The sequence below is a fragment of the Gastrolobium bilobum genome, unplaced genomic scaffold, assembly GCF_033153095.1.
Source record: "Gastrolobium bilobum isolate Gb01-03AN ecotype WA unplaced genomic scaffold, APGP_CSIRO_Gbil_v1 utg1425, whole genome shotgun sequence".
Classification (NCBI taxonomy): Eukaryota; Viridiplantae; Streptophyta; class Magnoliopsida; order Fabales; family Fabaceae; genus Gastrolobium; species Gastrolobium bilobum.
The window spans coordinates 316,209-388,137 of record NW_026898713.1 but is presented as its reverse complement, the minus strand read 5'-3'; the positions used below and the strand labels follow the sequence as shown (position 1 = coordinate 388,137).

Sequence of the window (71,929 nt, the reverse complement as noted above, 5' to 3'; positions counted from 1 at the left end):
ATTAGTTGCAAAGCAATGAACCGATTGGAATATTTCCAAAAAAAAACTAGCATTAGTTCTCTGGTGAATTCATTATCTCTCTGACATATTCGAATCAACATGACAAATTTTTGTTAGTGAAGACAGAGGGTGATATATATAATCACTGGTATTTGAATCTCAGTACGAAATCAAAGTTATGAAATTAATTATACAACAGCACAGTAATAAACAAGAACAAACTCACAGTATGTACGAATGAGATGTCAATATGCAAAGAAGAATGAAGAATCCGAGCCCAACAGTGTTGTCTCGTTAAGATAATTTGTTCCCTCGCTATGGATGCAAAATGTTGATGAACAATTGCCTCATAGGATAGAACGCATTTGCTTTTGAAGAATGATGGCAACAATCAGTCAACAGCCCGAACAAACACAACTGTATGCCTAAGGAGTCACATCGTGAATGGTATAGATGCATGCATGCACAGACGAGGCAAAAATCCCGCAGAGTAACGATGCAAAAATTGGATAATTTTCTGAAAAGGTCAGTGTCTATATATAGACATTGACGAAACACGATGAACCGCCGCCGGCAGACCGCCGTGACTGACGGCTGCAAACTGGTAGACCGATTTGGTTCAATATTAACTGAACGCATCGATTCGGTTTAAAATAAAACCGAAAGGAAATAACCTGTTCTAGCGAGAAGCAACATTTCAGTTTGAATTTGGAGGGAAGCAAAGATTGGACAAAAAATAATAAAAATTTAATAAAAAATTATTTTATTTCTCTCACACAGACGCGACCGAGCCGAGCCGAGCCGAGCCGACCAGCCGGCCGGAATGCGGCGGAGAGCACGCACGTGTGTGGTGGACCAATGCCCACCTAACTTCTCTCTCCTCTACAAAATGTGTAGAGCCCCAAGGGGCAATCTAAGAGTGTAAGGTGAGAGCTTATATACCTTTCCACCTCTTACTATTTGTCCAATGTGGGGCTTCTTAGTTTATAACTCACACACCCTTTCATCTTCCCTTTTTCTTTCCTTCCTCAACCTACTTCTTATTCATAACCCATAGGATTTAGATACAAATTCCAACAATCCCTCACATGGATAAGAAGTCAATTTGTCTTGACTAAATGCGTAAGAATATGAATGCAAAGTGTGATTTCCTCAACTACAAACAATTGCATCGAGATAGGTATGGGTCACCTTTGAACCTTCTCTAGTGAAACCTATCGAATATACTCAGTCAATCAATGGTCAGGGCAACTTGAACCGTCGACTTTTAGTGTATATCTAGACAATAGAAGTCACCCAATTGCTTCTCTAGCATTGTTGGTCCTCATTGTTATGCCCATTTTGGCCTTGGACACCTGCCTAGTTCTATGAGTGTTTTAGAGAATCGGTCTTTATAAATTTTTATAGAAGCGGCCCTTACTTCACACTCACATAGGTGATTCCTTGTGATGTAACACAATATACATCATCTGACACATCAGATTAAGAAACCATTAAAAGCATAATTGTTTACCTTAATATATACACTGTTTTGTCATAGGAATGAGTATGAGTTTAGAAACCCCACAGTGTTAACAGTCGATCATCACTTAGTTGTCTTTTTGAACTTGGTTCATGGGACCTCTACTCATCAAGGTAGAGTTACCGCAATGATCAACAATTGATAGGCCTTAAACCTATTCCTTTCGAAAAATTCTCTACCAACTCTCTAGGAATCCCTTTGGTCAACGGATCCGCTATGTTCTCTTTAGACTTCCCATAATCAATTGTAATGATTCCACTCGAGAGTAGTTGTCTCACGGTATCATGTCTACGAAGTATATGTCTAGACTTACCATTATATATGACGTTCTTGGCCCTTCCAATAGCAGCTTGGCTATCACAATGTATGCATACAGCTGGTACCGACTTTGGCCAATTAGAAACATCCTCAATAAAATTACGAAGTCATTCGGCTTCCTCACCGGCTTTATCTAAAGCAATAAATTCTGCTTCCATCGTTGACCTTGCAATGCAAGTCTGCTGAAACGATTTTCAAGACACAACACCCCCACCAAGGGTGAACACAAATCCACTTGTGTATTTAGTGTCAATAGAGCTGGTGATCCAGTTTGCATCACAATACCCTTATATTACTGTAGGGTACTTCTCGTCATGCAAAGCAAAGTTTTGAGTGTGTTCCAAGTATCCCAAAACTCTTACCATAGCTTTCCCATGAAACTTGTTTGGATTACTAGTAAAGCGACTTAACAGACTCACTGCATAGGCAATATCAAGTCTAGTGTTTATAACGTACATAAGACTGTCTAGCACTTGAGCATATTCTTTTTGTGCTTCAGCTTTACCAGTGTTCTTCGTTATTTTAAGATTAGAATCTACGGGGTTCTTCACATGAGCTATATTCAAATTCTTGAATTTCTCAATAATTTTAGCAATATAATGAGCCTACGACAAAGCCAACCCACTAGACGTTCTATGGATTTTAATACCCAAGATAACATCTGTTGTCCCCAAATCTTTCATGTCAAATTTACTTTTAAGTAATTGCTTAGTAGCTTTAATCATTTGATTATTGCTACCCATTATCAAAATGTCGTCCACATAAAGACAAACTATGGTAAATCCTTTCTTAGTATTCTGACTATAGACACACTTGTCACATTTATTTATCCGAAAATATTTGATAACATAACTTTATCAAATTTCGCATGCCATTGTTTTGGAGCTTGTTTTAACCCGTAAATGGATTTTTTAAAGCGACAAACTTTCCGTTCTTGTCCTAGGATAGTGAAAAACCTCCAGGTTGTTCTAAATAGAACTCTTCTTCTAAGTCGCCATTGAATAAGGCAGTCTTAACATCCATTTGATGTATTTCTAACCCATTCAATGTTGTTATCGCGATCAACATCCTAATGGACGTAATCCTTGTAACAGGTGAATAAGTATCAAAATAGTCAAGACCTTCACGTTTCCTGTAGCCTTTAACCACAAGCCTAGCTTTATATTTATCAATAGAGCCATCTTCCTTTTGAAGACCCACTTGCTTCCTAAAGGCTTATTGCCAGGAGGAAGGTTTACCAATTTCCAAGTGTGGTTTGACAAGATAGACCTAATTTTGCTATTGATAGCCTTTTCCCAGAATGGTGCTTCCAGGGACGTTACAACTGTTTTATACGTTCGAGACTCATTTTCTAACAGATGCGTCAGAAAATCAGGTCCAAAGAATGTTATGGTTCTTTGCCTCTTACTACGTCTAGGTTTATCCTCTACAAGATCAACACTAGTCGTAGCCTCCTGTGGTCTCACAATGTTATTATCATTATTACCACTTGATTCATAAACCTTGTTCTACGGAAATACGTCTTCAAAGAACGTAACTTCCCTTGACTCAATAACCATATTAACATGTATATTTGAGACATCATATTTATAAACCAGAAATCGATAGGCACTACTATATAGTGCATAACCAATGAATACACAATCCATAATTTTAGGTCCGATTTTCAACCTTTTAGGTTTAGGAACCGCGACCTTAGCCAAGCACCCCCACACTCTCAAGTATTTCAAGGTTGGTTTCTTTCCTTTCTATACTTCGTATGGTATGCTCTTTGTCTTCTTGTGGGCACTCTATTAATAATGTAGTTAGCCGTTAAAATGGCTTCTCCCCACAAGTTCTGTGGTAAACCAGACGTGATTAACATAGCGTTATCATTTCTTTCAAAGTCCGATTTTTCCTCTATACAATCCCATTTGATTGCGGTGAATATGAAGCAGTTGTCTAGTGTATAATATCAGACTCTATACAGAATTTCTCGAAGGGGCCATCATATTCTCCTCTACGATCGCTCTTTACTATTTTAATTTTATTGTTAAGTTGATTTCCAACTTCACTTTTATATTGTTTAAAAGCTACAATAGCCTCATATTTACTATTAAGTAAATAAACATAACAGTATCTACTATAATCATCAATAAAAGTAATAAAATATTTCTTATTACCCTTAGATGGTACAAATTTTATATCACATATGTCAGTATGTATTAAGTCTAACAACTCGGTTGATCTTTCAATAGAAGAAAAAAAAATTTGATTCAACACACACTTGACATTTATTATTTATACATTCAAATTTAGGTAATAAATCTAAATAAATTAAACCTTTAATTGACTTAAAATTAATGTATCTTAATCTATTATGCCATAAATTAGAAGACTCAAGCAAATAAATAGAAGTAACATTATTATTAATATTATTGTCATTGATTACAGTCATCACATTCAATTTGAAAAGGCCCTCACAAAGGTAACCTTTTCCTACATACATGTCATTATTAGAAAGTACAAACTTATCAGAAACAAATACAAGTTTAAAACCATTCTTGCTCAACAGAGATCCAGACACTAAGTTCTTGTGAATATCAGTCACATGGAGCACATCATTGAGTTTTACTATATTGCCAGAAGTCATCTTCAAAGCCACCTTCCCAACACCTTCAACCTTTAAAGTAGATGAATTACCAATATAGAGTTTCTCATCATTTTTGCAGGAGTGTAAGAGAAGAACATCCACTTGTTTGAACAAACATGTCTGGTGGCACCAGTGTCCATCCACCATTCTTTAATGTCTCCCACAAGGTTACACTCCACCACCACTGCTGCCAAATTCAAATTTTCAACTTTATTAGCAATATCAACCATGTTGGCTTGAGTTGTCTTTTTTTTTTTGAATTTTTGTGGTTTCTTTTGATCTTTTTTACAGTCCCTTGCACGGTGGTCAGGATTACCGCAATTGTAACAATTGCCCTTGAACTTTTTGCCCTTGCCTTTTCCTTGTTTAGCAGTTCCCTCTTCTGATTGTTTCCACTTCTTTGAGCTTGATCCCTCTTCAACAACATTGGCCTTAGAGACCATAGGATTATTGCCAAATTTCTTTTCAGAAATCTTATTATCTTCCTTTATTCTCAATCTTACTATCAAATCTTTAAGTGACAATTCTTTGTGCTTATGATTAAGATAATTCTTGAAATCTTTCCAAGATGGCGGTAATGTTTCTATAAAAGCAGAAACTTGGAAAGACTCACTAAGGGTCATCCCTTCGGTATGAACTTGATGCACAATCACTTGAAGTTCTTCAACTTGACTCACCACAGATTTAGAGTCTTGCATTTTGAAGTCCAAAAGCCTGATAACTATAAATTTCTCTAAGACAGCATACTCAGTTTTGTACTTCTTGTTTAGACTATCCCTTAATTCTTTACTTGTCTTGAAGGCACTATACACATTATACAGTGTGTTGTCTAGACCATTGAGAATATAATTTCGGCAGAGGAAGTCAGAATGCTTTCAAGCATCAACCGCAGCAGCCTTCTCCTTATCAAGTTGTTCTCCTTCTTCCAACTTAGGAGCATCTTCTTTGAGAAAATGTGCTAGACTTAGGGTTGTCAAATAAAACAGCATCTTCTGTTGCCAACGCTTGAAATCATTCCCATTAATTTTTTCGGGTTTCTCAGCATGCATTGGAATAGAACCACTAGGATTCACCAAGTTGGTACTTGCACTTGCTATTTCTGTTACACAAACAGAAAGTCTGATCAATCACAGGGATCAAACTTTTATTGCACAAAAATAGTATATAAAAAGATAAATAAAATATACTGAACACAGATTCAAAACACCAAATTGTCTTAAGATTGTTAGTGAAGACAAATGGTGATATATATAATCACTGAGATTTGAATCCGCGTATGAAACCAGAGTATTGAAATTAATTCTATAATCACATCACAATTATAAACAAGAACAAGCTCACAATATGTACGGATGAGATGTCAATATGCAGAGAAGGATGAAGAATCTGAGCCCAACAATGTTCTCTCCTTAACACAATTTGTTCCCTCACTATGGATGTCGAAGGTTGATGAACAATTTCCTCCCAGGATAGAACGAATTTGTGTCTAAAGAATGTTGGCCACAATCAGTCAACAGCCCGAACGAACACAACTGGATGCCTTAGGAATCACACCGTGAATGGTATGGATACATGTATGCACGAACGAGGCAAAAATCTAGTAGAGTAACAATGCAAAAAATTGGATAATTTTTTGAACTGGTATAACCGGTGACTGGTTAGGTTCAATATTAATTGAACGCACCGGTTCAGTTTGAAATAAAATCGAAAGAAAAGGATCGATTCGGGCAGGAAGCAACGTTTCAGTTTGAGTTTGGAGGGAAGCAACGATTGGACAAAAAATAATAAAGTAATTTAATAAAAAAATTATTTTATTTCTCTCTCTCACACACACGCGCGATCGGACAGAACCGACGGTGGTAGTGGCGCACATGTGGTGGACCAATGTCCGCCTAACCCCTCTCTCCTCCAAAAAATATTTAGTGTCCCAAAGGCAATCTAAGAGTGTAAGGTGGAAGCTTGTATACCTTTTCACCTCTTACTAGTTGTTCAATGTGAAACTTCTTAGTTTATAACCCCCACACACCCTTTCATCTTCCCTCTTTCTTTCTTTTCTTAACCCACTTCTTATCCATAACCCCTAGGATTTAGAAACAGATTCCAACAATTTTATTTATGTCCCAACCCCAGAAGCATAGAATTTTCCTTGCTGATTGATGTACTTTAAAGAAATGCAACTTTTTAAATCGGTACCCACAAATCTACATAGAAAATTAAAAAGCATAATTAAAAAAATAAATAAATTGAAACGGGAATATATATATATATATGAGTTATTAACTTGGGCGTGGATGATTATCCGAGTAGGATTCCCACCATTTAGTTGCGGAAGGAACTCAAATGATTTTCATTTGGTTGCAAATCCAACAAAAAGGGCAATGAGAAGTGTAAACAATTCTTCCCTCCACCAAAGAAAACTTGGGCATAGAAAAATACATAATATAATTCAGCAATCCAGAATTGACTAATGATTTATCTACTAATAAGTTCGAGTGGTTCTTGTTTGATTCACTTATTTTAATTTGACGAAAAAGTCTAGTTAACAAACCCAGCGCGTCGAATGACAATCCCCCGTTTCTTTCATTGAACATATTTCTTTAAGAGTAAACATCCCTTTTAGTCCCTGGCAATATCTACGAAGTCCTTTTCAGTCCCTGGTAATAAAAAAGGACCAAATTGGTCCCTGAAAGTACAAGAAAAGGGCCACTCTATATATTTGGGAGTTGACATAAGGACTAACATGACTCTTTTTTTGTAATTTCAGGGACCAATTTGGTCTTTTTTTATTGTCAGGGACTAAAAAAGACTTCGTAGATATTGACAGGGACTACAAATGGTGTTTACTCTTTCTAATGAAAACCAAGTGTAATGCTTTCCCCCAACAAAGGATAAAGAAAGTAAAGGCTAATTGCAATTGTTTGCCAACATAATGTCACACATTTTATCTGAGATGAGATGGGTGTACGCCTTATCACTTGTTCCTAATTGATTAACCTAGTCAAAAAATTCGGCAGGTTGTTGCATACGACGGAGACAAAAAGGATAATACCAAATTGGAGTCTGTGACAGATTAAAACGTTTCCAAATTTGGTGAATCCAATTTGGTCACGGGGTTTCATAGGTTTCGAGTTCTTATTGGCCTTGGAGATTGTTTTTTCCAATAGGACTCTGTATGACCGCAGATCATACTTTTCTTTTCAAAGAATGGCTGTGAGTGAATGGCACATGCTTGTTCCTAACACTCCTCTCGAGCAAAGCAATATTGGTGTCAGTGAAGTGCGCATTTACCATTTGTCCTCTCTCTAAACTCTGCTGAACATCTATTATTGCACGGATGAATTCACCAAAACCATCCAAACTTGAGATTTTAATTAATCCAGCTTACAAAAATAACTGACTATCTTAGAAACTTGTATGAGGATATTAACGAAGGGGTTTTGGAAGTGTTGGGCGAGCAGGGGAGCTCGTAGCAGGGAGAGACTTAGACACCAAACTCAAATCCATTCTTAGATATACAGGTTCTTCCACTTGTATCGTGCTCACTCAGTCTATTATTAACCAAAGTAAGACCTGACTCACTCACATTTGGATTCCTCAATAGGAATATATATGGATATACGTGAAAAAGTTTCCCTCACGAGTTTGCATTTATCATTTAACATGACACAATAAAATTTCTTACACACACAACATTTTGTGGGGCCCACACTTTTTGAAACAAAAAAAAAAACTACGACACACAAAACGAATCTCTATAACATTACACAATCACTTTCCTATAACATAACTCTTATAAAACCCATATTGGCATTGTTGTCCTGACCATATGGGTCTACAAGTGATCTAACAAACAAAACAAATTGACCTTTTAAAATTACTAATAATTTAGTATAAATTCACATAATAATTTAAGGAGAAGGATCTGTTTATAAAAAAAATTTGAATTTTTTTACAAATTATACTATGTTCTCCCAGAAGAAAATAATGTTGTTTGTAAACAAAAAAATTTATAAATATAACCTGTCCCATAATTTAAAATACTCCACTATAGTAATAATTAATGACAAGCAGCAAAGCAGTAGAGTATGTAAGAATATGGGGACAGCAAGGTTGGCCTACGTACGATAAGAATGGGGGTGAGTGACTTCTTTTCTGCTTAGTCTAAATCTGATTGATAAAAAATAATGAATGTTTCCTAGACATGCATCAAGTTTGTCCAGTAAAGGAAGGATGCTGAGGGTACATACAAGGGTAATTGGTCACCAGACTAATTATGTAAGCTTAAATGCAGACCATGTTACATTACATGTGAGTGTAAATTTATTTTATATCTTACATATTATAATATATGGTATCACATGTTGTACACATGCATTGCCAAATGGCACTACTTTGTGTGTATGTAAGTAAGACTTGGATGACTTATATTCCTTGTTTTTACAGAATTACAGTAAACAGTGCCAGAGAGATAGATTATAGGAGTTGGTGGGGTGGACACGATTAGTTGGATGCCAAAACGAAGAGAATAATATAAGGTACTAGATTACAAGTCAACCCTGATGAAGATACCCATGGATTAGCTAGGAATTATGGGAAAGGGTCCATCACATACAGTGAGTTCCAAATTCTATGTTAAGAATTAAAAAGAATCTACATCTACTAGATTTATGACAAAGTTGAAGATTACCCAATACTTGGTCAACTTCCTCTGCCTTACACAAGTTACATCTCCAGCTACTAGCCAAGTCGCCAATGCCTCTAACGAAGGACATAGGAAAATTTTATGTGTTCAGCGACATTTGAAAATTCTAGGATATCCTTAACCGGTTGGTTGTGTGAATGTGTCATTAGTCATTTTCTCTCCAATGTTATTTAACATAATGTTGAAAAAATCAACGGTGATGATTTTATTACTAATGTCGTGAGGAGAACCAATTTTATGAAAAGAGAAGTAAAACACAATGATCTTAACATAGTGTTGGGTATGACTCATACTTCGCATGCTGATGAGGGCACTAATTAGTAGAAAGACAACTGGGGTTCCGCTTCCAGATGAGTGGACGGGGGTCCGGGGGGTAGCGCCCCCAGGCCCGTAGAGGCTAGGTACTATTGTGGGCTTCTGTTTTACTGTAATTTTCTTAGCAGGACGTAGCCTTAATTGGGTGAACCAGATAAATCGCTGTGTCTATTCTCTCTCTTCTTTTCTGTTTTCGATTTGTGTGTTGTCGATTTCCAACATACAGGACCACGGATTGTCTTTAGTTTCTTTTTCTTTTTCTTTTTCTTTTTTTCATTGGTGGTAGAAGGGACCATGATAAAATAGAAAATACAAACAACATTGTATCAAGTCTCTCTACATACAAGTTGGGTGAGTCAACGTCATCTTTGGTGATGTGGTGAGGATATGTGCAAGCGTATGCCTGTGCTGCAGTTATATATATAGTATAGGTGCACGCATACACCATCAACCGTTCATCCACTTTGTCAAGGCGTGGGACACATAGGTTGATTCAGTGTGTGAGAGCTAGAAAAAAAAAAAAAACACATGGAGAGAGAAACAACTGAGATGAAGCAATCCAAGTTCAAGAGGATTTGTGTGTTCTGTGGCAGTAGCCCAGGGAACAAAACTAGTTATAAGGACGCTGCTATTGAGCTTGGAAGGGAATTGGTAATGCCCCTCTCACCCTCTCTCTTATTTGCTCTGCTTCTCTTTGGAGGAATTCTATTATAAAAGCTTCTACTTCTCTTAAATACTCTCTTCTAATGTCATCCAACCTTTCTTCCTACAAATTATATTTTCTCTTAAATTTTTACACTGCTAGTACAACTTGGGTCTTCTTCTTGGTGTTCCTTGATACATGATGTCTCGTCATTTCTTTCATCTACATTTCAGTTACATAATAAAGGAAAGTGAGAAAGAAATGTCATTTGTGACACCATCTAAACTACAAACTTTTTTAAGTTTTCATTTCAGTTTCTCTGCTTTTTAATGAATATTTCATTGTTTTGTACTTTTGTCTATACTAGCATACATCTTTCTTGGTCTTAATTCTCTATTTTGGGTGCTATTGTTTGGTATCTCAAAAGGTGTCAAGAAATATTGATCTAGTTTATGGAGGAGGCAGCATTGGTTTGATGGGCTTGATTTCTCATGCTGTTTACGATGGCGGTCGCCATGTAATTGGGTGAGCATCTTCTATTCTTCATCATGATTTCTGTTAATGATGTATTTTGTTCAAAACTCAATTAATTTTTGTTTTGCTTTTTGTGTGCAGAGTTATTCCCAAGACACTTATGCCAAGAGAGGTAATGTTAAGGTGTTTTGGAAGCATTTCACCAATCATCATTGCTAATAAAAAAAGAAAAAGAAAATGACCAAACAGCTATGCAAGTGGACACGGAGAACGAGAGACAAGAGAGAATTATCTTATATCTTTCCCCTCTCTACCACAATATGCTCTTCTTCCACCCTTATTCAAATTCTTTGTAGCCTATTTCAAGTGATTTTCCACCATACTTTTATTATCCGAATATCTGAGTTCCACACTTGTCTTTTGTGGTGTTTTTTGTATGCGGTTCTAAGTGGGATTTGTGGTTGCTTCTTACACATTGTATTTGAGTTCACATTTGCGTCTCTCTATAAAATTATCCACCATTTATACACCTGGCAATCTAGGGTCTTTCCTTCTGAACCATTTTGTCCTTCTCTCCCAAGTTCCGTATAACCTCTTTAAGATTCTTATAGCATTCCTTGTTTTATTTCCCCATTTTCTTTTTTTGAAGATATTTTAATTGATTCATTGTTTCGCAATTAATTCGATTCGGGGCGGGTTCAGGATTAAAGCTTTAAACCTCTCCCGAAAATGATACTGAAGAAATTCAAACACATACTTTCATTCTCACCTGCTTAGTTCCCATACGCCAACTGAGCTGAGCCAGTGTTCCCCCATTTTCTTATCATTGAGGAAGTAAACTTTCTTACAATGTTTATTTCTTCTCCCGAGGATAAAAAAAAAAGCCTAGTTATATGATTTCCAATTGAGCCCACTTCTGCAGAACTGCAACACTCATCATTACACTTAACCTCTCACCTTCTTTATACTCCATTCATTCTTGCAAGACTCTTCTCTCACACACGCGCAAAAGCTGTTTCTATTTTACTATATGTTTATGTGATAATTTGGATTGATTTGGGTTACTTGCGTTTTGTAGCTTACTGGAGAAACAGTGGGAGAAGTTAAGACAGTGGCAGACATGCATCAAAGGAAAGCCGAGATGGCTAGACATTCCGATGCCTTTATTGCTTTACCTGGTTGGTACAATAAAACCTTGTTATCCCAATATTTCTTGTTACAGACATTTATAAATATTACATCACATGATTCAATATTGTTATTATTATGCTCTATTTAACTCACATGAATTTGACTTAGAAAAAAGCTACCTGATTTAAATTATGATTTCATTTATTATTAATGGATTTATTATTTTTCTAGGAGATAAATTTATCTCTTATATACTCATAAAAATATTTTTTTTCTCTTCTTCTCACATAAATTTTATACACTTTATATATATATATAAAATAAATTTATTTCCTATAATGTAAAAAAATTAAATTCATTATTTATATGTATATATATATTATTAAAAATGTTTAAGTGGGAAAAATTATAGTCCAATTGAACATTTTCAAGTTATGATCTTCTTGAGTTTTCTTGCTTGACACTGTTACACGTCACAAATTTTGCACGTGTGAGGTGTCTATTGCTATGTGCTCTGTAGTGTTTTCTATCCTTGACTTTTTGTAGACCACACCCGCACTTCACTTTAGTGATTTTAGTGATGGATTCCCTTTTTTTTCTAAAAAGGAAATGAAAAATAAAACTTCTTCCACGGGTGGAATTTAGACATGTCAGGGACAAACACCGTACATTGTCCAAAGAGATTTTTGAACTTACGTGATGCACTACTTCATTGTGCGTTACGTGACAAAAATTCTAAGATGAGATAAGGTTTAACAATATCAAATCAATTGTCCACTCACCCTAACTTATAGTGCACCGTGTGTAACAACAATTTCCCACGTGTTTTATATAAAGTTATTTCAGGTTTTTTCATACAATTTAATATAAGTTGCTTTTACACTTACCCATATTATAAGGTTTAAATTAAAGCTTAAAACTAACATTAGATTCATTAAAATTTTAATTTGACTCACCCGAGGTTAGATTGTATGATTCATATTTTTTTCACAACACCTAATGTTTGAAATTTTTCTTTTCTAAGGAAAGCCGTTTTGGTCCTTTTGAAAGCATTTTTACAATTATAAATAGTTATAGGACCAAAAATTACTTGAGGAGCTATGGGACACTTGAAAGCCTTATACAATCATTTTTGTAAGCCCGTAATTGTGATATATAATTATGGGTTTATCATTTATCATTTGACATGACTATAAAAAATTTCCTACACACACAAATTTTGTGGGGCTTGCAGCAAAAAAAATAAAAAAAAACTTCGACACGCAAAATGAATCTCTATAACATAACACAATTACTTTTCTTACAACATAATTCTTATAAAACTCTATAATTATATATCCTTTATGCGCATGAAGGTGGCTATGGGACACTTGAGGAGCTCCTTGAGGTGATAACTTGGGCTCAACTTGGCATCCATGATAAACCGGTAAAGTCCCTCCTCATGCTTCAAAGATTTTTTGTTCCTTCTCGAAAAAGCTGAACTTCCATTGTATCTTAGAAATATAATAATGAAAATTGCTGTATCTTGTTACCATATTTTTTATGTGACAAAAAATGTATTAAATCAAAGTTTTGGTTTTGTAAGGTGGGATTGCTCAATGTTGATGGATACTACAATACCTTTTTGTCTTTCATTGACAAAGCTGTGGAGGAAGGCTTCATAAGCCCCACAGCTCGCCATATAATTGTGTCTGCCCCAACACCAAAAGAGCTTGTCAAAAATATGGAGGTAATTGCCATAATGCCATCCCTTATTTTGTTCTTGTTTGCCATAGCAGTTGAGCTATATTTCCTTCAGATTTCTTTAACTATTGCAACTTATGAGATTTGGTTTAACCCGTACAGGAATATTTCCCACAACACGAAAGAGTTGCCTCTAAACTAAGCTGGGAAAATGAGCAGCTATAGATTAGTCCTCAAATTGTGAAATCTGAAGGTGTTTAGATGATTATGATGATGATGATGATGATGATGGAAGTTTGGTGTAGAAGACAGTTGTTAGTCAGAATGTCAGATAGTTAGAGAGACTATTATCGTAGATGACCACAATTTCCTGGGGCCGGGTTTCTTTGTGCTCTTAATTTCCTTGTCCTTGTAAACTATAGATTTGACTGCAATAGCTATGAAGGTTAACTGCTCTGTTCAATGTGAATTCTGGTTTTTGTTTTTTGTTTTTTGGTTTTTTAAAGACTCAATCTGTTGATAAAAAAAACTGAGAAATTGAAAAGAGTTTAGAGTTGTATAGGTTGAGGATTGTAAGATTTATGCTTTCTCTTTCTGTATTTTTTACCCTCCCTGTTGTCTCATGGCTAGGCTATTGTTGGATTAAAGCTCAAAAAAACTGTAAGAAATTTCAAGAAGAGATGATATGAAATTAGAACACCAAAGAGTTTAGGCTTACTTATTGACGACACATTCTTGATATCTCAGTTGTAGTGTTTGCTCTATATTCCTGCAAAGGTTAAAGGGCCAGGATCTTTCTCTATAATTCACATCACTCCATGTTCACAACTTTCAAAGGGGCAAGTTGTGAAGTGACGGTTTTTCAACACACTGTGAATGCAGAGGGGACCTAGCCAAACTTATTAACCCTAGTCTCCTTCCCATCATGGGACTATGAGTTAGGCCTATACTGTTACCCACACTAATCAGTTTACAGATATCCAAACCCAAACCAAATGGTCACTTAATTAAATGGGCTTTATACTGCACCCTATATAGATAATGTCTTAACCCGTTTTTATTAAAATAAGAAAAACTACAATTGATTGAAGCCCACAATGATTATAAAATTTTTAACGTTCTCCAACTTGGACAAAATCAATTGTAAAATTTTAATTAAAATAAAAAATAAAAGAAAAATAAGTTATTTGAAAGCGACTCTCCCGCTTAGTACTAATTTTTATAATGTGGCCACATTTTTTGAGAAAACACATGATCCAAGGTGCAATATCTGAATATGACTCCATCTAACTAAAATCAAATAACATTGAATCAAGCGGTGATTATACTCTTACCGATATAAGACCTTCCATGGTCACAAATGTTACTTGACTCCGTCAACTAGTCATTAGTGTGGAGTATAACAAGAAAATAATACGATAATGTGATCCAACAACAGCCAAACTGTTATTTTCTCTGTCAATCCTCAAATTTCTCTCAAATGCCTTAAAGCCAGAGAAATTTCATGGTTTATCAAAAAAACTATCATATAATCAAATATGGTGTCGACTACAGGCCTTGTAGTCCTAACAATGTAACACCCCGTTCTATAACCGGTTTGTTAACATTGCTTCATGATATTAAGCGCAGTTACAATCACATCGGTTCAATAATTAAAAACCCGGGTAAATTTTCATTTTCTTTTTTAAAACGTACTTGTTTTTCCTCATTAACACTGCCGAGTTTAAAATAACCAATTGTGTGACCATAACCGTATTACCTTGCGGAATAATCAGAACTAGACTTAACATCATATTATTATTTACTCGAGTTCAATACTAAACTCTCTTCGCTTTTTATTAAATTGTAAAACTTGTACTTCCTTATAGTTCTCATCTCACACTATACGTATCCATTCTTTGTTTACTTAAGAAATTCCTATACTGACTTTATGGTCTCAATCTTCCCAAAATATTATAGGATTCTTCATTAGCTACGCGTGGGTTCAAACCGCGCTCAAATCGGAGTACCGTAGCTCAAGTTATGCATTTTCTAAGAAAAGGGTGCAGAAATTTGCAGGACTCCCATGCTCATAGCGTGGGATCCCACGCTCGTAGCGTGAAATTGTCCCAGGAGGCAGAAAGTTGGCGCCCCAAGCGCCACAGTGGCGCCCTCAGCGCCAATGCTACTGCCTAGTTTTGGCAGTTGGCGCCTCTGGCGCCACACAACAGGGCTGGATGACCAAAATAGGTATTTTGACCTACCTAAGGTGTTTCATCCATAACTTTAGTTATACTTATCCAAATTACACAATCTTGGTCTCTATGGAAAGCTAAGAAGATTGTCTACAACTTCTATAAAGACACAAGGGTCCAAATCTATCATATGGAATACGAAAAATGGACAACAAGATAGGATGTCTTTATTTCTACATGGATTTTCAAACCCATGGTCCTCTTTCACCTAATTGGCATCATATAGTCCTTCCGATACATGAATTCTAATCTTTCAAAGTACACATACATTAAGAGGAGCAAGCATATCATTTCATCATACATATATCTCCATTAATTACAACACTACATCAGGTCTTAATTACAATTCTCATATATATGCCAAAGGACTTAGCTACAAAAGGAACATGATCAAAGTTATAAGTCATTTACAACAAGGCATTCATCACTACAACGATCATGCACTAAGACCCTCAAAATACATAATGTGACATCAAAATATACATATAGCAAATATAAATGGCATGCAACTCAAAATATCCAGCTATCCGGTACAGTCTACTCATGCTTCTTGCCTCGATCAACCGCACCTCTATCAGCACCTGAAATGATGCCCCACAACACGGGGTGAGATATACGAATATATCACAGTAAACCAGAGGTCCTTGGAGATCACTCCACCCTAAGGTTCACTTTCGATGTACACATAATCATAACTGTTCAACACATTCTCATCCTTAACCATTATATGGACTTCCAAGAGAGATTTCAAAGGGCTGTTTCTCTTAGACTCTTACCACATGGAGATCCACCTAGGGCTGTTTCCAAGGGAAGTCCTTTCCTCAATCTAGGAACCTCCAAGAGAGATCCACATAGGGCTGTTTCTCTTAGGCTCTAACCACATAGAGATCCCCATTGGGCTGTTTCCAAGGGAAGTTCCTACCAATCATCCTCATCATAATACTATCACTCATAACCTCAATCACAACCCTCAACCATTACCTCATTCATTGTTTCTACTTCTATAACCATTCCTCAATTACTCTTAAACAATCAAACATCAACCAATAATCATTAATCAATCATAACATGTATCAATGCATGAATCAATGCATGAGCATACAATTACTATCATAATTACATATCACATCTCATAAACCATTTCTTCTCAACGGAGTATGGTGGAACACTCAATGGGATCAACCCCAAGGTCCAAAGGTTTACCTTGCTCTTGAGCTTTCCTCAATTGCACACAACCACTAGGGTTGGTCACTCCACTTGGTTCTCTTGCCTCAATCATATTAATACAAGGAACACAATCAATTCTATAATCAAACAATATCTTAACATTCAAGAGCATCCTTAATCTCAAGCATAATTTACTCAAATGTCAAACCATACTCAAATGACAATCTAAACTCATTTCTACCATTTATTTATCATCACTAACAACATTTACAAAGGCACCAAGCCTCCATCAAACTCAAACTCATAAAACCCCAAAAAACACTATTCATCATCTTCAACCTCTAGAAAACTCCATGAACACAAGGTTGGAGAAGTGGAAACTTACCACAATAGGTCACATAACCAAGCAATAGAGGCCTCCTAAGCTCCCATGGGTGGAGGTGCCACAAAACTCCTCAAAACACCAAAGGACCGAAATCTTTGGAGGGAGAAATCACTCTCCACAAAGCTTCTCACTCAAAACTAAGCTAGGATTTGGGATGAGGGAATGATTGCCTACGTTTTTGGCTTTGGAATGGATGAATTTGGTTGAGATATGATGGAGCTAGGGTTTGGACCACCCTCCCTCTTCTCCTTCTCTTCTTCTCCTCCTCTTCTTTCTTTCTTTCTTTCTTGTGGCTCGACGGGTTGGGGAAGACGGGTTGGGGAAGGGATTTGAGTTCTTCTTTTTTGTTGCTTGGTCACTTAACATATGTTAAGTGGCTTTAAGCGGGTATTGGTTCGTCTATCTATTCAACTCCATTAATTACCAAACTTTACCCAAATGTCTGGAATATTTTTCTAGGAATATTTCCACTTTCATTTTTATATTTTGGGTACTTTTGCCTACACCCATTTATACCCCTTAATTTTAACTGAGTACACTTTTTACCTCAAAAGTGACCCCATATCACTTAATTAGGCCCTATACTTAATTTTACTCATTAATACATGTTTAATTACTTAATTGAAAGTAATTAATTAAATTATTTAAGTTAGGGGTGTTATAAACAACACCATTAAGTCTCAAACTCCCATATAGTGTCAACCACAGACATGATAGTTCCAACGACACTGAGTTCTAAAATCATGCCTCAAATTTCAATATAGTGTCAACCACAGGCATGGTGGTCCCAACGACACTGAGTTCTAAAATATTTCTCAATTGATAAACATAAATACATGTACTCAATATATACAATAATAAAACTCAAAGCATTATCAATTGCTCCAAAATAATTTATCTTTTCCAAACATCAATTATATCCAAAATAAATGGTTCAACACTGTAAGATAATAAATAATTCATACTCCCACTAATCAACTAATTCAAGGGAACTCACTATACCCATCTTCTTCACATGCATTTTAAATATCATGGGCCTAAGTCTTTCGATTAAAGGGTCATGTACTTAGTAATTAAGTCATCCACAAAACATATAATTAAATAAAACTCATAGCCAGTGACTTGAGAGTTTAACATTATTTTTCCATCACCAAAATTAAAATTAAAATTCAAGGTGATCCAAACAAGATAAAAATCAAAAAACTTTATAAGAGGCCTTATAGATAGTTTATTTCAAAACAAACTCGTATCCTGATATAAAAAACTAAGCACATATCTTCCATTGACTCCATAATAACTTCAATATCACCCAAAATCAATTATATCTCTTCCGCTAAAGAAAATATCAAGTATACTCTCCACATTAACTATAAGCTAACTTTAACGTAATACCTATTAAGATCAAAATTCATAATAAAAAATCTAGATCTCATATTTATTTATTATAATTTAATACAATCAACAATTTTATCATGACATTATTATCATTTATATCATAAGAATATTTATTACAAAAATGCAATTATGTTAATTATGAGCAATGAAATAATTTTAACGAAATAATTAGCATATTATAAAATTTCATTTGGGCAGAGTAAGTACATAATTATTTAACATTATTTTAAATTTTAACTCAATGCAAATTTCAAAATTGATGCATACAATAACTTCCTTTGAGCAGATAATTGCAAACAATAGTTTTTATCAACAAAGAACCCTGACGATTCACAAATAACATTATGAATAATCATACCTAAATAATATGAAAAACCTTATAGCATATGTTTTCCAAATTCATATTGCATTTACTAAACTGCAATTTGTGTCACAAATTTTAATCTCCAATATCAACAATTATATATCTTAGTTCACTAATTAAACTTAATTGACAAAGCACATAAAATCTAAGCTAAAATTTGGAGAGTAAATACTAACATTATAATCATCATATCTATAATAATTTTCATTAATTAAAATTTTAAAAAAAGGATCATAAATAATTTTCACAGAATTAAACATGAATAAGAGCTCACAAAATTAAATATGAATGAGAGCAAATAATTTCAAATAAATATTTATGCATATAAAGAATTAAAATAAATATTTCAAAATATTAATTTCAAATTGAATCAAACGCGTTTTCAGATCTTTTTAAAGGAACTAACATAGAAATTCATTATTAAGGCAAAACAGGTATGCATCAGAATAAACTAAAGGACAATATACACATTCAATTTAATCAAGATATTATAATGAGGCAAACATAATAGTACATTCCCATTTGGGCAGAATGCACTAACCAAGGTTAAACCAAGGACAGAACCTCAGATGAGTTAATCAATGAGCACAACATTGGATTTGAAAATCTATTCCCTTTGGGTAGATAGATTCCTAGACCAATGAGCCTCCAATAATTTCATCTACAACCTCAAGAAGAAGTTGCTCATGATGAGTTAATCATTGAGCAAAACAGGTTGTCATAACAAGGCCAACAAAATAGTACATTTTTCTTTGGGCAGAATGCACAAACCAAGGTCAAAACATCATATGAGTTAATCAATGAGCACAACATCGGGTTCGAAAATCCATCCCCTTTGGACAGATAGATCCCTAGACCAATGAGCCTCCAATAACTTCATCTACAACCTCAAAGAAAAGTTGATCAGTGAGCATACACTAGCTTCAGAGATTTGTCCCCTTTGGGCAAACAAATCACCTAGACCAATGCACCTTCATTAACTTCATCCCAAATAAGTTCACAGTTATAGCATACAATTACCCTCTTTGGGCAGGTAATTGCATGAAATAACTAAAATTATTTCTCAAATTTTGCAAAGAAATTTTCACAAACCAATTTAAGCAATCCCACTTTGGTGGTAATTACCTATAGTAATTCATGAAAATTCTTACACAGAGATATGTTTAAATATAATAACATTCTCTTTTCCAAAACCATGATCAAATCCACAAGGTGCAACATATTTACTGATAATGAATTCAAAATAATAGCATTCCCAAACAAATTTTGCATTTAAACAATTCAAGCGAAAGCATGCACCGCAATAAACAAAATATTAAAGCAAGCATTAGAAGCTCAGAGCAATCAACACTATTATCAAAATTGCATCCAAGTCACATCATTACTTGATGCTAAATATAACAAAATTTATCATCATAATTTTCTTCAAGATATATTTAGAGAAAATAATAAAATATAGCACCGCACATGTAATATTTGATGAAGATTAGGTTGATATTGCGCTCACAAGTGCCCTACACATTATAGCCCACGGATGAGCTACACTCAAGGGATCCAAATGGGTCTTTTTCCTAACCAGCAAATCAACCATAGAAATTGCATCCACAAATAACGCCTAACTCTAAATGAAGTAGTATTTATCGAAGGTATCATGGATTCATGCATTTAACGAAGGTATCATGGATTCATGTCGGATGTTATATAACCCACATGACTACCAAAGAACTTTTACTTAAACTATCCATTCCAAATAGTTTAAAATAAGACCCAAATACACCAATAATAGTGTATTTACTTTTGTCCAAATATTTGCACTGACCATACTCATAAACATAAAAATATAAGCTTTCAATCAAATCCAACAAGCGTCTTTTAAATCCAACATAAAAATTGCAATCTATTATGAATTTCAATTTCAGTACAAAAGAAGTTTCTTCAAAATTAATCATGTCAAAAATATTGGATAATATTTGTTTTATGTGTGTTGGCTATTTCTACAAACATAAAATAAAATATCATGATGGGCTTCCATACTTTAGCGAAAATCGAGAGCATTCAATATACTGTTTATTTAACCAGGAAATCAAACAACCAAATTGCAGTATTCCATAACATGTTCCAAACCTTATATATGTTTAACCTTGAAATTTATAAGAACAAGATTAAAGGCCAATCAACAAATTGCAACAATTACATTATAGGTGTTATAACTATAGTCGCTGGGTTTTCAAGGTAGAGTTTAAGCATCTATGCAAGATTTTGTCCTTTTATTTATGATTGGATTCATTCTCAACTCACCCATCTTCAATAGGGTTTTGATTTTATTTCTTTATTAAAGAATCGCATATTAAAAAGGGGGGAACACCCAAAAGATTATAATCATGTATAAAGTAAATAATTGGATTCTAAATCATATAATCGTGGCTCTGATACCAAATGTAATAAATTTCAAGATGAGATTATATGAAATTAGAACACCAAAGGGTTTAGGCTTACTTGTTGACGACACAATTCTTGATATCTCAGTTGTAGTTCTTGCTCCGATATCCCTGCAAAGGTTAAAGGACCATGATCTTTCTCTATAATTCACATCACTCTATGTTCACAACTTTCAATGGGGCAAGTTGTGGAGTGACGATTTTTCAACACACTGTAAATGCAGAGGGGACCTAGCCAAATTTATTAACTCTAGTCTCATTCTCATCATGAGCTTATGGGTTAGGCTTATACTATTACGCACAGTCTCACACTAATCAGTTTACAGATATCCAAACACAAAACAAATGATTACTTAATTAAACTAGCTTTATATTGCACTCCATATGGATTATGTCTTAATCCGTTTTTTATTAAAACAAGAAAAATTACAATTGATTGAAACCCACAATAATTATAAAATTTCTAACAAAAACTACTTAGGTCTATGCACTATTTGCAAGAGCTCGAGTTAGTATCTTGTATACTCAAACAAAAAGATCATATTAAAATCCACACTCTACAAAATTTTAAGACAAAGCCATGACCAGCTCTAGTAGCGAAGCCGAAGCCGAACATGGATAAAACTATAAAAGGTTATAGTTTTGAAAACTTCATTGCTAAAGAATTTTCTAAAAATTGGGTGAGGTCGGTGGTGCTTTAAATAAAGGGTGCATATTTTCTTATGTTGTAGGATAGTAGGAGAGAAAAAAAGTAGAGATAAGTTAAATGTGGGTCCCACGTTTTAAATTAAAAAAGAAAAGAAAAATTAATTGGCACGGAAAACGAATTTGTGTAGGAAAAAGTTCTTATCTCATGTAGAAGGAGATAATGATTTCCCTTAAATAAATATAAGTTCTATATTTTGTTCACAATGTAGCAAGAAAGTTGATGACATGTTGAGCATTGTCACTTTGTTGATATGATCTGTGGTTTATCATACTCAAAACTAGACTATTAGTTAAGTATCGAGAATCATAATTTCACAAATCAATACCAAGTTGCATATATATATATATATATATATATACACACACGAGGTTTATACTTCTTATGCAACATAAGAAGAGTCTTCTTATGCTACACTCACATCGTTTTGTGTGTTAATATTTTTAATTTTTTAATTTACTTTTTCTCAATGGGGCCCACCTGAGTATGTGTGTGTTGCAAAAATTCTCATCTTATGTTACATAAGAAGTATAAACCCCTATATATATATATATATATATATATATATATATATATATATATATATAAAAGGTTACTTTGGTATTACATTAATGGTTATGTAGGTAACTAACCTATCATTGATCAGGCGGAAGTAGCGAATTCATCCATCATCTTCGCATTCGTGACCCGCAGAATGTGAATATTAGGCTGAGAAACAAAATGACGAAATGAACTTTTGTACTTGTTGGGTTTATAGAAAATAGCATGGACACTGGTTTAATTTGCAAATTCATCACCTCACGTGCCAACGCAATCCACGGCTTTAGAAAGGTCAATGTTACTTTCACAACTTCCACCGGTGACAAAGTTTAGCGTGTTTGTCCAAGGAAACTAATTGATTAATACCAAAGGGCTAATAAGTAATACCTCCGGTTAACCATGAAAACATCGTGCAAACAACACTTATTTTCCAAATAATTATGAACAAGTTATCATTGCAAGAAGAAAAGGGAAAAAAACGTGGCAAAAAAAATTTAAATATATTATTTAAATAAGAAATTACGAAAACATAATATTTTGAAACCAATTTACAAATATACAGCAGTCGTGTCCTAGGTAGGCGTGATTGGTCACGCCTTACAAAGTCACAATTTGGGCTAAGTCGCGTCTCACGCGTGACTTTGTTCCATTCACGTGGTGATATGTGGCACAAAAGTTAATAGTTTAATCGTAAAATTTTAGAATGTCATAACTTTTGACTCAGATGTCCGAATCAAGTATTTAGTTTTATTTCATATAAATTTTCGAGATTTATGCAATGACATCTCATTGAATGAGTTGGTAACAAATATTTTAGGGTGTTAATCTTTGTGGGTCCTCGTAGTTCTGTCCTTTTTCTTCAAAAAACCAATGGAAGAATTAATTAATATCAATGCATATTGTCGACACAAAAAGTATGATTATCTTTTCGCTAATCGTACAATTATTATTAGTCTTAAAACCTTATGTATACTAACATTATAAAACTATTCGAAAGCCTATACAAAGAAGCATGTTGTAAAAAAACAGGTGATTTTTTTAAAACAAAAATTAATAGGTCAATATTTGACGTTAATTGAATGATATAATCGATTACATGGTCCATCTAATCGATTATATGAGCTCAAGCTTATCATAATCAGGAGTCCAAAAATTAGTTTTTAGAATTGGAAAAATAAATTAAAAAATTTAAAATTTAATTTATAAAAAATTATATGATATTCCATTAAAAAGGGTATTTTAGTCTATCTTTATCATATCCTGATGATATCCAATTAACTTCAAACACATGATGGGATAATATAATCCTCTCAAATTGCTAATATAGTGCACATCAAACACATGATATGATATCAGCTTATCATGCCCATATTCTTTTCTATCTTTATCCAACTCTCTTATTACATCTGTCATTATCCTATCATGTCCACCAAACGAGCCCTTTATAACATAATAAATAGATGTGTTTTAATGTTGGGTTAATCTTTTCTCATATAAGTGAAGATTTTTCTCCTACACATTCACTGAAATTCTCACCCTTTTTTTTAAACATGATGGGTCCCATCATATGATATTTGTGCATGAGAAGAGATTTACCCTTTAATGTTTATGTTTTTGTTGCATAAAAAAAACTTTTGTGCCACATTCCCATTATGTGAGTGGGTTTAGGAAAAAAAAATTCTACATAAATATTTTTCCCTAAATAGATATAGAAACAAAGTTGTTTTATTTAAAAAAAATAAAATTTTTAACTTGGGATTAATGATGGGTTTTAAATTTTTTACTTAAAAATTATCTTATGTTATTTAGCCAAGGTAAATTTGTAGGACTTTGAACTTTGAAGTTGAACTTTTATTAACAGTGCAAAATAATAATGATGTGACAAAAAAAATTCATTTGACCACCTATTTACTGTACTTTTTTTTTTGGTTTGTGATTTAAGTAGGGTGTAAATGAATTAGGTTAAGTCAAATTTTAGCCTTTATAATCTAAGCTTACATAAAAATTTTAAAGCCCTTTTAGCCTATCAAAAGGTTGATTTATAGGTTTCATCTTGTCTTTTATGAAAAAATGAAAACCCTGACATAGCCTATAAGATTTTCTAGACCTATCAAATTGTAAACTAAAATAAAAAAGATATAAATTTACAAAAATTCTTAAGCATTTTTTTTAACAAATTAATATTCTTAACAATATATGAAATAGTTATTTTTAGGAGCTTTTTCTTTGCTCTTGATAGCCTTTACAATCTTTTATTGAGTTTTCTACTTATCTTTCTCCTCCTTTGATTGATCACTTTTACTTTTTGTGTCACTCAAACATCATCTTACAGAAATATGAAATCAATCAAAAGAAAGAAAAATAATTTTTAGGGATATCATAATCAAACCCATAAGTAGTTTAAAGTAATAACCAATGGTAATATATCTATTTACTTTCATATATGTATGTATGCATTTAATCCTATAAAGCTAGTTACACATAAATCAATTAGAGAAGAGAAAATGTAGCGGTTCGCTTCTTGCTGAATCTGTATAGTGTAACTATTTATGTTCTAACCACAGGCCTACACCAATTGACGTTGTTAGGATATTTAGAGTGATAAAGCTAAGGGATAATTATTTTAGTTAAAATTAATTTTTTATTTAATATTTAAATTAAAAAAATCTCTCACTTTCTTTCCCATAATTTATGTTTCTCTCATTATAAAACATAATAGTTTTGACTAAAATAATATAATTTTATATTCTTTAAAAAGACAAACACTAATCCCTAATAATAATAAATTAAGTAAAGTCTATATAAATGGAAGAGTCATAAACACAAGGTCTTAAGATTTTTGATTGAGACATGATATTGAATCAATTTTAACTTAACTCATTGGTGATAGTCTCATGTCATAAGATCTTAGCCGAGTTTGGTTTGAGTTAACGTAGTAATTAGCTAGAGGTGGGTTGAGTGTAACATCCCGAGCGCTGACGAGGGCGAGGAGTGATCGCCGGTGCAAAGAGGCACAGACAAGGAGCCACTCCTGACAGGCTTCCAGCAGGGTTACATGCATGAATGAATCGAATCAACACCCGAAAGAGAGGGATTCCAAAGACTGTGCAGGTATGAGACTGCACAGTTTGGGATAAGCTTATAAGAATCAATTGGTACTATCTATACTAACAAGATGCATCTACTTTTTGGTAGCCTGGAACGAAAGAACTCCATATGTGGGGATAGTCATTGATTCTTGAAGCGGCCGGACATTACAAGTGGTATCAGAGCAAACCTCTCTTCTAGTACGATGTGTGGTTCGAGGATGAACCAGACGGAAGCTGGTGGGCATGTAACATCCCGAGCGCTGACGAGGGCGGGGAGTGATCGCCGGTGCAAATAGGCACGGACAAGGAGCGCTTCTGACAGGCTTCCAGCAAGGTTACATGCATGAATGAATCGAATCGACACCCGAAAGAGAGGGATTTCAAAGACTGTGCAGGTATGAGACTGCACAGTTTGGGATAAGCTTATAAGAATTAATTGGTACTACCTATACTAACAAGATGCATCTACTTTTCGGAACGAAAGAACTCCATAGTTAAGCGTGTTTGACTTGGAGCAATTCTGCGATGGGTGACTTCCTAAGAAGTTTTCCCAGGGAAGTGTGCGAGTGAGAAAAAAAGCATACTGCAAAGTCTTGTGTTAGTATGTGGGGATAGTTTCTTGAAGCATATAATATGAGTTCATAGATTATTGAGAAATTCAAATGTAATGAAATGTCCTATTCATTAATAATGAACTACGTAAATTTTATATAAATGAAAGAACTAGTGATCTCAATATCATAGACATTGTGTGAGTTGTGTCGACCCATTTAGTGCAGTTGGGCTAGTTTGACCAATTGATAACTGTGAGGTGTGGGCTCCACACATATCTAAACCCATGTGTCCATTCTTTTTCCTTCTGCAACTCCAATGGAAAATCACCAGAAAACGAGGAAAAGATAAGTGGAAATGGGCCAATTCAGAAAAAATAAAATAAAATTATGTTCCCAGTATTCGTATTCCAATGCATTTTTTCTTGTCTAAGCGACTAATATTTATTTGAATTCTATCTTCTGTAAGCGAACCAATCCTTGATTTTCATGCGTCCAACCCGCTTAAGTTCGGCTTTTAGCCATTAAAGAAAGCTTGCTGCTAATTTCATTTACGTGTCTTCTGCAAAAAAAGTCAAATACACCTAACATATAAAATTTCTGACTAATTTGTCTCCTTTATACTCAATCTTCCTTATCTCTAGCCAACACTTGCATTCTTTGCCACGGTAACCAAACAAGTGCCTCACCATTGATTGTGGTGCGAATACATATATATATGGGTCCGTGTTGTCCTTTCACTGCTGAACGAGAAAAGTTGCAACAAATCTTTAATAGGATAAGTAGTTGTATCCTATTCTAAAAAAAAAGAAACATGTTATTGTACTTTTTCCCATCTGCAGTGACATAAGAGATACATATCCCTATATATATATATATATATATATATATATATATATATATATATACGTAAGTTTGTTTAGCTTTAGGTCTCTACGCTAGCTTAGCTTGTTTTGCTGAAGAAGAAGAAAAAAAAAAAGCTCTGTTTCTTCACCCTTTGCACATTGTGTTTGTGTCAAAGCTAGTGAGTAATGCGTGTATGATCTCCATCCCATGTTCTTTCTCGTGCTTGTTTGTGCCTTAATTGTTAAATATTATTAATATATGTTTCCTTTACTACTTGATGCCTTTCATTTAAAGCAAGATGTAAATCTTAGGAGTTGATTTTGAGTTTTGACCAAGGCCGTATATCGTGTATTATTCTATGTTATTTTGTTTTTATTTCTTTAGTCTTTATTTTCAAGTTGAATGTGGAAACTGGAAACTCACAAGGGATATATATATATATAAAATTGAAAATGTAGGAGGAGAAAAGAAAAGAGTAAACAACTGAACACAAAGATCAAAGATGAGTAAGGAGTCCATGCAGTGCCAAAAACGCAGGGGGTGGCCCTTTTCTGCGGCATTGAATCTGGCTTTTTAATGGTGTCTTAAGGGTCTAGTAATAAAGGTAACTCGTTTTGCTTGCATTCTTAATTAGCATAATTGGTTAGCCCATGTGACCTTTGATGCATTTTTCATGTTAATATATGTTCGATCCTGTTCAACATAAAGTTGGTATTTGTATCTTGGATTGGTATGATCACGAGAGTCCATGGAAGTGACACCGAAAGGGGTAACGGATTACTGTGCACAATAATAATACGGCATGGGATGCGTGGTCAATGATAGGCAAGAGAATAAAGAATTCAGAGTGTGTACTTGCTTAACCCTTTATTTATAAAACGGATTACCGGATTACCTGTAGATGTAAAATCGTCATAGGATTGAGTCTGTTGAGGGATGAGATAAGTAGTTTATCCTTTTATCTTTTAAGTGTATCACTTGTTGTTATGTTGTCCACAACAATATATATATTTTTTGGTGGAAAACTTTTCCACTAAAGCATAATAAAAGGCATAGAAGCGGTTGTTCTCCATTACTATCTTCATCACCAATTTTTCAGAACCTATCTTTTGGTTTTATTTCTCCTCCATCTCCAACTAGTTACTCTTCCAGAGTCTTAGATGTGGTTGATGTTGGATTTCCATTTTCATATCATAAAACAGTTATATCAGTCACTGGACTGAAAACATTTGGTGAGACTCAATCCCACCTTTCTTTGCAAATTTTGCGCTGCATTATGGCTTGTGTGTAGGGACTAGGAACTAGGGACTAACTTTGTCTGTGTTCTTCTACAGGTGGGACAATATTGAATCTACTTCGATTTGCAAAATGGTTTTTGGTCGAAACTCCATTTGGAGAAGTGGGGATAGCTTGGAAGGGATGGTTAATGACCATGTTGGTGGAAAGACCAAATTTAAGGCTCAAAAAATTGGCTCCACTAAGCTTGTGGCAGCCCTCACATGTTTTCAATTTTTCTTTGCAGTTTATGCAACATTTTTATTGTACTACCTAAGTCCTTCTATAGATTTACCAACCAAGCCAGATTTTACGTGGGCTACCCAAATTGCACAACAATGGAAGCACCTCATGATCAGACCCCAAGTAGTGGGTCGTCACAAAGAAGCTTCCTCTCTAATCCAAGAGGAAATAAAACCTATTACTTCATCTGAAGTGTGCCAGAATGAGAAGATAGATTTCATGCAAAAAAAGTCCAATGATGTTCAAATGATTAAGTTGAAGAGAGAGCTATACGACGAGGTTTTGAACTTCCAGAGAGAGACTATTGGTACTGAGAGTCTAGCTGAGTTACTTGCAATGAAATCCAAATGGGATTTGCAAGGTTCAAACAGACCAAAAATCACAATATTACTGAACCACTTCAAAAGAAAGACACTTTGTGCTCAGCTTGATTCCTTGCTCCAACAGACCCTCCCATTCCATCATGTTTGGGTGCTTTCATTTGGGAGCCCCAATGAGCTCTCACTGAGGAGAATTGTGGATCACTATAACGACTCAAGAATCAGTTTCATTAGCTCAAGTTATGATTTCAAGTACTATGGAAGGTTCCAAATGGCTCTGCAGACCGAAGCTGATCTGGTGTACATTGTTGATGATGACATGATTCCTGGTAGGAAGATGTTGCAGATTTTAGCGCACGTGGCTGGGACAGACAAATACAAAAACTCTGTTCTAGGGAGTATTGGAAGGATATTGCCTTTTAGACAAAAGGATTTCACATTTCCTAGTTACAGAAAATTTCGGTCTAAAGAAGCAGGGCTTTATTTGCCAGATCCTGCTTATGATATCACAGTTGATAAAATTGTGCAGGTGGATTTCTTATCCAGTTCATGGTTTTTATCTGCTGAGCTTGTCAAGACCCTCTTCGTTGAGACTCCTTTTACCTTTGCAACTGGTGAAGATCTGCACCTCAGGTAATACATGTGGTTAAATTCTACAAAAAAATCTTTTTAACTATTTTATGAAGATACATTTTAGTTGGTGAAAGTAAAACTACATAATCGTGATAGCTTATTTGAACTCTTGACTATACAAGTCAAACAGTCATTAATTTGACTATGCCAAAGTACAATGTAGTTGATGCTATTAGGTTCACAAACACTAATAAGTAGGACAAGTTGCACTATTCACATATTAGCGTTTACTTAAGAATTAGAAATTGGACTTTCTGTTTGGTTTCCACCAAAAGAATTGTGTCATGTCTTATTACAATTCTTTTTGGCGACTATGTACTATCTTGGTTAAGAACGTGATCCTTCTTATATTGCAGCACTGTCTAGTAGGCAGCTAAATTATAGTGTGTAAATTAAGTTGAAATCCCAGATATATTGAAAACATCCAAAGTACTAGTTGGGTGCAAAACCTGTTTTCAAGCATCCTTTGCCTTTTTATAGGTGTAAAGAATCAATTCAACCCAAAAGGTTAAGCTCCCTCACACGAGAGTTCACTGGGCTTGAAAGAAAGTGGGAGACGGTGAGGATCGAACTTGTGACCTTGTAGTCACTCAAGCTCTGATACCATGCAAAGAACCAATTCAACCCAAAAATTTAAGTTGTTGGATAAAGTTACATTAATGATTTTATATATCTCAACAATAGGAAAGAATCTTCTTATATATTCTTTGGTCAATAATCTAATTTTTTTTTGTTATCCCGTTAATATTTAATTTATTTGACATTCTAACTTCAGAGCCCGTGAGTTTATTTCAACAAAACAAACCATTCATCATTGACCAGCCTACCCTAGGGATCACTTTTATATTTCTATATTGTTGTTGCTGATTTGTCCAAGTTTTCAAGTTCATTATTCTTATGATTTTTTTTTTTCTTTTTTATTGCAGCTATCAGCTTCAGAAGTATAGAAATGCTGGCTCGTTTGTTCTTCCGGTTGACCCTAATGACAAGGAAACCTGGGGTGATAGTGAACACAGGCTTGCCTATGTGTCCGAAACCACTGTAATTTTCAAGGACATAATTCAAGTAAGGGATGATCAATGGTGGAAAGCACTTTCTAGTGGTTATGTGACCCAGTGGGCAGCAATTTATCCTCAAAAAGTTGATGCACTCTTTTATGCTCACTCTATTGAGGAAGTGAAAGCACTTGCACCTCTTCTTGAAAAGTTTGGGTCCACTTTTGGCAAGAAGGCCTACATTGTTGTCTCCGGAGGCAATTTCTGCCCCTGTGAAGATGCTGCAAAAGCACTGAATTGGCCTGTGTTGGTATGTAAAGAGCGTCGTTTCAAGATATTTGATTTGGCAATTGGTGCACTTTCTGGGGTATCAAACTCAGAGGTGCCAGTAATACAAGCAGTGTACTCCAGCATGAAGGGTTTGATCAAAATTCACAATCCCAGTGTTGTAATCACCGTAGCTGACATTGATCCTAACGTGAGGAAAGCTCTAAAGATGGCATCAGAGAGTCACTCAAATGGCACCACTCTTGTTCTTTTACCAAGGGCTTCAGTGTCAAAAGTTCTTTGGATGGCTGATCTGCGTTCAACAGCATTGCCAAGTAATAACAAATTTTCCACTCTTAGCCAATCTATTTTCTGTATATATACTTCTTGTCACATCATAAATGATAAACCCCACATCATATATAGCTTCCTTGTTTAATAGGATAGGGAAAAGGAACATAAGCTTGTGTCTTTAGGTGATTTACACAAAGTCTGACAAGTAAGACTCTGTGTAAATATAAAAAGTTTTTTTTTTTTTCTCTCTCTAGTCACATTACTGACGTGTAAAATAAAAATAAAAAGCAACTTTTCAGATCTACACAAAGTATTACTAGTCAGACTTTGTGTAAATTATTAAAAGGACACAACTTGTGTCCTTTTAAACGACCTCCACTTAACGCATAATAACAAGTTATCTAACATATATTTTCATGCACAGATTGGAACCGGATGCGGATCTCTGTCAACATCATTACCCAAAACCGAGCCAATTCACTAACAAGGCTACTCAAATCTCTGAGTGAAGCCTACTATATTGAGGATGAAGTTCCCATTACTTTCAACATGGACAGCAAGGTAGATGAGGCAACTATAAGACTAGTAAGTTCATTTGAGTGGCCTCATGGACCCAAAACCCTGAGGAGGAGAATTATCCAAGGAGGTCTCATCCGAGCCGTGAGTGAGAGTTGGTATCCATCTTCTGATGATGACTTTGGTCTCTTACTTGAAGATGATATCGAAGTTTCACCTTACTATTACCTTTGGATCAAGTATGCACTCTTGTCTTACCACTATGACCCTCAGGTCTCTCTCCCTGAGCTCTCCTCCATTTCCCTCTACACCCCAAGGTTGGTTGAAGTTGTCAAAGAAAGGCCAAAATGGAATGCCACTGAATTCTTCAAACGAATCCATCCCAACACACCTTACCTTCACCAATTACCTTGCAGTTGGGGAGCAGTATTCTTCCCTAAGCAATGGAGAGAGTTTTATGTGTATATGAACGTGAGGTTCACTGAGGATGCAAAGGCAAACCCAGTTCAAATTCCAAAGTCTAGAACAAATGGGTGGCAAGCTTCATGGAAGAAGTTCCTTATAGACATGATGTATCTTAGAGGCTATGTTAGTCTCTATCCTAATTTCCCAAACCAGGCATGCTTTTCAACCAACCATATGGAACCAGGGACACATATAACTGCAAAAGATAATGTGGTGAGACATAACAAACAAGACTTTGAGGTGCCATTGTTGAAAGAAGATTTCAGAAACTTGTTGCCAGGAATGAAATTGCCACCAGCATCAAGGCTACCATCTCTGAATCTCTTCAATCAGCCAGTTTCTCTCAAGGGCCTCAAGGCTGCTGGAGCTAAGTTGGGTCAGGATGTGCTTAAATGTGACAATGCAACTGAAATAGTAACTGTGCATCATGATACGGGTCTACCACACCGCTGCTCTAGATTCTAAAGAGTTTTTCATTGTTCTGATTGATTGATTATTTTTTATCTCCTTATTATGGATTCAATTCTGTTCTAGTCTTAAGTTAAAGTGGGAAATAGAGTCCACGATTTTGTTGTCAAGGGAATAGCAAGAGTTGCACTCATATTTCCCAAAAAGACAAGGTGATGATTGAACACATATCATTCTTAATGAAGAATTGTAATTAAATTGTTGATATTGGAAAGTGGCTAGTTCAAATTGAAGGATATTTATGGGCAGAATTGAATAATTGTCACACATAACTGTACAATTGCATGATCATGAAGTAAACAAAAAAAAATATATATATTATAGGTTGGCAATGCTTAACTATGCTTTTATACAATTGCATACACTGACAAAGAAGATAGGCTGGCATATCAAGTTATGAACTTCTAGGAAGTGCATCAAAATTACATGATATCGTCATCACCAAATTAAAAAAAAAAAAAGTTTGGTGTTTAAAACGGAAAGGTTAAGAGTTGGCATCTGTTTGATGCAGGGAAGGGGGCTTGTATGACTCATTACCTATACTTTCATAAACTCATTTATTTTATGGGTTTATCATTTAACATGACCACACAAACTTTTCTACACGCATAATATTTTGCGGGACCCGTATGTTTTTTGACTGAGGGCAAGAGAAATTCTTAATTTGTTTTCTAGATATGATATTTTTCTATTTATATATCATCGAATACATACTGTTTGTGATAGATTTTAAAAGCATTTAATAATTCAGATTAAAGGGTAAAACAAAAAAAAACAAAAAAACATACAAGAGCTTTTCATGAGTATAATTAAAAAAGAGAAAAGGTGTTAATTCACAACAGAAAAAAGAGTGCTAACCATACGATACGATGGCATAGCCTAAATCCACCCTCATGATTTACAAAAAAAAAAAAAAAAAATCCACCCTCATGGTGTGAGTTGACCAGTCAAAATCAAACTCATACACGTATCCTCGACTTGGCACGATCTCATAGGCCGTTAAAAAAATAATAATAATAAAGTAAGGGAAATAGAAAACTAAGGTGGGGGTAGTTTCGTCATATAAATTCCGAGAGCGGAATTTTCAGTTTCGGCTACACAAACAAACTCACACATTAACAATGGTCATGCGTCTGTTTGCGACTGTATGATTCTCATATATAAAATTCTCTCTCTCTCTCTCTCTTTCTCTCTCATTGATTCGATCGAGATCGAAGAAGAAGCAGAGACTGAACCCTAGCGTTTCTCCGATCGATTCTGTAAGTATATTTCCGTTTTATTTCTTTGCAATGACATTCCTTCATGCGTCCTTTTTCCTCTTCACGAAGGAGGAATTGTAAAATCTATATGGAAGCTCTTAAATTCGGTGTTGTGTTCTGTCCATAATTTTACCAGGATAGTAGCGTGCCGTGTTAATGAATGTTTGTTTTATCATTTTTTGTTTCGTTTGATTCTGTAACGCGAATCAACGATGCAATGTGGCTGTGAAATTGTGCAATTTTCTTCTTCGATTGCAATTTTAGCGCCATGTCAGTTTCATATGTTTTGTTTAGCTGTATTTTGTTTTTGTTTTTGGGGCAAATTGCACTATGTCAGTTTCATATCATTTTAGAGTATCAGGACTCGAAATGCTTACTACTCAGTAATAGTGTACTTAAGTATTAACACTAAAAAGCACGCCTGTGCTTGATCCTTTTATACTTGGTACAGAAGTATGGAAACTTCCCAAGAACCTTACCACTAGCCTAATCCTAGTGGCTTTAAATGCTTAATACTGTCTTTGCTTTGGAAGTTATTGGTTTCAATGTCTTAAATATGTTACTGATAAACTGCAATATTTTTGCATCTTTGTCCTCTCACACTCAGCCTGACTACTACTCGTGTCTTATGCCTGGTCGTTCTTTTTGTTGTTGAAGGATGATATATTTGCTTCAGAGTTTGCATAAGGATCTGAACCTTTTCCGGGTGTTAAATCTCTTGACTTGATTGTGGGAGATACTAACTGGATGGGTACAATGCATCGCAGGTAAGAACAAATTTGTTTTGTAGATGATCCCTTCTTTGCTTGGTATCTTAACATTAACAGAATAATGGGAATTACTGGCACTTGTTCTTTTTGTCCATTCCACCAAAATGCTTGAATTTAGTTTACTATTTCTTCTGTAGTGCACTTAAAAGATCAAATGACAGCACCAGGATTATCATCGCAGCAATTATGGGATTCGCCTTTGGTTTTTTTATTGGTATTTCATTTTCATCCGCGCATTTGACTAAGGTATTATTTGCAACCGTAATTCTTTTCAGCATTGCATATAGCATTTATCATCCGTTTAAATTTTTTCCTCCTTTTTTGCTTATATTTTGCAGATTAGCTTACTTTCAGGTGTAGGTAATCCTTTTAATGTACCTATAGCTGAAATAGACAGATTTTCAGCTGATGTAGACAGATCTCCCGCTGTTATTGACGAATCTTCTGGAACCAAAAATCTTGAAGCCCTAGGGTCAATTAGATTACCAAAGGTAATTTCCATGCTTATTCTTTAGATGGACCTGCATGCATACAATTATATTCTCAGATATGTAAAGCTGCAGATTTAGATCAATAATTATCTTCCAGGAGAACATCCTTTGTTTGTTAGCACAGATATACTGGGTGAGACTATTCATCGGAAAGGTGGAGTTTGATCTTTGTTTCTTTCTTCATAGAATATGTACTATTATCATTTCCTAGCAATTGTTTTGTCTTATATAAGATATTTTGGAATACTTATTGCTACTAAGCTTTCTCCGCGTTTACTTGTAGGGGCTTAAAAAATCATGATCGAAACTTTCTTTTAAATTCTATTCTATTAAGATTTTAAGGGGTACAAATTGAATTTTCAAATATATATAAATTAATAATTTTTTTTAATGGAATTGCATTTTAAAATTTCTCTGTGGTTGATTATTTTTTAACTTGTTCCATAATAATTAATAAGTTATATTTAGATGATGTATTACTTATCAGATAGAAAAATTATTACACACTTTAATTCCAACAAGTAGAAATCTGCTTGTTTGTTGAAAAAAAAATATATGTGAAAGCAAGCTTTTATTTGAACTAATCTTAAGCCTATATGTTGTTTATAAAAATGTGAGTAGGTGCAGGTTTTGATGAGCTTATCAACATTAAAAGTTGTGAATGATTAGCAATTTATGTGATTAGATGAATTAGGTTATTATTTGAACTAATATAATGTTTTGTTTGTTTGTACAACAATGATTTTGGTGCCGATGTTCTGGAATCAGTAGCTTATCAACTTTGAAATTTGTAAGAATTAGTACAAAGTATGCTGAAAATGCAAACTTGTGCTTCAGAAATATGAATAATTCTTGCTATTACAATCCGACAAACATTAAGGTTGAATGTGCTTTTAGCTTTGGCTCATCCATGAGGGACTGTCAAGGTTTTTGTTATGATTTAACAACTTTTTAGAATTATTTCCTGTAATTATCTGTCAGGTGTGATTCTTGCTGCATTACAGCTATATATTTCATTTAGCATGTCAGTATTGTATAATTATACTTGATTTAGATTTGCAGCAATACGATTTATCAAGCAAATCAAGTCTGATTAAAAGTTGCTACTTTTGCAGATAAATGTTCCATCAAATCCTCGTGGAGCCGAATCACTACCCCCAGGAATTGTTGTATCAGAATCTGATTTTTATTTGCGCAGACTATGGGGTGAACCTAGTGAAGTATGATAAAAAACAGTTATTTACTATGAAAGAAATTATCTTTGGCTTGTAGTCATACTTGAAGTTGAGGAATTGTGTGTCTAGTACAACCACACAAGAGTTATATTTATAATAATGAGATACAAGGGCTTGGGCCCTATTTACCAGATATAGGACTAACTAACACACCTTAATATATACATTCTAACACTCCCTCTTAAGCTGGTGCTTTAATATCGTTTGCATCAAGCTTTTTACAAATATAGGCAACCTAGGCAACCCGAGGACCCCTAAGAGCCTTAGTGAAAATATTTGCAAGCTGATTATTGGAGTTGATGAATGTTGTCTCGATCTCTCCAGACTGAATCTTTTCTTGGTTAAAATGACAATTAATTTCGATGTGCTTGATCCGGAGGATATGTGCAACGCTACTTGATTGTCACAAATTAATTTCATTGGTCGTTGTTCATAGAGACTTAGTTCTTTGATCAATTGCTTTAACCTGATGACCTCACGCATTGCAGTCCCCATTGCTCGATACTCAACTTCTGCACTTGATCTAGCTACCACGACTTGCTTCTTACTCTTCCAAGAAATTAGATTTCTCCCAAAAATGACATAATGACCTAAGATGGAACGTTTATTTGAAGAGGATCCTGCCTAATCAACATATAAGTAGCCACAAACATCAATATGCCTCTTATCTTTATTTAATAAGCCTTTTCTTGGTGCTTTGTTGATGTATTGGAGAATTCTGACAATTGCGTTCCAATGGGAATCACAAGGAGAGTCTAGACACTAACTATGAAAGAAATATCCGATCTTGTTGTTGTAAGATAATTCTACTTCCCGACCAGTCTTCGATAATGATCAAGATTTGTAAATGGCTTCCCTTGTCCAGGTAAAAGCTTGACATTAGGATCCATAGGTGTATTGATAGGCTTGCACCTCAACATGCCAGTTTCCTCCTGAATATTCAAGGCATACTTCATCTGAGAAATGGAGATGTCATGTTAAGATTGTACCACCTCAATGCCTAAGAAATATCGAAGCTTGCCTAGATCTTTAGTCTGAAATTGACTAAACAAGTATTGTTTTGGCTGTTCAATCTCAACTAGATTGCTACTAGTTATGATAATGTCAACTACATAGACTAAGGGATAGATAAACTGATCGAGGGAACTATGCCAATAGAAAACAAAGTGATCAGTTTCGCTATGAGCTAAGCCAAAAGCCTGAATAGCTGAATTGAAACAAATAAACCAAGTATGAGGTGAAGAAAATCCCCATGGTCTGCACTGGGAATAGCCACAGTAAGAGCAAAGGATGTTGACTCTGTGTGAGCAAGAGCAATGGAGATAGGCTTATGATGTTTCTTCCTACAATGTTCCTCAATATGTCCCAATTTATGATAGAAAAAACTGTGAGGTCTGTTACTACCACGACCACGGCCACTACCGCGTGAGACAAGATTGCGGTCTCCCATCGTAATGGTTCACAGACCTAAAAAAAGTAGTAATAATAATAATTAGATTCAAGAGAACCTGCAAAACACACAAAAGGGCTAAAAATACCAAAAAGAAAAAGGGAATAAATAGCTTCAAATGGTGGACCTACAGCCGAAGCAAGACGAATCTTGTCAATCGAAGGGTGGCGATTGATCTATGGCAGAACAAAGAATAGAGGCTCGTGAACGAGTCATCACACGTGCGCAAGGGAAAGCCTGCATGTGTAGTAGTAGTTAGTGCATGTGAAGGGTTCTAGCGGCCAGACTTGGACTACATCGTAGATTGGGAAGAGGCGACCATTTCTCATGGTGGTTCGGCTAGAAACAATGGCCGAAAAATACCTCACGCGCCGACAAGGGAAAACTGACGTTGGAGCTTCTTAATGTGTGTGGGAGCGCGTAAATGGTTGGCTGCCAGAGGGACCTAGACAGACTTGGTCACCAGAAGGAGAAAGATCCAATCACGTGGTCGTCAACCGAAAATGCCGCCAACAGCAGACAGTGATAGCTGGCGAGGCCTGGTTGGACAATGATCAAACAGTTGCTTATGCTAGAAGCTGATGGAGATTAACTAGTAGGATGTGTGGTAGTGACAGCTTGCCGGTAAGACCCTCATCAAGGAATTAGGGTTTTGCGGAAGCAGGGTTCCCAGAACGTGAGCCCAGATACCAACTTGAAGTTGAGGAATTGTGTGTCTAGTACAACCACACAAGGGTTATATTTATAATCATAAGATATTTGGTCTTGGGCTCTATTTACTTGATACGAGACTAACGCACCTTAATATATACATTCTAACAGTTATTAACTCTCATATAGTACTATAAATATGACTCAGAATTTGAACTATCTGAAATTGAAACAAACCCCCACGTTCATGCCCTCTTTCTCTCTCATTTGCATGTGTTGTCTATGGGTTGTGATGATGGGTGGTCACATGAAAACAGAGAGCGAGGCTTAGCAATATTTCTTTTCATTATTCGATCTAAGTTTCACATGATATAGGAGACAAATCAAAACTATGTTGTCCGATGCATGTCTAGCATGCCCATATTGGCTAGAGATGTGCACTTATCCCGATTCTGTCTTCATGCAGCTTTTATGCATGCATGAGACCATTGCATGAGAGTGTGTTAGGAGGTATGCATATTGATAAGCTGGTGTGCTGATATGGATTGTGCTGACATGTTACACATCTATTTCTTTGATATTTTTTTCACAAATCTTACAATGAAGCACTGAATTCTGCAGGATCTGAAGAGAAAGCCAAAGTATTTATTAACATTCACTGTTGGTTATGATCAGAGGCATAATATCGATGCTGCAGTAAAAAAGGTTACAGAGATTGACTATGTTTATATTTGTGAATTTATTTATATATGTTCATCAAGAGTACTGACTATTGTATTGTTCTGTAGTTTTCTGATGATTTTGCAATTTTGCTCTTTCATTATGATGGTCGGACTAGTGAATGGGATCAGTTTGAGTGGTCAAGGAATGCAATCCATGTCAGTGCAAGGAAACAAACAAAATGGTATAATTTTTTCCCTCCTTCTTTTGCTTTTAACTTAAGGAATTCATAAGCAAAGTATTGAGCAGTAGGAAGCCAATTTTTTGTGTTCACATTTAACTTGGGAATTCATAAAAGAGCTTGTCATTATTAGGAGTGGTGATCTTATTGCTTCACTCCTTTACTTTATCAATTTTCTTCTTACTTGATGTTATGCAGGTGGTATGCTAAAAGGTTTTTGCACCCTGATATAGTATCAGCTTATGAATATATTTTTATTTGGGATGAAGATCTTGGAGTGGAACACTTCGATGGAGACAAGTATTATTTTCATCTGTCTAGTCTAGTCTGCTCAAATTTGACAGTGTATGCAACTTTTGGTTTGATTAATTAACTATATTCTATTCACCAGGTATATTAATTTAGTCAAAAAACATGGCTTGGAGATCTCTCAACCTGGTCTTGAGCCCAATAATGGATTGACATGGGAGATGACAAAGAGGAGGGGTGACAGAGAAGTCCACAAGTATTCCTTTGGCCTTCCTTTCTTTCTAATTTTAATCATTGATGTAATAAGGTGCTTTTTATCATGCCTTCAAATTTAACACATTTATCTATGTATTGGCAAATAGGGTTACAGAAGAGAAACCAGGCTGGTGTAGTGATCCACATTTGCCTCCTTGTGCAGCGTATGCTCTCTCTCCCACCCTGTTTCAAAGTTTAATTGTTGTATTGCAATAACATATTCTTAGACTTTCTTTTCATTTTCTATTTAGTTAACATTATTTCTTTTGTTATTTTAGATTTGTGGAAATTATGGCTCCTGTCTTTTCTCGGGAAGCATGGCGTTGTGTGTGGCATATGATTCAGGTATTTTCATATCACATGGTTATGGTAATAAAACTGAATGAATAAGTGATTTTTCCTTTTAAATGATATAAACAAACTTTTTATTTACCCTGATGGACTTTTCAAATATATGCTTGTAGAATGATCTAGTGCATGGATGGGGATTGGACTTTGCTCTTAGAAGATGTGTCGAGGTCAGCAGATTATGTTATCTATTTATTTTCACCCCTTCCTGATGCTTGGTTTAGTATCCTTTTTGTTAGCCTTGTTGGTAGTTGGGTATGCTTTAATCGGTCATGCATGCCTTCAGATGCCAAGCTCGTAAGTAGCCATATGAATATAATCAAATGATTTAAACTCTAGCATAACTTTCCATTTTTCTTTTTGATTTTTGAACTTCTCCCATGACATGATTTCATGGTTTTCAAGCGTTCTTTTTCATATTAATAATTTTGGCTTGTGTTATTTCTTAAATTACTATATAGATTTTCGGGATTGTGGCCAGTTGCAATTCATGATATGCATTCTATGGTTTCATTTATGCTTGAATTATTCAAAAAGGCTTCCGCAGTCCTCTAACCCTTTTTTGTCCCTTTCATGTTTATGAATCTTCCAAGGGTCTTTTTTTGTGAGAAACCTGTATATTTTGTGCTTGTAAAGAACCAATTCAACACAAAAGCTTAAGCTGTTGAGTGAGGCTACGTTAATGGTTTTACATAACTCTAACACGCCCCCTCACACGAGAACCCATTGGGCTTGAAGGGTGGACAATGCACATGTCCAGCTACCTGTGCTAAGAAACTCCACAATACTGAATTAATTATTAATTAAATGGGGGGGGGGTGAGGATCGAATCCGTGACATGAGGCTTTGATACCATGTGAAGAATCAATTCAACCGAAAAGCTTAAGCTGTTGGGTGAGGCTACATTAATGGTTTAATATAACTCAACAGTGCTAAATATGGGGTTACGTTCTCATCACTTCAATAAAATCTTTTTAGAACAAGCATTTTGATTTAAGGACACCTTGCTTTAATTTGAATCCTTTTTGCATATTTTTAGCAGCCAGCACATGAAAAAATTGGCGTAATTGATTCACAATGGATTGTTCATCAAGTAATTCCTTCTCTCGGGAATCAGGTTAGTCATCACTAGCTTACAAGATATTTATGACCACTTATTTCCTTTCATGATAACAATCTAAATTGAGTGTGCTTTTATAAGTGCATATGTTTGTTGGGATTATGTGTAGGCTATGCTTGGTGATTCAGGCAGAAAATAAAATTTATTTTGACATAACCAAGTCTATATGAAATATATCTAGATTTTGTTGTTTGTTTCAACTTTCAAGATATTTTTATTTTCCACCTACTCAACAAAACATGGTAGTAGCATGTGAATCGTAGAAGTTGATTTTGGATAATATATCAATGAGAAGTTCATGCTGGCCAGGGCCAGAATTAGGATCAAAGGGCTTTTTTCAATTAGAAAAAAAAATTTAAAGGTGAAAATTGATATTCCAAAACATTTTGGGGAGGCTTTAACTAGTTCTGGTCCCGATACTGGCATTCCTTCTGTATACGATAGCTACTATATTTTATCCCAAAAAGCTTTTGCATTTTTCGCTCTGTAATGTGGATTATAGCGCTTGCTAAATAGAGAGATGTATTCAGGATCAAGGGTTGCTATCAGTTTACCTTACATTAATATTTCTGCATGATTCCTTTCAAGCATCAAATTAGTATCCGTGGAACCCAATGCATCCTACAAACAATTCCTTTTGCAAGTTCTCTCTCTCTCTCTCTCTCTTGGTTAGGACATCTGTGTTAAAAACCAAGGCCTTAGTTTTTTGTCACTCGTGTTGGAGAGAACAATAGGACTTTTCTAACTTATTGTATCTAGTTTTTTATACACAGATGATAGAATTTTCTTCTATTGATTTGATTTGTAAGTGTAAGCTTTTTTTTTTCTTCCTTTTCACTTTTTTTTTTTTTGGTTTTTGCCAAGAGGAGAGGGGGGGGGGGGGGGGGGGGGTAGGTATTGCCATGAAAATGAAAAGATAAATGTAAAAGGATAGTTACTCGAGCAATGCTGATCTTTTTTTATATTTATGTCATCGAGTTTATTGAGATATTTTAGTGTGGAACAAAGCATAAATTATAAAGTTAAAATCTTTTATCATCATGGGGTGCAATACAAGAAATAGTTGCCTTTACTCACCATAGCAGTACGTCAGGACCGTTACTTCTTTTGCTTCTGTTGCAAGAAATTTTGTATTAATTTTCAAATATAATTTTTCTGAGATATATACTGTATAATTTCAGGGAGAGGCTGACAATGGATTACAGCCAAGGGATGCGGTTTGTATTTTTTCCCTCTAATAATGCTACATAGTACTTACACAAGCTTTTGCTTACACAAACTGCACAGTTGGCTTCTCTTTCAAGTTCTAATAGAGCTACATGTGCAATTATGTAGAGTAGTGAATGCAAGATCGGTTGTATTTGTCGTGCTGACATTTTTGCCCCTCCTTTTTACACAAATGTTTTATGCTTTTCCGGTGACTCTTTCAGGTCCGAACCAGATGCAGAAGTGAATGGGCTCAGTTTCAAGTTCGCCTCACCAATGCTGATAAGGAGTATCTTGAAGGACTTAAACGTAATGGGAAAGGTTGATATATGGATCCCCCTTCCTATTGTACATGTTTTACATATACTGGGGGGGTGTTTCTTGTGTATTGGTTTCTTCCCTCAGGTGCCCGGTGTATTTTATGAGCCATCCTTTTTTTTATATATTCATATCTTTACAGTTTACAATACATGTCGCGTGGTTGGTAGTTTGGAAAGGAAAAAGGAAATCACACCTTTTGCTAGAATTAGGCTTATTTCCTCCTTATGCTGCCTGTCTTCTGTACTAATTTTCCAATCAGCACTACCAATCATAAGCGACTAGAATGTTTTGGATAAGCTGCATGGGTATGTGGTTTGGGCGTCGTTGTACCCAAAAAAACATTAGCAATTTCTAAAGCGAGATCTCGCTTTTTATCCAAGGCTTCAAATTTCTAGATTCGAGAAATGGTAAAAGGTTAAAACAATTCTAAAGCCTGAAATGCCTTGGCGTATAATCGTAGGTATAGAAAGTTCAAATTATACTTATTTGAAAGGTAGTTTATTTTTAATCCGAATCATTCTATATGAGAGATGTTGAATCTGTTTCTTACTTTTCAAATTATCTAAGTGAATTACAGTCAACCTAAGATATCATAAGTAAAAAAGTTAAATACATCATTATGGATGTTAAAATGGATTAGATTTAATAAGTTCTGGCTCAACTTATTCAATATGAAATAGGTGAATTTTTTAAAAAATCAAAACGATTCGGTTTAGTTGGAAACGATTTGGTTTGGTGCGGAACCGGTTTTGGTTTATCCTATTCTGAAAAGAAAAAAAATTAAAGAAATAAAGTAATAAAAATTAGTTCGGTTCGGTTTGAAAATAGTTCGGTTCTTAAACTGGTTTCGGTTCATGAATTGGTTCTTTAAAAATCGGTTTGGTTCATGAACTGATTTTTAAAAATTGATTATTTTAAGGGCAATTCGATTTGATTCACGGTTCGGTTCAGTTTTTTTGATTATTTTGTATCTTGTTAATATAAAATAGGTTAGATTTTGAAAATTCTATTTTCAACCGAGTTCACTTCAACCTAACTTCCCCAGAAAATTAGTTAGTCTGAACTCTAATGTATACTAACTTGTAATGGATTGTGTCAGCCCGCATGCTAGAAGTAGAGGTGTTCGCGGTCTGGATTGAATCGATTTTGGAAGCAAAAATCATATAATCCAATTCCTTTGGTTTGATCATATAATCATCTATTCGGTTTGGGTTTTTTTTCAAATCTGATCCAATTTTTTTCGGTTTGGATTGGATCGATTTTTAATTTTTGGAAAATTCTAAATTTTATTTCATAATTATTATGCAAATAACATCTTTGGTATATATTGACTTTGTAAATTATTATTTTTTAAATACAAAAGCATTAGTAATCTATAATATAGTTTTTTTTGGACAATAAGATGTGAAGCTCTACATAGACAAAATTTTTGTTGATGAGATGTAACTAAATTTTTTCTTGAGTTTAGTTGATACCCAATGGGTCTTGGTTTTAGAAATTTTTGAGCTATGATTGGAGAAAGATCCTAGTAGATAGAAGGAAATTAATATATTGGATCGGTTTGAATTGGATCGGTTTTCATCAACTCATCCAAAAATCGATCCAATCAAATTAAAAGTTACGATTTTTTTTGGTTTTCGATTTTTCGATTTTCGATTTATTCGGTTATCGGTTTTTCGGTTCGGTCACCGCAATTTGAATCGGTTGATGAACACCCCTAGCTAAGCTTAAATGTTGAATTTAAAGTCTAAATCCATTAAGCTGTCAGTGAGTTTTCAGTCCACCACAGTCATGGTCCAATCCCGTTGTCCCTGTCCAATTCCACGGGGCAACTGAGACCAACTGTATTGTCCATGGTCAATAACATATTGAACCCTACTCCGTAGGACCCTGAAACACTTTATTAAGTTTTTACTACAGTCATGGCCAAAGCTTCACCACCACCAGTTACAGCTGCAGTCAAATTCTTGATGCAGCTCAGACATCTGAGTCTCTTTTTATCGGATTCAGCTCTGGCGTGCTCTGTGTGACTTATTGGAATAGTCGTCAAAGAACAGAGGACAATGATGGAAATTTTACAGTTGCTACATTGTAGTGTTGTGAGTAGGCATGATTCTTGAATATGATAGTTTCGTAATGAAAAACAAAGATAAAAAAGGACAACAAAATATGATAGATAGGACGTGAGAAAGGTCATGAAAGAGTGAAATGCAAAGAACTTGATTAAGTATAACAATTTTTTTTTAACAAGGACTTATGACCATGGTTGTGAAAACGGTGTTTCTTTGCCTAGGCAGATAGAAATTGCAGTCAACAACATGTACCTTTTTCGATGCAATCCTTTTAAAAAGAAATAAAAAAAAGGTTAAAAATGGCGTGGAAAATGGTAAAATCGAAAATATAAACATTTGTAATTTATAAAAAAAAAAAAAAAAAAAAGGAGAATATTCTTACTAGGGTGTTCATTGTCCAATCCAAACCGACTCAAACCGCGGTGACCGAACCGAATAACCGATAACCAAAAAAAACCGAAAATCGAAAAATCGAAAACCAAAAAAAAGCCGCAACTTTTAATTTGATTGAATCGGTTTTCGAATTGCTTAATGAAAACCGATCTAATCCAAACTGATACAATATATTAATTTTCCTCTACTTACTTTGGTCTTTCTCCAATCATAATCCAAAAATTTCTAAACCCAAGACCCATTAACCCATCAACTAAACTCAAGAAAAAACCTAGTCACATCTCATCAACAAAATTTCATCTGTGTAGAGCTTCATATCTCATTGCCCCAAAAAAAAATATTATCGTTTACTGATCCTTTTGTATTTCAATTTTTTTTACAAAGTCAATATATATATATAAAAGATGTTATCAAACAAATTTTAGGATTTTCAAAAAATCGAAATCTGATCCAATCCAAACCGAAAAAAATTGTATTGGATCGGATCGGATTTGAAAAAAAGTCTAAACCGAATGGATGATTACATGGTAAAACCGAAGAGATTGGATCGGATAAGTTTTGCTTCCAAAACCGATCCAATCCAGACCGCGAACACCCCTAATTCTTACTACCAAAAAATTTCACTATCAACCCACTACCTATCTAATCACCATTGGATCAAAGAGAGAATATTAAAAAAAAAAATTGAAGAGAGATAAAATCAACAGCGGGGCCAAGGGAGGACTAGGGTGGGCGACCGCCCCCTCCAAAATTTGAAGAAATTTTTTCATTAATGATGAATGCAAACAGTGGGAGAGCCATGGGGTGCTAGGGTTAGGGTCGCCCCCCAAAAGTGGATCTCATCATTCTCTGGCAATAAACAAAGCTGAGATTGTAATGGCCGAGGAGACATCTTTTTGGGGCTAAAATATGGGAGCAGAGGCTCCTTTTTTTATTAGGTCATCTGTAAAAGTAACTGTTGGGGTTTCTTTGTGTGAAAAAAATTGCTCAACACAAGAAAAGACATTGGCTTTGAACGATGAAAGGTTTTATTGATATGGGTCGGTTTCAGAACAGACGAAAACACAAAGATATGTATGTGGGAAGGGAAACAAAAAGGAAACAGAAAAAGTTTTGCTGATATGATGCTCCTCAGCCCCAAAACATTTTTTGATCTACTCTCTCTCCTCCATGATTTATCAATCTCTCACTTACAATGACACAACTTTACGTCCTTTAAAATGACACATACTTTTTTCCCATAAGAATATCCCCTAGAAAAACTAGATATATTTTGTCGTGTATATTTAGTTCGGACGTAGGAAGTGTGCATACGTTAATCTGAGCAACTTAGTCTGAACACTTCAATTGTAACACCAAATAAATCGTCTATGTAAAAGCCTACGCATCATGTTAAGGTGTATCATCGATTCGTACTGTCCTCTACTCAAAAGGATTGTCAAACAAGCTCAATGTTTAAGCAAGAAATACTAGCGTTTACATCTAATGTCAATCATTATCTATAACTGCAAAACACTTTTTTACTCTTTATAACTATTAGGTTTTCATCTATTGGTTTGCATTAGACAATATTCAAACTGTTCAAGATACCTAAATTTCATCCTTTCTTCGTTATTCGGTCCAGGCCCAGCTCTGTCATTCAACAATATTTTAAAGGGGATTACCCCACCAAAAAAGAAAAAAAGAAAAAAAGAATTTTTGAAGGAAACACTACTTTTCTTTCAAAATGAAAAAAATAAAAAATAAAAAATCAAAGCCTTGTTTAGGAATTAGGAGTGAGGTTGAAGTCTGTTGAATTGGGTTGGGGAGTCTTGCTTGAAATGGCAGATAACTGGCCTAAAAAGAAATGTTAGTTTCACTCACCTTCCTGACTTGTGAGTCAAGACACTCGTTTAGTACACAATTTATGAAAAGCCATGTGGAACAAATGAGTTTGGTAATGACATTTGCCATATAATATGCAGCATTCAGCTGTTGGACCAATACGCCCTCTTGATTTTAACATCTTATCTGTCCAATCTTGCTTTTTGCTGCTTTGTTCATTCAAAAAGAAATTGTGATTTTATTTTTTTCTGAAAATATTTCAATCGGTTCATCGCTTCATAACTAATTCAATTCTGGATAGATTCAGAATTAAGACTTTAAATTTCTCCCAAAAATGATACTGGAATATACTCTCACTCACCCCCACCTGCTTAGCTCTCATGCTTAACTACCATCATTTTGTAAGAAATTGTGATTTTGTTTGTCCACAAGTCCACAAGGACAGGGGCCTTTTGGTAATTCAAACGACCAGTGACAAACCATGTTTTATGTTATCGGTGATCTCTATTTTCACTGTCTTGCTTCAAATGGCCGTTTAATTAGGCACCAACTAACCTATCAAAAATATAAAGGCCATAGAAGCTGCATTCCAATACAAGCTTACCCTCCAATCTCTCTCTTCTCCAACCATTCTATCTCTTCTTTAGAATACAACTCTCTCTCCCTATAAACGCTGCCTTTTTACCTGAGAGCTTAGTAGTAGGAGCCCTTACACCTTGCAGAGCCATTTCACCATTCCCAAGTTAAGGTATGTGATGAGACCATGCAACTCAGTCATTGACACAGAGTTATGTATGACCATTTTTATTTTATGCTCAGTCACATGTTTATTGAACTTGGTTTCCTTTCTATATCTTGCGTGATAACTTTCAGGGCTCCTACCACGCACTATCTCCAAGGTCGATCTCATATTAATATATCAGTCATTCTTCTTAGTCAAAATTAAATAAGGTACGTATTATAATGAATTCCTTTTTGGTACCAACCATAAAGTAAAGCTAAAGAGTTCATTTATGACTGCTGAACTATTAATCTATTATGCCTTTTCAGTATGTAATAATAAATTGATAGCTGAAGTTACTTGTGTGAATTTGAAAATTATGAAGTTAACTTTGATACAATAAAGAAAAAGAAACCAAAGTTAGATTTTAAATAAAACAAGAAAAAAAAAAAAAGTGATTTAGTAAAAGAAAAGTGTATGCATGTCTCATTAGACTAGAATAAAATGCAAAAATGGCTCTATGAAAAGTTATCTATTTGTTTTTTATAAAATAAATCAATTATACGTACTTTGAATCATGTTGGGTATGGCTCATACTTCGCATGCTGACGAGGGCCCTAATTATCGGGGTCAGCAGAAAGGCAACTAAGGTCCCGCTCTTTTTCCAATTTGTGTGTTGTCGATTTCCAATAAATCCTGCATTGAGAAGAATCTTGAAAAATATATTGACAGCAAAGATGGGAGAGAAGTCAATCTTCCAACTGGGTGTTATTGGTGCACTATTTCTCTCAGTAGCTTCTTCTGTCTCCATTGTCATCTGCAACAAAGCCTTGATGAGCAATCTTGGCTTCCCTTTCGGTGATTATCATTTTGATCCCACTTTAAGAATTATATATGATATCGGTTATCAAAAGTCAAATTCATTAGTATCTGCTAACTGTTCTTTTCTTTTGTTCTTTTTGAATTTGGGCCAGCCACAACGCTTACTAGTTGGCATTTGATGGTCACATTTTGCACCCTTCATGTGGCTCAACGCTTAAACCTGTTCGTGACCAAGTCCATTGACATGAAGACGGTCATGCTTTTTGGTTTTCTAAATGGCATCTCCATTGGATTTCTCAACTTGAGCCTTGGCTTCAATTCCATTGGATTCTACCAGGTTTATCACAATATTACTACCATAGTCCAATGATTAACTAAAGTTCAGAAGAACTAAATATTATAATGTGAGAGTTCAGTTTATTTCTCTCTCTTTTTTTCTTTCAAATCACTTACCAACACAGTAACTAAACAATATTTTCATTGCCATTGTGTTACGGTTTTTTATTTTTATTTTATTATTTTTTGAATTGTTGGGTTGTTCAAGTAGTGGATAGTTATTTCTAGAGTAAATACCATTTTTGGTCCTCAGTAAATTTTACGATTTCCGCTTTAGTCCCTAGCAAATAAAAAGGCTATTCGTGATCTCCAAGAAATTCAAAGTGGACCCATTTTAGTCCTTTTGAGTGACTAATATGGGTCTTTTTTGAATTTGTGAGGGACCACGATTTCAATTAAATGGGTCTATTTTGAATTTCTTAGGGACCACGAATAGCTTTTTTATTTGCTAGGGACTAAAGCGGGCATCGTGAAATTTGCTGAGGACCAAAAATGGTATTTACTCTTATTTCTGTTTCAACCTTTCTAAATGATAGGTTATAGTTATTGGTGGAGTCTATCTAGTGCTAGTGGATAGTTATTTCTAAGGTTGTCTTGTATTATCTATTTAAACCTTGAAGTATTTGAATAAAGAGAATCAGAAGAATTATTTAGAAAATAGCACTTTGTGCAAGAGGTCGGACTTTCTCGGTAAAACCATTTGAGGTTAGGCTTCCTCAATAAAGCCAAATTTTCATTTTTATTTATTGTGTTCGTAACACGTTACAACTAGATTGCTGCAGAAATTAACCCTTACTAGAATGTAAACAAACGCAATCCTTTTTAAACTTAGGGATATGTATGTGTGTCTGTGTTGACTGTTGAACCATTCTTCACGTATTGATTTTTACCTTTTGGAATGATTATTTTGTAGATGACCAAACTTGCGATCATACCATTCACTGTGTTATTAGAAACTATTTTCCTAAAGAAGCAGTTCAGGTAAAAAGTTAATGAAAGGACTCAACACTACTAATATTCAAATTAAACAATAGTCATGTTTATTTACTGTAAACCCTTATGCTATTTAATACGTGCAGCCAGAAAATAAAATTCTCTTTATTCCTATTACTTGTTGGAGTTGGCATTGCCTCTATCACAGACCTTCAGCTCAATTTTGTGGGAACTATACTTTCCCTTCTGGCAATCATAACAACATGTGTTGGCCAAATTGTATCCTTGTACTGCTCATTCTTTCAGTTGTAGCATATAATTATTGTTATCAATTAATTATAATGGTTTAGACTCACTTGACTTAAAGCTGAGTAATTGGATATTTCATATTTGAATTCTTAACCTAGTGTTCAATTTAGCTGACCAACACAATACAGAAGAAGCTCAATGTCTCTTCCACACAGCTACTCTACCACTCTGCCCCATTCCAAGCAGCAATTCTTTTTGTTTCAGGTCCTTTTGTGGATCAGATGCTAACCAAGCAAAATGTCTTTGCTTACAAATATTCTTCTATAGTCTTGGTAATATTAAATCCTCACTATGTGTTATATTATTATATTTGTTGAGATATATAAAATCATTAATGTAACCTCACCCAACAACTTAAGCTTTTGGGTTGAATTGGTTTTTTACATGATATCAAAGTCTGGGTGTACCGGGTTCGATCCTCACCGCCCCCACTTTCTTTCCAGTGGAATTTCTTTCTTCGCATAGGTAGGTGGGCCTGTGCATCATGCACCCTTCAAGTCCAGTGGGCTCTCGTGTGAGGGGGCGTAACCTCACCCAACAGCTTAAGTTTTTGGGTTGAATTGGTTCTTTACAATATTACATGCATATACAATTGCTAAATATTACCATATGAAATATGACTGATATTCTCAAGTGAACTTTACTTTCTTTCTTTTTTTAAACAAAAAATTCAGGCATTCATCATCCTGTCCTGCTTGATAGCAGTTTCTGTGAACTTCAGTACTTTTCTAGTTATAGGAAAAACATCTCCTGTAACTTATCAAGTGCTAGGACACCTCAAGACTTGCCTTGTTCTAGGATTTGGCTACACATTACTCCATGACCCCTTCACCGGAAGGAACATTATTGGAATACTAGTTGCTGTTTTTGGGATGGGTTTGTACTCTTATTTTTGTACTGAGGAGAACAAAAAGAAACAGTTAGGTGATCTCCCATTGGCCTCTCAGGTACTTACTTATCTTTTTCATCCTTGTCTCTTTGCTTCTTAGATTTTCTTTGCTCTATCTTCTTGTCTTAGTGTTTATCTAGTTGTTTATAAGAACTTAATAGTTATTCATTTTTGGGAAAAACTACTCTTATACTACATGTGATAACTTTTTCTCGTACACACTCTTCGATAACTGTGTCATCTTTTTTTTTTTCTTTTTTTTTTTAGATAGTGGAGCCCACAAATTTGTCTATATGACATGAGATAACTTATCTCCTTCAACATGAGATTAATGAAACCCTTCATTTTTTATTGTTTACAGGTTAAAGACAAAGATAGTTCACCACTTTCAGTAGGGAAAAACATGGGTAATCAAGAGGAGGAAAATCATGAGACAAAGAAATCAAGCAAGGATTCTGTTAATTAAAAGAACAGGCTCTATGTCTTTTAAGATGTCTTATATTTTGGGGTTCTTTCAATATTTAGGGAACTTGTAATGAGTGTAAATCAAATTTTGTTTAATAAGTTTTCTGAACTTCAAGTCAGTGCATTTCCTTTACCAACTTAGGAAATATAGCTTTCTTGAATTTGTAATCATTTTTCTGTGTCAATTTATGGGTAGACCACATCAATTATTTTGTTATTGATCACTATATTGATGATATTGTTCTCAATAACAGTCATGAAGATAACTGTTGCATTTCATTTTAACATTACTGTAAAAAATATTGTATGTGTATTTTGTAGTGCTTGGGCTACTTAAGATTCTCTGGAATCTTGACTAGACTCATATTATCACAGGTTATATTCAATTTCAATTTTGCACTAAGAATTCATCAGAGTACTCTCTTCTGAACCAATCAATTAGAGGTGGCAAAGCGGGTTGCCCGCCCCGCCCCGCCCCTGCCCGCCAAAAAGCGGGCTGGCCCGCCCCGCTCCGCCATTGAAGGTGGGCTAGATATCTCTGCCCGCCCCGCCCGGGCGGGGCGGGCTGCCCGCCAAGCCCGTCACATTTTACACTAAAAATTAAAAAAAAAAAAAAATCAGCCCGGGCGGGCTGGCGGGCTTGGCGGGCAGCGGGTTTAAAAAACTCAGCCCGCCCCGCCCCGTTTGACGGGCGGGGCGGACCGGCCCGGCAGGCTCGGCCCATTTTGCCAGCTCTACAATCGATCAAAGCTTACTTAAACATTTAAACTCCAAAAAACTTACTTGCCATAGAAAACTTTGAGCCTATTAACTTTGGTAAATTTGAAATCAAAGGTTGCAAATTTAATGGGCTCAAGAAGATCAGCCCACCAAGGCCCGAACCATTGTTGATAGAATTTCAAGTTACGATGTATAGCCTTCAAAGCTTCTTGCGTTGAAGGAAGAATTAGAGTTCATCACTTTCCAACTTAATATCATTTATTAATGATTTTGCTTTGAATTTATTCATGAATTAGGTCACGGGCAGAAAATAAATTGATTGATGAATGCGCAATTGAATATTATATTCTTATCATGTAAGCCTAATGCGTATTAATTATCTCTAAAGTATTTCGAATCAACAATTCAGCATCATTTGAGAATAAATTGAGATTCGTCATTCGGTGTGATCCAAAATTCTGATATATCCGTGCAGGGACATTTTCATTGATGCTTTGATCATTTTCAATAAACATTAATGGGTGAGTTAACTATAAATTAATCTTAATATATAAAATCTTCATCCCACTCAAGCAAACTTTGCTCACGTATCAATCAATCATTCAATATTCAATTTATGTTCACAATTGAAATCACTTTGAAATATTTCCTCTTTTGATAATTTTTTAAATTTGAATATTAAACTTTCATAGGTGGAAAAATAGTTCAAAATTTGTTGATGGCAAACAGCTGTATTAATATCTCATTACTTTCTGTGTGGGTAATTGTTAAGCCTCTTAATAATACCAAACTTTTTAAATTCGAATTTTAAACCAAATAGGTGGGAAAAGAGCTCAAACTTCTATAGTGGCAAACAGCTATATTAATATCTCACTACTTTCTGCATGTGTAATGGTAAGCCTAATAATAATATCACTACTTTCTGCATTAAAAATTGTTAAGCCTATTAATAATATTAGTAATATTTATTATTAAGTTCAAAAATCCTTCTTAGTTCGTGTATAAATAGGATATATGTTAGTGCATATTTTTCATTGGAAATTAGTTTTTGTGCACATATTTCTTTTGTTTCTGTTTGTTTGTCTTCTTCATCTTCTCAAGCCTGCATTATCTAATATACCATTCATTTTTTGTTTGTAAAATGCACGTGATTGCAACAACAAACTCTCAAGATATTCTTGTGATTGGATCGAAAAATTGAGTTCCCACATCCAACTGAAGAAGCAAGAGCCCGTGTTTTGCAGGTTTTGTATCTTCAAACTGCATCTACTGACATTTGTTTCTGACAAAGCATTTACTTACTGCTTTCATGTTAATATTATAGATCCATTATCGGAAGATAAATGTTCACCCAGATGTCAATTTTGAAGAATTAGCTCGGTCCATAGATGATTTCAACGAAGCGCAACTAAAAGATGCCTGTGTTGAGGCAGTCATGTTGGCCCTTCATTGTGATGCAACTGAGGTTTACTTTCTTCAATATATGCAGCAACTTAATAGTTAAAAAATCATGATTAATCAAGCATGAATTTACCGGGTTGACATTTCGGTCTAAGTCTTTCTTTTTCTTTTATTTCTTTTATTTATTTTCTTTGTTTTCTATTAACATGCCTGCCTTCATTTCAAAAAGACGTTTTATCTTCGTAAGTTTAACTTTTTGTTATACTTGTGAATAGGTTCCATATGAGAGCAGAAAGAAACTAGTTGAACAACGTCCAAGAGTGAAAGGACAATTTGTGCATCAAGTGTATCCTAATCCTTTTGCTGTAGAAAAAGATAACATAGAATATGATCATTAGCAGATGTCTGACTCACTGGATAGGAGAGCAACCATTTTTGAGTTGTTGCTTCGAAATTTTGTTTTCTTGAATGCTTGAATACTAGAACTGTAACACCCTGGTATATATCCAGTTTGTTATTATATCATCGTATTAAGCCACGCTTAATTTAAAAATGCGGAATATCTTTTTCTGTTCAATTATGACGTCATTATCATTAGCCAAGTTGAATTACTTAATTCATTTCATAAAACATCGCCTGTATTAAAATTGCAAAAGACAGCTAACTGAAATACCTCATAACATAAATAACATAATTATGTCTCTAGCCACGGAACTACAACACGTAGATCGGACAACCTTGATAGTTTATACAACTCAAGCTACAAGTACTAACATCAATGTGGCATGGACAAACCTCATGCTCACCAAATAAGGCAACAAAGCCCACAAAAGAGTCTCAACGATCAAATATCAATATAAAGACAGAAAACAGAAACAGCATCCAATATCCAGTCATGTCAACATACAACATATATAATCTAGCTAAGCTCTGGCCTCCTGCCACTAGAGGTCTCAACCCCCACATTACCTGAACCTAAAATATGTGCCCCAAGCGTGGGGTGAGATCTCTAAAAAGAAATCTCAGTAAGACAAGGAGTCCTCAAGGATCTTCCACCCCAAGCTCACTTACACGAGCAATATAAGTTCAAAAGCATTTAACAGTATAAGTTCCAAAACTATGCAGTGCAACAAATATTCATGTCATGTGTGTTATCACTATTTTACTGGCCAGAGAAATGCAGGACGTACGTCTACAACCCCACAATAAGTACAAGGAACACCGCTTGCACCTCACCCACAGCCTCACCCTCTTGTATGTACCACATACTCAGGCTTACCGTATTGGTGGAACACCACATGCATATCATAAAGGCACTCGCATATAACAGCTCAACATTATTTCACAAATCAATATATCATGAAAACAACATCATGCATATAACCATACCCCCATGGGACATGGTGGAACCAACAATGGCTAATCCGAGGACACGAAAGCTTACCTTGCAAGCTAACAATCCAAGCCAAGAGTCCAACAAATCTCAAAGCTCAAACACAGTAGAATCACAATATGTTTTAGACCAACAATCATATCAAAATCATACTCAACAAGTATAAGACACAAGGACAACGTCTTTCCTTTACATTTCATGTCTTAAGGCTTCTCACAAAGCTACAAGCCCTTAATCACTTAGATTCCGACTTAACTAATCAATACAGAAGCTCAACTTAACCAGTCTAGGGTCCACAAACTCACAATATCATTCTGTATGAACAGTGCCTTCAGTGTTCTCGAAAATCCAGAATATCCGGATATTCCTCGGGGACATATCCGGATATCAATATCCGGATATTTCCATTCAAATATCCAGATATTTCGCGACAGAATGCAATTTTTCATTTTCGCGAAGATATCCCTTCAAGATTCCATTTTTAACACTTTAAAGCGCTAAAGCATACATCTTTAAGCTCATTAAGGTTCATACTCAGGTTGGTTACTTGTTTAACCCCTTAAACATGTCAAGACACCTCTTTTATCAATTAAAACTCATGATCAATGGTTGGTAGCACTTATCCAAGCTTTAAAACAGAGAAAGGAGTGCTCTTGGAGCTCACCAACAACCCCTAAGGTTCTGACTTTGAAGGTGCACGAAAATGGCACACAAAGATGAGTTCTTTCTTCACAAAGGTCACTCCTTGGCACCACAAAACCAAACACAAGGTTCACACCCTCTCCAAACTCAAAGTCAGCAACTCACTCTAAGACAAACTGACCCTCTAACCCAGAAACAAGGTCACCAACACCCTCCCAATGCTCACTCTCCCTCATCACAAGTGTTTAGGATTTCAAGAAGAATGAGGCCTCAAAGCTCACACAAAGGAGAAGAGAAACAATGGAGTAGAGCACAACTGACCAGCCACCCAAAGACTCACGTAGGATAGTGTTATAGCCTAGGGTTTAGTGCCAAATGTAGTATATATAGTCACTTAAGAATTAAACACACAGTATTATCATTAATTGCTACACTTAGCATTTTAATTCCAAACTTAGGATTCTGAACCTACTCAATTTTACAAGATTTATCATATTTTTATTTTATTTTTCGCAGCACCTTTTCGGTACGCGCTTTTCCATAGCCAGTATCATTTCTGGCACCACTTCTCATTATTTTAACTTCAAACTTATTTTACAAGTCCTATATATTATTCTAGTGACATTTACACACTTTTCGTAATTTTCCGGATACTTCATCGGTACGCATTTATACCGAGTAGCAGATCCGGTATCTGTATTTTTCGTCCGAAAAGCGACTTTCAGCATTATTACTCAGTTACTATAATTATCTCAGTCTCATAATAATTATTAGGGTCAATTATGGAATTATTTCCTAATTTCACATAATTAATTAATTAACTTCCTTAATTAACGGTGCGGGTTCTTACAAGAACCATTTTATATGTATATGCTTTCTAAAACCTTTTTTTTCTCAGTTTGCCTTTCATTTAGGTTTTGATATATAATATACCTGATGTAATGTTGTAATATTATACAGTTTATAGAGATCTTTGTGCTTCATTATTTATTTATTTATTTTCAAGTAATTGCTTACTTATCAAGACTTCTGTATTAATTATGTAGGGGCTTCTTGTGTAAAATATGTTTTTTTATCAAAAGATTCTCTGATTTTGTGTAAGCTGGTTAATTAGACTGATTCATCCAGCATACTATTATTTTTATGATTTCATTTTCTCACATATCTCATTTGTGTCATCCCACTCTAGAGAGAAAGCAATAACCAAAAAGAAGAAAACCCCAGTACATGTTGAGGACAGATGATATTAGCATATTAGTCACATTAGCATTATATTAAAATAAATTATATTGAGGACATTCTTCTGGCACTTATAATTAGTCACATCGCGTATAATGTGTGATAAGCAACTTTTCTTCATCCACCCACTTTCTTAATAACGATTTGTAATTAGGCAGTGGGATTGGCATCTTAAGAAGAATATGCAAATGTGCTTTTGAGTATTTGGTTATCTAGGTCGCATTCAACAATTTGTTGCCCTTTCATCTAATTAAAAGGTAAAATGATCACATATTCCTTGATGGGGATTATCATTCATTCAATATTAGTAACCTCTCATTTTATTATTTTGCGTTATTTAATGTACATGTTATAGTTTGATGATCATCTTTTTATTTTATTTTTTTTTATCCTCGATGACGTCTAAGTCGTGCCGTATATTTGGCTCTCAACAATAACTAAGGATTTTGATATTTTAAAACACAGCTTGCCTTCTAAAAATTATTATTGTTATTATTATTATTATGGGAAAAGTATTTCTCTCATCACCGGAGATAAAGTTATCTCCAGTGAACTCAAAACGACATCGTTTTGAAGTTATAAGATTAAAAATTTATAATGATAAAGACTAATATAATCCTGCAATATATTATAATTACAAAAATACCTTGATTTCAGTCTCAAAACAATATCGTTTTAGACTCACTTGAGATAACTTATCTGCCGAGAAATCCTTTATCCTATTATTATTATTTAATTCTAAACGTTACCTACCAAAGCCCATCGCACCATACCAATGAAATGTCCTTGACCACATCACCCGCAGCCGCAATCTGTCACGTTGGGAACAGCTTCAACGTTGGTCGATTTTGACCCTTACCATTCACGATTACCTCTCTAATCTATCATGGGTCGTTGCTATTTCTTCGCAATCACATGTATCAATAGTTGCTGTAGGTAATGGAAACAGTTTAGGTAAGAAATTTGCATTATTAAATGGATGAAGTTATTGTTTCTCACTACAAAACGATATTCAATACTCATCTAATACTGGAGATATTTTCCATGAAAAGACAAGGAAATCATTTGAATGATGATATCCTAATCGTTCGTACACCTTTCAGTTAATTTTTTAAACTGTAAGAGGTCTATTTTTTTTATTTTTGGAAAGTTCTATTTTCTTCTTCAAATTGGTGAATTTAGTAAATGAGCTTTCGTCTCATCTCTATTATCTAATGTTTTCACAAATTTAAACATGTACATTTTATTCCCTAAAGTGTAAACTGCACTTTAAAAAGTCATATCCTAAACGAAAATTCTAAACATGTATAAAACTTCATATAAATTTAAAAAAAATGACATAATAAGTAAAATCATTATTATACTAGGTGGAGGTTATACTTACAACCTATTTTCGTTTATGATCAGACCAAATATGGTATGGACTGTCCGATACGTATTGAGCCCAATCACACACGGTTGAGACTCCTTCAGTGGATATTGGTCTGGGCTAAGTAATGCTGTTAGAGCGAGCTTGAGCCATTTGTCCTTCACGTTGCACCTGGGGGTACTTGCGAAGACACTCCGATGCTTAAATCAGTATCAGAGGCAGATATGTTATATTGTTAAAGTAAAGGATGATCGTACTTTGGTGGTATATCGTGTGTTTATATAGTAACTGGGATGCCGCCTTAGTTAAGGCGACTTGACTTCTGAGTGGCCAGTCTTGGGTTGCAGGTTATTTAGGGGACCTGTGTAGCCTTATCTTCCAGAGGGTCTAGTAGTAGATTGAGGCAAGCTGGAGCTGTTCGTTGTTTACTGGAGCTAAGGCGCACTGGAGTTACCTTGAGCCTTAAGTTTACTTCTCTTAGAAGGTTTCATACGCAATATGAGAATCGAGTCTTGTGTGCCGCGATGAAACCATCGCGGCCTGTATGTCGCGATGGGGGACATCGCGTCTGGAACGCCGCGATGTAGGCATCGCGCCAATGCTTGTTCCTCGTGCTTCGGAAGGGCTTGGGTTTTCCTTATGGGGCTTTGATTGAGCCTATATTTTATCCAGATCAGTTTACAACCTCTTACAACCATATCTTAACCGTTGATTTTCGTCAATCAACGGTTACCATTTATTGTGAATTAATAATTAATTAATAAATTTTATTTGCGAAAATCTTAACCGTTGATTGACGAAAATCAACGGTTAAGATATTGGTTGTAAGAGATTGTAAATGAAAATAGGTTGTAATGATAATCTTTTAAATATATGAAGATACATTATTTTATATTGAGCTATATATAAAAAAATATAAATGTGTATAACAATATTTAAAAAATGCAAAAATAAATAAAATAAATACTAATAGCTAGGTATATTGCAACTCTTTTGTGCTACTTGTTGCACTATATATTATTGTTAGGCGTTTTTGGTACTCTTATGTTATGTTATAATTATATGTATATTTTTTTATAATCATATTTATACTAAATACTAATTTTAAAAGTTAATCTTCAAACATTTCTCATAAAAAATTATTGTATTTGATTTGTGCATTAAATAAAAACATTCACAAATACTATTAATGTTTAATTATAATGAAATGATCAACAATTTTGTATACAATAACTAGCCTTAACTTTACTTTATTGTTACATTAATTGCGCCTATGGAAATAATTAACTCAAAATTAAAGTACTGTGTATTCTGTATAGAATATAGATTGATTATGATATATGTATACAATGCAATATTGTTGTCACTAGGAATATCCCTCCTCTTAATTTTATCAATCATTTGTTTTCAGGAAAGAAACATACCCGAGTTTTAGTTTTTATTAACCAATTGATGATAAACTGGTTAGGTGATTGTGGCTCTTATTACGAAGATACTTTGTTGACAACCAATCATGTATTACATATTACAGCTATTAATTATTATTTTTTAAATCCGATTTACAAACAGAACGAAAACTAGTTCATGGCCTGTTTGATTATCTTTTGATTTTATTGTTTTTAAAATTATTTTGTAGAATAATTATGAAAATAGTTGTTTTTTTTATGTTTTTTTGTTTTGAAAGTTAAAAACTAAAACAGAAAATAAAAACAACACATATTCTCTAAATTTGATTCTAAAAACAAACAAAAAATAGTTACAATTTTTAAAACTTGTTTTACAGAACAGGCCTTCCCAAATAATTTTTTTTGTGTTTTTATTCTGAAAATTAAAAAATTATTTTTAAAAACAGTAATCAAACAGAGCTATATATTTATACGGAATATAATATTATATTTATCTTTTTTTATACTTATTTTATTTATTTATTTTCAATATCATTAAATTAGAATTTTAAAAGAAGAGAGAAAGAAAGAATGTTAGTTCTATGTAGAATAGACGTGGAAAAAAATATATATATCACCGTTTATGTTAGCAAGGCTATATTCTTAATCAAAAGTGGGGGGCAAAATAAAGCTTAAATATAAGTGGGGGGCAAAATAAAGCTTAAATATGAAACATTTAATCAAAAGGCTTGCTTGCATTGTTAAAGTATTTGTTATTCCATTGGGAAGAAAAGAATAATTAATTAATGTTAGGAGAGAACAATTAGAAAGGATTGGGGGCGCACTCCGGATTAGTCTCATAGCCGGCTCAAAGAGTCGAAGCTCGTGGAGATACCGGAGGGAGCCAACTCATCTCAAAGAGATAATTAGGATTGGATAACTCCAAAAAAAAAAAAAAAAAATTGAGAAAGGAGGGTAATAATGTAACTTGAGGGGGTCTGAAATAGCTTGCCAACCAATCTTTGTCTGTATGTGCAAACGAATTGAGTTACGTTAACACACCAAACCAAACGGCAAAGAGAAACAGTTGCAACTGCAATAGTGCAATCTGCCAATCTGCAATTCCAAAGAGTATTGCCATGCCAACCACGCCTCGCTTAGATTCTTCTGCAGCAAGGGTCAATTCAACGCCTCTTCCATTTCTCCTCTTTATTTAGATTTGATTAATTTCGCAGCTCTCTCTCTCTCTCTCTCTCTGTTTGACTAGGGTAGTACAAGTAGAATGATTGGGTTGCAATGGTGAAACGTGAAGAGTGAAAACTGAAAAGTGTGTTTGAGAAGAAATGGGAACTAATACTGCTACATCGGCGTCTCAAAGTGATGGAAGTAGAATGGAAGGATGGTTATACCTTATACGCTTCAACAGGATTGGACTTCAATTCTCGCGGAAACGTTACTTCGTCCTCGATGGTCACCTTCTCCGCAGCTTCAAATCCGTTCCCCTTTCCACCAACCAGGTTCACCGATTATTCTCTCTGCTTTTTATGCTTTTCATGAATTCAAATTTTACATCGATTCGGTTTTATTTTTTTTTATCAAAATCTGTTTTCTCGTTAGCATTTGAATTTCCAGGTAAACGAAGGTTGAAAGGTTACTAAATTAGGCGTTGGCTTTCCTAATAGAATCTTTCTGATTAGGTTTTCGCTCTGTTTGATCAAGTGCAAAAGGATGTGAAACTTTTTTTTTGTAACATTTTTGTTGTCAGGATCCGGTTAGAAGTGCTATTGTAGATTCCTGCATTCGAGTCATGGATAATGGGAGGGAGAGCATTAACAGAAAAGTATCTGCACTCTTCCAATTTTGATATGTATTTAAATTTTATGTTCAAAGTTCAAACCTCTGCTGCCAGTGGCATGCATGATGCTCATTCTTTTCACGAATCGCAGGTATTCTTCATATTCACGCTCTATAACACGTCAAATCACAATGATCAATTAAAGGTGAGGTCGCTATTAGGTTGAAAATACAGGTTTATCGTTTGACATTACACCTTTGAATTACAAAACGTGAATATTGTAGTTAGGAGCAAGCCGTCCTGAAGAAGCTGCCAGGTGGATTCAGTCCTTTCATGAAGCATCTTTAAAGGTACATGATCTAAAACCTTTTTAGCTACAAAGGAACCGTTTTTGCTGAAGGATGGAAACTATTGCTACAAACGTGTGCAGGGTGCCCCAGATGTAGGAGATGACGCTGTGGGTTGTTCTAAGAGGAGATTGCAATCCTTTAGGTAGAATAACTTAAATTTTTATCTGATCGACAAACAATTCATATGCAACAAACACTTACAAGTTGTCTGAATCAGGAATTATTTGAGCTGTTTTCTTGATATATCTATTGCATGACCCTTAATTATTTTAATGGTGCCATGCTTACAGACTAAGTGGATCTTCCAGTAGAAGTCACCCAAATTCTGTAGATTGGACTCTTTCTTCTTCTGATGTTATTGCCCCTTCACCTTGGACAATCTTTGGCTGCCAAAATGGTAAAAGTTTATTTTGTGGTCTGCTGTTTGAGCTGTTGTTATTTTTTGAAAAATTGTTTTAAAATCTCACATAAAGTATGAGAGCTAGCGTAAACCGGTACATGTGTTTTTATGGGTATAATGCAGGTTTACGACTATTCAAGGAAGCAAAAGACAGGGATTCTGGGGGGAAGGTTGGCCGATTTTCTTTTCAGTAATTATTGGTTTTTATATATATAATAGAAATTTGAATTCATGAACATGGTCCTATCTCCAGAAATGGGATGATCACCCTGCAATAATGGCTGTTGGTGTTGTTGATGGAACTTCAGAGGCCATTTTCCAGACTCTTATGTCGCTTGGTCCTTCAAGATCAGAGTAAGTCCATTAAGTGCATGTGATCTTCCAGCAGTGGCGTTGTTATATTAACATGGATATATCTTCTTATTTGATGTTTGTATTTTCTTAATTTCGATGCAACTCTGTTTCGTATACAGACATCTTATCTTGGGATAATTTCATTTTTTGGCTTATAGACCTAGATTTTTAATTATGGTGAGTAGCATTATATAGTCACTGACATATTACCTCTATGCAATTTTACTGTATTATCATTATTTTTCTGGATAAAAGATGATTTATTGTGCAAGAGAATGAACAATGTATAAGAGCAGAACAAAATAAAAACCAGAGCAAAGAAGAAAAGAAAATCAACTGAATAAAGCTTACTAGTCTCCATGTGCCCCATCTAGGATAGCCATTAGTCAATCATCATATCAAAGCTTAGAAGACTGCTACATTCACATAAGAGGCAACAACAAAAATTTATTGAAATTATGATATTCCTCATCAATCATAAGCACCAAATAAAATACCAGCATATTTGCACAATGCCAAAGTGCCTTTCCCAATTTACTCTCCCCAAAACCTGTGAAATGACAAATGAGGAAGAGCTCCAAATTCTATCAACTAGTCTATCATTAACCAAAATCTATGTCAAGATCATGTGGAATTTTTAACTGAACATTGAACACGTGATCGTTTAGTTTTATGGTCAACAATCATGGCCATAGGCTGAGGCAAAAGGAGTGATTTGTTTGAAAAAACAGTGGAGGAATCTGGGCCATATATTAGTAAATTGAAAAATTCAATTAATTACAAATAAAAAGTATAGCCACAGATATGTTAGGTTATAGCAAGGTTGTAGGTAAGCTGTACAGTTATGATACAATTCTAAAACCATGGTTGTCAAGTGCCTTTTGCATTATTATATTATTGACGTTGTTGCTATTATCATAAAATATTGGCTTGCAGATGGGATTTCTGTTTCTACAAGGGGAATGTGGTTGAGCACCTGGATGGTCACACTGACATTATTCACAAGCAGCTATATAGTGATTGGTTGCCTTGGTAAGACCCAAACCTTCAGTGCTGATCATTACCGCTACTTGCTTTAGGCAGTATCCTACTGGTCTTTTTCTAGGAATAGTTTTATTATTCTCATATCATGTTTTCCAGGGGTATGAAACGAAGAGATCTCTTGTTACGGCGCTATTGGAGGAGAGAAGATGATGGAACCTATGGTAGTAGTGAATTCTGGAAGTAAATATATACCGTAAAGACACACTCATCGTCTCATCCACACATTCTGAATGAAAGTAACTTCTTTGGTTTTCCTTGTCACAGTTATTCTTTACCATTCCGTGTTTCACAAGAAGTGCCCTCGCCAGAAAAGCTATGTTCGTGCCTGCCTTAAAAGTAATGTATGCTTAAACTGTAGAAATAGTAAACACTTTTAGTCCATGCTATTATCTGGTCTTTGTACTTCCCCTCAAAATAAATCTGATATTATTTGGTAATTTGGAATCATAATGTTCTTTGCGCTCAGTAATCTTTTTTCTGAACTTTGATAACAGTTCACTGATTTTTGAATAATTTTCCTTCATTTTATCACTGTTGTCATCATAATATCCAATTTATGTATACTTGAGGATTTCTGAATTTGTTCTTCTTGATCTTCTAGCGCCTTTGAAAGTTTCTAGATAGACAGTTTAGAAGGATTGCAACTTACAGTTTTTTTTAGGTGGAGGGTATGTTATATCACCAGTGAACAAAGGAAAGCAATCAGTTGTAAAGCATATGCTTGCTATTGATTGGAAATTCTGGAGATCTTATCTTAAATCTTCATCAGCACATTCCATAACCATTCGAATGCTTGGGAGAATTGCTGGTAGTCTTCTTTTGTTGATAATTTATATTATTGAACATAATGTTTTACGCGTACTGGCCTACAATTATTTTATATCACTGGATATTAATGTATTTAATTAGAAGATCAATATTCCAGTTTATTTTTTACTTATTAATTTCTCTTGCATGTACAGCATTACGGGAGTTATTTAGAGCTAGACTAGGGAATTGTTCTACGTCTGATTATTCGTCCGGGGAGTTGACAAGAGACAGCAGGCTTCATCCAAAGGAAGGAGACGTCAACTCTGATACTCAAATTCAGGCAGATGAGAACACTCATGATAATTCAGTTGGAGAAGTAGATCAAACACAATCAGAGCATGCAAGCCTTGTTGGTCTAAATGATGCTGATGATGAGTTTTATGATGTTCTGGAACCATCAGACTGTGATGAGTCAGAAAATGGATGGATGACTGAATGTAGTCACCAGAAGTCTCAGGTGAAAAAATTGTTCGAAATAGTTGCTTTTATTGCACAGAAATAGCAACCCAAAGTCAAATGCAGTTTTTTTTTCAAAATTAATATTAAGAGATTGCTCTTAGATATTTCTTTCAATATATATTTGATAATGATCAATCAATGCCACAAATGGGCTTTCAAATCTCACTTATTGTTCTCAGTTCTGTATACCTGTTTGTTAAGGGGGAAAACAGAGCTTTACTTTTCCTATCAGTTAATAAACACTGCTTTGGCTCTGAATCTTTTCCTAGACCTAAACTTGTATAACAGTCAAGGAGTTGTTTACTCCATAATCTAAAATTAAGACTGAAGATACCCAGCTATATGTTTATGGGTTTCTGATATGACTCTAAAAGGCTTCAAATATAGGGCCAAAAATGCAAGTTGCATCCTAGGAGTAGAAGGTGGACTCCTGTTCAGATGTATCTTTGATTCCTAAAATAATGTAAACTTCGTAAATTACTCTTGAATCTCAACTTCTAAAACAAAAGAGCATAACATAGGAACATTCTCTAAGGCAAAGTTTGGAAGGATGCTAAGGGAGGAAGTGGCAAGGAATGGAATGGAAAAACTTAAAAAGTAGTGGAATTTTTAAAAGTAAGGAGTGGAATGACAATTGAGGGACTCCTTGTCTCTCCCTTGCCACTCAAAGTCTTAAATTTTTCTTCCCCCAAATTGGGGGTTTCATGGAAGGAATGGCATGAATTTCACTCCCTTCTCTCATCCAACTTATTAAACAATCAAACATTGGAGTGTCATGTTCAATTCCATTCCATTTCTTGCCTTTTCATTTCATTCCATTCCGTTGGGAGTCACTCTCTTCCTTCCTCTTAAAAATCCCAAACATACCCAAAGGTAGCCATCATACTAAAGGAATAAAATATTATACCAGACAAACTATATGTAGAATTTGGAAAATTTATTGACGTGAGTTACAAGTTTCAACGATTAGAGATAATATTGAATTCATGATCCTTTAGATATTTGGTCATGTTTATTAATTTACTAAGTTATTCACATTGGAAGGACTTCCACTCAAATGCTTCCTTTTTGAGGTTGTTAAACTGTGCAATATATTTTCTTCCCTTTTATTGTATTCATCTGCTTAGATGGTTTATATATAGTTTCATGCATTTTTCTTATAGTCTAGCAATTTAGTGTTTTATCTTGTCAAAACTCTTTGGGTGCTTACTGCAAGCATGTGCACTACTGTTGATGACATTCCAAGAGGTACATTCAAAGGCAGGGTTGTATTTAGGCATATTTGAATTTTATGCATTTTTCATGTTGTCTAGCAATTTAGCATTTTATCTTCTCAATGCTTACTGCTAGCATGTACCGCTGCTCATGACATTCCAAGAGGTCCATTTAGCGGCAGGGCTGCATCTGGGAATATTTTAACAGCATAACTCATAATTCAGATATTTACTTATCAGCATTTTTATTATTCTGGATTGCCCTTCCCATATTCTTCTTATGCTTTGATCGTTTTGCATGGGAAATATTGTTTAGTTTTGTATTTTGCTTGATTTGCTGTTTCCATGTCCTCCTCTGAATTTGAGAATTTCAGGACATTCGTCACCAGAAGTTATCAACTGCAGCTAGTTTTGTGAAAAAATTGCATGATCTTGCAGGTTATTCGTATACTCTTTAATAGCATATCATGATTATCCATGATTTTATTTCTTCTTTGATTAACAATGCCTAGAGACAATCCACTGCAGTTCAGAAGAGGGGTTATGTGGACTTGCAAGATATGGTCAGAGAAGAGAGTATCACATGCTCCTATGGATCCACTCTTCCAAAAGATCCAACTTGTACACTACCTTGCAGTTTGACCGAAGCAGATCCGTCTACTTTCCTGATTCGTGGAGAAAATTATCTGGAAGACCACCAGAAGGTATAAGCAGCAACAACGCATTATCACTTTTGTGTTAATATTATTTGCAAACGTAAAGGAAAAAACCTATTTTGGCTTTGCTTGTTCCCACTCGTGCAAAATAACCGTAGCAAACCAAACCAATTTTTTTAACCAGTTTTGGGAACCAAACTAGTTGAAAAATTGAATCCGAACCAAAAGAACTAGTTTGGAAATCTAGTTCTAAACCGGTTCAGGTGTGATCAGTTTAGAACTGGTTTGCATATCCTAACCAGTTCGAATATCCTAACCAGTTTGAAACTGGTTATAAATCATAAACTGATTTTGAAACATGAACTAGTTCTGAACCGGTTTAGAAAATAAAACCGGTTCGGATTAAATAAAACAGTTCGGTTCGGTTCAGTAAAAAAACCAGTTCAGGTGTACGATGCGCACCCTTAAATAACTGCAGGTTAACCACATAATATGCAATTATATTTTTGTTGTTATTTGGTTTAGCCATTGATGTAATCACTCATCTCAAACATCCGGGGTATTGATTACTAGGTTAAAGCAAAAGGAACCTTGATGCAAATGGTTGCTGCAGATTGGCTGAGATCTGACAAAAGGGAAGATGATCTTGGTGGCCGTCCTGGGAGCATTGTGCAGGTTGATCTTTGCCTGTGATTTTTTGGTTCTTGACTTTGATTATATTTAACCATTGAGTAGCAACTTATGATTTATATTATAAAGAAAAATTAATTTGATTAAGTTTTCTACTTGCAGAAATATGCAGCACAGGGCGGGCCTGAGTTCTTCTTCATTGTAAACATTCAGGTTAATCAATAGTCTTGTGCTTAGGTGGTTGTTAAATAAAATTCAGCATAACACTAATTCAGGTGTTTCTATGCACCAGGTTCCAGGTTCTACCACATATAGCCTAGCACTATACTATATGATGAATACCCCCGTGGAAGATGCTCCTTTGCTAGAGAGTTTTATCAGGGGTGATGATGCCTTTAGAAATTCAAGATTTAAACTTATACCATACATATCTAAGGTTAGTAAAAGTAATCACTGGTGCAATCTACTCAAGTTGCAGCCTAATAGCTCTTGTATATATTGTGACTGAGAAATTGTCGTTTCCCCTACTCTTGTTCTTTCATCACAAAATACACAAAACGAACAAAAGATGGATATATCAACCCTTTTTCTCAGTTGTACGAATCCATATAATCAAATCTCAAATTTTCCAGTTGATTAGAATCCTCTCTCCTTTGCTTGCATTCACCCCTAACCAATTCCCTGACCTCATTTAAGTTTTGTAGAAACATCTTTTTATGGGAACATGCTTTTTTTCTTTTGATTTCACTTAGCCACTCAATTCCAAGGAATGCTCTCCACATTATAATCTCTGATCGCCAATAACTATATGCATATGTGGTCCACCTTAAGAAGGCAAAATCTCTATTATTCTTCATTGGTTTATAGCCCAGGGATCTAAGTGTTGACATTCCCGTTTCAGGGTTCATGGATAGTGAAGCAGAGTGTGGGAAAGAAGGCGTGCTTAGTTGGTCAAGCACTGGAAATCAATTATTTCCAGGGAAAGAACTATTTGGAGGTAAATTTTGCATGACTATCAGTGGAATTGCAACTTGTTTAGAAAATCAAACTAATCAGTATAAATATATCATGTTTGCTATTTTGAGCTCATGCATGTGAACTATGTTTTGGTCTGCATTTGTTTGATCTGCGGAAATATATATATATATATATATATATATATATATATAAAGCAAAGGAGAATGAGTCATGGGAGTTAATAAAGAATGGGCCTCAAAGGATATGATGATACGTCAAACATTTAACTCAGTCGTCTTTCTTGTAAATGCTTCTCTTGAAATATTGGCATGCATTTCAGCTTGGGGTCGATATTGGATCGTCAACTGTTGCAAGAGGCGTTGTAAGTCTTGTCCTTGGGTACCTCAACCATCTGGTTATTGAGATGGCATTTTTAATACAGGTAAAATGATCTTATTCTTTGTTTATTCAAAAAAAGAAATATGATCTTATTCTTTTTCTTTCCTTTTAATAAATTTTTGGGCTAAAAATTGCTGAAATTATATCATTGAAAATTCATAGATTTTCAGATTCAAACGCAGCTTTAGATATGCTAACAATTGAGATAAATAAGTATATATACTCCAGGAAGTGGTTCTTATGTGTAATATCACATTATCAAGTTTTGTGAAAGGTTCTTAATCATTAATAGACAAATTAGTGGTGATAAAAGATGAAGAGTAAAAATATTGGAATACATGTTTAATTTGTCTATCAATGATTAAGAACCTTTACATGGCTTGCTCATGTGAAATCACAAATGAGAAAATTCATTTCCGGTTATTTTTACGCTCATGTGGTAATAATTGGAATATATCTTGTTTAGGGAAACACACGTGAAGAGCTTCCTGAGTTTCTTCTTGGAACCTGCCGCCTTAACCATCTGGATGCATCCAAATCAGTTTGTCTGAAGCCGTGATTTTCAACGAGACTCGTGACAAGTACGTTGTGGAGGAGGGCATTACCAAGTTGCAAATGTAGATAATTGAAACTCTTGATTCCTGTCTCCATAAACTTACTTTCAGAAGTCATTTTTTGTTCAATCAATTGGAATCTTGTAGGCGTTTATGGTGCTGTGAGAATTGATAGGATGGATGCTTGGTTGGACAAATCTGTGTAAAAATTGGATTTGTTCTTTTGAACTGATATTCTTTTTCCTCCGATTCAAATTACGTTATTCCTTCCTTTGCATTTGTCCGTTTAAGGTCGAATCCAGCCAGGAAATCATGGTATTTATTTGTTTGGGAAAATATTTTTTATTTCACTTCATGTACCTATTTTTCTTACTACTAAATTTTAACTCTGATTTTCGTCGATCTAATGGTTGTAATTTACGGGGTCATATTTATTAATTAAGTATTAATTTGCAATAAATTACAACCGTTAGATTGACGGAAATCAACGATTAAGATTTGATAGTAGGAGGTAGTAAAAAAAATAGGTAGTAAGTATAACTTTTTTCAATAATTTTTTAATTAAATAATTTAATCCAAATTATAAACATAAATCATACTTGTATTTGTATTTTAGACGAATTTTTGTTATTTTTTGTTTTTGTTTTTTTTTTTGGTGGACAATTTTTGTTATTATTTTAGGGGAAAGATATTGTGACAACCAAGTTGTGTTACTACTAAGTGACTACCAATCAATCTCATCGTTAGATCGATTATGTTGATCCAACGGTTATATTTATTTCCATCTTTGTATTGTCATGATTTCTCATATTTAAAATGAAAGCATTAAATATGGAAAATCGTAATTATACAAAGGTGAAAATAAATATAAAGTATTAAATTTGGGAAATCATAATCATACAAAGATGGAAATAAATATAACCGTTGGATCAACATAATCGATCTAACGGTAAGATTGATTGGTAGTCACTTGGTTGTCATAATATCTTTTCACAATATTTTATTCAAAAAGTTTGACGATCTGAATTATTGTTTTCCCTAAGCCACCTGTAGTCATTTTCCCTACTTAATTTTGTCCCAATTTTCAAATAATGATGGCTTAGACGAGACGCAACAGCTGTTTTAGAGAAAGAGGACAAAGCATATATGCAAGTATATCTGTGTATAATTGTATTCATGCATAGTTTTATCATTTTTATTTTTTTATTATCTTCGATTCAATATCAATAAATGAATAGAAATTTATTTAATTAAAGGATAATGAAAAAATATTTAATTAAAGATTATTAGAAGCGATAATTAATATTAAAGAGTTTATTAAGTAATCAACAGTATGAATAATCATTTTCAAAGTATTAATTATAATAAAAAAAGTAATGTATTTATTATTTTTAAATATATATATATATATATATATATATATATATATATATATAGGAACATCTAATCTCATGTTGTAAGAAATACTCCTCTCATGCCATGGACATAACATATGGTGGGTCCCACCATATGTTAAAAAAATAAATAACAAGACACATTTATTGATGTATCTACAAAATAAGATAACTCTCTCCTACTACATAAGAAAATAATTTTTCATATATATATGTAGAGGTAGGATTCTTTGACACCAGTGCTAAATTTAAAATTTGACACCTTATCTGAGAGCCGATCAAAAAAAGATCAATGGTGTCACATGCTTACAAATCAGAGTCGTTGATCTTTTTTGATCTAATGGCTTTCAGATGAGGTGTCAAATTTTAAATTTGATACTGGTGTCGAAGATCCTACCTCATATATATATATATATATATATATATATATATATATATATATATATATATATATATAGATGAAATTATTATATTCGAATTAAGATAAAACTCAAAGTCATAAGAATTGTGCAGTCGGAGTGAAGTCCAATAACCGAAGAGAAAGACTGAAACGAAAAAGCAGCAGCAGAGCATTTCAAGATGTCCATAATATATTTTTTAAAAATCGTTCCCCTACTTACCATTTTGCCCTTCACCAATCCTGATCATAGAAGAAAAATGGTGAAGGAAACAAGAGAAGGTTCAATTCAAGAGACATGCTCACAAAAGAAAAGGATTGTGAGTTCTGTAGTAATGCCTCTTATGAGAATTGTGAATAATGAGTTTGGACATTGCCAAAGAGTTGGGCATATTCTCTTCACTTGATAAAATAGTTTAAGCCTTTATATTGATTGTCGTTCCAATGTTATTGTGCAGTTTCAAAAGAAGTGTTTTTAAATATGGGTTTGAATCCACAAAATAGTCTCTTTCACAAATATAAGGTTGTTCCTTACTCCTATTTTTTGTAAGTCGGGATTTCACGAGTGGTTTTTTTTATCCTAATGTCCTCGTTCCATCTTATTATGATCCAAGGTGCCATCTGAATTACTTTTATCATTATGCACCAAACCAATTATTGCTTTAATAATTGTCTGCTTCAATTATTAGTTATTATTATGATATGCACCCTTTTACTATACATGCTAACATGTTTG

The 71,929-nt window shown here is 34.6% G+C and overlaps 5 protein-coding genes across 9 annotated transcripts; all 5 read left to right on the top strand.

Moving 5' to 3' along the window:
* The first annotated feature begins 9,965 nt into the window (after window positions 1–9,965).
* LOC133318640 (cytokinin riboside 5'-monophosphate phosphoribohydrolase LOG1-like) lies at window positions 9,966–13,875 on the top strand. Its single transcript, XM_061520669.1, has 7 exons — window positions 9,966–10,140; window positions 10,560–10,657; window positions 10,748–10,778; window positions 11,685–11,784; window positions 13,093–13,163; window positions 13,323–13,466; window positions 13,583–13,875. The coding sequence occupies exons 1-7, from the start codon at window positions 10,018–10,020 to the stop codon at window positions 13,643–13,645; spliced, it is 630 nt and encodes a 209-aa protein (XP_061376653.1). The 5' UTR covers window positions 9,966–10,017; the 3' UTR covers window positions 13,646–13,875.
* Window positions 13,876–28,503: 14,628 nt separating this feature from the next.
* On the top strand, window positions 28,504–32,608 carry LOC133318660 (uncharacterized). Its single transcript, XM_061520706.1, has 3 exons — window positions 28,504–29,606; window positions 30,533–31,203; window positions 31,587–32,608. Exons 1-3 carry the CDS (start codon window positions 28,504–28,506, stop codon window positions 32,606–32,608), a joined length of 2,796 nt encoding a protein of 931 aa, XP_061376690.1.
* A 1,125-nt stretch (window positions 32,609–33,733) lies between these two features.
* On the top strand, window positions 33,734–43,186 carry LOC133318642 (uncharacterized). 5 transcript variants are annotated; one of them, XM_061520672.1, is made up of 15 exons: window positions 33,734–33,870; window positions 34,549–34,637; window positions 34,778–34,886; window positions 34,979–35,131; window positions 36,247–36,351; window positions 39,089–39,172; window positions 39,256–39,371; window positions 39,567–39,668; window positions 39,760–39,873; window positions 39,980–40,036; window positions 40,151–40,217; window positions 40,337–40,390; window positions 41,260–41,337; window positions 42,522–42,557; window positions 42,771–43,186. In XM_061520672.1, exons 2-15 carry the CDS (start codon window positions 34,618–34,620, stop codon window positions 42,870–42,872), a joined length of 1,197 nt encoding a protein of 398 aa, XP_061376656.1. In that variant the 5' UTR covers window positions 33,734–33,870; window positions 34,549–34,617; the 3' UTR covers window positions 42,873–43,186. The 5 variants fall into 5 exon arrangements, with proteins under 5 accessions (XP_061376656.1, XP_061376658.1, XP_061376657.1 ...); XM_061520674.1 differs by having other exon boundaries at window positions 34,528–34,637; window positions 34,802–34,886; XM_061520673.1 differs by having other exon boundaries at window positions 34,528–34,637; window positions 41,263–41,337.
* A 4,907-nt stretch (window positions 43,187–48,093) lies between these two features.
* On the top strand, window positions 48,094–51,714 carry LOC133318674 (UDP-xylose transporter 1-like). Its single transcript, XM_061520730.1, has 8 exons — window positions 48,094–48,107; window positions 48,610–48,735; window positions 48,852–49,036; window positions 49,949–50,016; window positions 50,115–50,247; window positions 50,388–50,549; window positions 50,952–51,224; window positions 51,528–51,714. Exons 2-8 carry the CDS (start codon window positions 48,615–48,617, stop codon window positions 51,630–51,632), a joined length of 1,047 nt encoding a protein of 348 aa, XP_061376714.1. The 5' UTR covers window positions 48,094–48,107; window positions 48,610–48,614; the 3' UTR covers window positions 51,633–51,714.
* A 9,150-nt stretch (window positions 51,715–60,864) lies between these two features.
* On the top strand, window positions 60,865–69,639 carry LOC133318646 (protein ENHANCED DISEASE RESISTANCE 2). The gene is made up of 21 exons (XM_061520680.1): window positions 60,865–61,297; window positions 61,546–61,620; window positions 61,727–61,780; window positions 61,860–61,925; window positions 62,006–62,067; window positions 62,216–62,322; window positions 62,449–62,495; window positions 62,579–62,679; window positions 63,616–63,711; window positions 63,820–63,884; window positions 63,988–64,059; window positions 64,385–64,531; window positions 64,686–64,990; window positions 66,581–66,644; window positions 66,735–66,910; window positions 67,436–67,537; window positions 67,655–67,705; window positions 67,785–67,928; window positions 68,394–68,489; window positions 68,790–68,891; window positions 69,315–69,639. Exons 1-21 carry the CDS (start codon window positions 61,124–61,126, stop codon window positions 69,405–69,407), a joined length of 2,199 nt encoding a protein of 732 aa, XP_061376664.1. The 5' UTR covers window positions 60,865–61,123; the 3' UTR covers window positions 69,408–69,639.
* The last annotated feature ends 2,290 nt before the right edge of the window (window positions 69,640–71,929 follow it).

Excerpts from the sequence above, each read along its gene's own strand:
- LOC133318640 (XM_061520669.1), top strand. The coding sequence starts at position 10,018 with ATGGAGAGAGAAACAACTGAGATGAAGCAATCCAAGTTCAAGAGGATT. Across the intron at positions 10,141-10,559 it reads TTGAGCTTGGAAGGGAATTG|GTGTCAAGAAATATTGATCT; the intron begins GTAATGCCCCTC and ends GTATCTCAAAAG. Across the intron at positions 11,785-13,092 it reads TGCCTTTATTGCTTTACCTG|GTGGCTATGGGACACTTGAG; the intron begins GTTGGTACAATA and ends ATGCGCATGAAG.
- LOC133318674 (XM_061520730.1), top strand. The coding sequence starts at position 48,615 with ATGGGAGAGAAGTCAATCTTCCAACTGGGTGTTATTGGTGCACTATTT. Across the intron at positions 50,017-50,114 it reads TTCCTAAAGAAGCAGTTCAG|CCAGAAAATAAAATTCTCTT; the intron begins GTAAAAAGTTAA and ends TAATACGTGCAG. Across the intron at positions 50,248-50,387 it reads CAACATGTGTTGGCCAAATT|CTGACCAACACAATACAGAA; the intron begins GTATCCTTGTAC and ends TGTTCAATTTAG.
- LOC133318660 (XM_061520706.1), top strand. The coding sequence starts at position 28,504 with ATGGTTTTTGGTCGAAACTCCATTTGGAGAAGTGGGGATAGCTTGGAA. Across the intron at positions 29,607-30,532 it reads GGTGAAGATCTGCACCTCAG|CTATCAGCTTCAGAAGTATA; the intron begins GTAATACATGTG and ends TTTTTATTGCAG. Across the intron at positions 31,204-31,586 it reads GCGTTCAACAGCATTGCCAA|ATTGGAACCGGATGCGGATC; the intron begins GTAATAACAAAT and ends TTTCATGCACAG.
- LOC133318642 (XM_061520672.1), top strand. The coding sequence starts at position 34,618 with ATGGGTACAATGCATCGCAG. Across the intron at positions 39,874-39,979 it reads GGTGACAGAGAAGTCCACAA|GGTTACAGAAGAGAAACCAG; the intron begins GTATTCCTTTGG and ends ATTGGCAAATAG. Across the intron at positions 42,558-42,770 it reads GATTACAGCCAAGGGATGCG|GTCCGAACCAGATGCAGAAG; the intron begins GTTTGTATTTTT and ends TGACTCTTTCAG.
- LOC133318646 (XM_061520680.1), top strand. The coding sequence starts at position 61,124 with ATGGGAACTAATACTGCTACATCGGCGTCTCAAAGTGATGGAAGTAGA. Across the intron at positions 63,712-63,819 it reads TATAGTGATTGGTTGCCTTG|GGGTATGAAACGAAGAGATC; the intron begins GTAAGACCCAAA and ends CATGTTTTCCAG. Across the intron at positions 68,892-69,314 it reads AGATGGCATTTTTAATACAG|GGAAACACACGTGAAGAGCT; the intron begins GTAAAATGATCT and ends TATCTTGTTTAG.